At 47.7% G+C, this 70,677-nt stretch overlaps 1 protein-coding gene and 3 long non-coding RNA genes across 7 annotated transcripts in view; all 4 read left to right on the top strand.

Annotated features, from left to right (window-relative positions):
- Positions 1 to 19,264: 19,264 nt before the first annotated feature.
- Positions 19,265 to 25,217, top strand: LOC311426539. 4 transcript variants are annotated; one of them, XR_014686802.1, is made up of 7 exons: positions 19,265 to 19,361; positions 20,081 to 20,279; positions 21,450 to 21,686; positions 22,505 to 22,685; positions 22,772 to 22,970; positions 23,120 to 23,885; positions 25,007 to 25,217. It is a non-coding gene; the product is annotated as an uncharacterized lncRNA (long non-coding RNA). The 4 variants fall into 4 exon arrangements; XR_014686804.1 differs by lacking the exon at positions 25,007 to 25,217 and adding an exon at positions 24,475 to 24,959; XR_014686803.1 differs by lacking the exon at positions 25,007 to 25,217 and having other exon boundaries at positions 20,081 to 20,212; positions 23,120 to 24,959.
- An 8,741-nt stretch (positions 25,218 to 33,958) lies between these two features.
- On the top strand, positions 33,959 to 35,843 carry LOC311426534. The gene is made up of 3 exons (XR_014686800.1): positions 33,959 to 34,024; positions 34,993 to 35,070; positions 35,722 to 35,843. It is a non-coding gene; the product is annotated as an uncharacterized lncRNA (long non-coding RNA).
- A 5,564-nt stretch (positions 35,844 to 41,407) lies between these two features.
- Positions 41,408 to 47,121, top strand: LOC311426237. Its single transcript, XR_014686627.1, has 3 exons — positions 41,408 to 41,682; positions 43,110 to 43,238; positions 47,015 to 47,121. It is a non-coding gene; the product is annotated as an uncharacterized lncRNA (long non-coding RNA).
- Positions 47,122 to 67,687: 20,566 nt separating this feature from the next.
- LOC311426563 (netrin receptor DCC-like) overlaps positions 67,688 to 70,677 on the top strand; it is a 357,945-nt gene continuing 354,955 nt past the window's right edge. The window contains exon 1 of the mRNA XM_084502992.1: positions 67,688 to 67,773. Within this exon, the coding sequence (XP_084359118.1) occupies positions 67,689 to 67,773 (85 nt within the window). The 5' untranslated portion in view covers position 67,688. The remainder of the gene's footprint in view (positions 67,774 to 70,677) is intronic.

The raw sequence follows: 70,677 nt of genomic DNA, 5'->3' as shown, positions 1-70,677 counted from the left end.
AATGCGGATAATCACTCTTTCTTACCTCACTAGGATATGAAGATGGATACAGCCAAGACTGTGAGGTAATTAGCTGTTGTGGCATTGGGTCATCCAGTAATTCAAATGAATCTTTCAGGAGAGATTAAACGCTGCAACATCTGCTTCCTCTGCTCTGAACCAAGCAGGAAAGCGCTCGGGTTTTGCAGTGACAACTTTTGTCCAGGGTGACCTTGGAGCAATTCTTTCTTTCTGGCTAAAATTTGACTCTTAATGGCTCAGAAAAAGAACACCAAAATAAACCTTTATGTGTTTCTCCAGGCTGTTAATTGGGGACATCAATTTGAGGGGCTCGTGATGTTTTGCTCTGCGCTTCGGATCGCTTTGAATTGGGGTAACTAATGGGCCAGGAGCTTGTGCTACCCTCTCAGCAAGGGGACCAGCCAACACCAAACCGAGCTGGGAGGTTCAGAAATGCTCCTGAGATGCCACATTATTATTTTTGCTCTTTGCCCCTGTTAAACCTAAAGCATCACCGGCTCCTGCGTGCTCACCCGCAGCCTCACGGGGGTTATTTTGTGCTCAAAACCCAGCTGCTGATCAGGAGGACTGGTGAGGCGTGTGGCACGATGTCGTCGTCAGAAAACAAAATATTAAGTGTAATTTTTGATGGGTATCAACGCTGTGCCGACGGTGGTAATTCTTTTTTCCTTTAGAGACTGCAGGTCTGCTCGCCAGGTGCTATACAGAGCATTACTTTCAAAGTACCTCGTGATTTTTCCCTAGCAAGCCATTTAGGAATTAGAAAACCCTGAGTCATCCTTTTATTAAGTTTATATACTGGCCCAGCATGCGTTCAGATGGAACATTGAAAAGTTTGCCAGCTAACAAAATCAAATCAATTAAGCCCGCAAGGTTTCTGACGCAGGTCGTTGGGTGTTTCGGGGGGTTGGAGTCATGGGCCCTTGACCAAGGACACAGAAGAAAAACGCACTTTTTCCTCAGCTGGTTGAAAGGGCAGGTGAAAAGCCATGTCCAAGATGGATTCAGCTTACAAAGGAGATGATGGTGGCCTGGGTTTGCCCACACTTGCTGCCCCAGCATCTCAGTGACAATATATCAGCAAGAGGGGGCGACGATGCCTGGATAGGCAGGGGGTTATAAAAAGCGTCCCTCAAACAACAATTTCCAAACTTCCATCTCCTCCACCCACCTCAGACCTCCCTGCCCACCTCTGTCTGCGAAAGAGTTTGGGTTTTGTCCACAGCGACCCAGAAATTTATCAGAACATCACCCGGGATCCAAAGTGCATGAAGAGTAACCTGAAACCTATGATAGGGCTAGTTTTAAGGGAAAAAATCCCAAGGAAACATTATTCCAGAGCATCAGGCAGGGCAAGCCACGTGGGCATACCTACATCTGTGCCAGGCTGACTCCTGCTCAATTCTTAGGGACAGGAATTTCCTCTTTTTCCCCCCAGAATGGCCACTTTTGGGTAGGATCCCACAAGCCTGCCTTCCTTTTCCACCTCTCCTGTATTTCTATTGGCATCATTTTCTTTCCCTATCCACAAATCACCTCTGGTTGCAAACCAGCTTTCCTTCTTCTCATTGATCTGCTGCGTGAATCTAAAATTACACAAAGCTGTTCCTGTCACTTGTTTTTGTCCTGCTGTGGTTTGACTGCTCTCCCAAGCGGCACTGTTCAGCTCCGCGCTGGCCGTGGTTTCTTTCCTTTAAAAAAATGCATCTTAAAATAGTTCTCGTTTCCCTTGCACTTTATCGATTACAGCCTGGCAATTTCCATTCCAGATCCTGACAACAATTTGGGGATATATGGCTGATTATTAAGAAAAATTGCTTCCTCTCCGGCTGCTACACGTCTTCGTGTAGGGCCCAGTGGCACTCGCGGTTCTTGCCAGCGCTAAGGAATAATCAGAGTGACAAAGTCAGGATAAAGGGATACTTTTTGTGAGTAAATAAGGGCTTGTGGGAACAAAAAAAAGGCAGATGACAGAGGTGCTTTGTCTTGTGGCATGCAGCTGAAGCTCCCAGTAGGTTCAATACTCCCAGCGTGCTTCTTCACTCCTGCCTCGGTGTGCTCAGCATCAGCTCCTTGCCCCTTCCAGCGATGGTTTTGTCATAATGCTGGTGGCGGATGGGATTCAGGATTGTGTCATGCTGCAAAAGGATGGTGGGACAAACCCAACCTGTGCCGAGAAGGGAAAGATCCAGCTAAAAAATAATTATGCAATGGTCCTGGGGAAAGTGATGGGCAGGGAGGCACAAATCACGCCGGCAGCAACCTGTGTGTGAAAACAGCAAGGAGAACAAGCAGGAAAGCAGCAGAGGAGAGAGGGGATGAGGTGATACAACCTTGCTCTTAGTCACAGTGAGGCTGTTTTGCACTGTGAGCAAGCCAAAGAGCATCAAAGCACACACAAAAAGCCTCCCACTGTCGCAGTGGTGGAGCACAGCCTCCAGCCAGGGCTCAGGGTGGGTAAAGGAACACCTTGTGGGACAGCTCAGCCACTGCCCTAGGGTGCTGAGCCCCTCTGCACCCACAGACATGGCAGCTTACGCTGTCACCTGAAGCAATCCCAAACCCAGAATGGCCCCAGGGACACTGCAAAGGTTTCAGGGGAACACACGAGGTGAAGCATCCCTGTGACATTTAAGACACGGACGGTTGTGAGCAAGGAGATTGATGCTGCTGAAAGCCTGGGTGAATTGTTGCTTTGCTGTTTAAGCAAGAAGAGGAAGGTCACTTCCCCGGGCTTCAGGATTCAATTTGCTGGCAGAGAGGAAGATGCTAGGAAGGAAAGATGAAATGCCTGTCTGTAACAGGGCAAAAGAGCCAGTAAAGGCCTTAAAGTTGGCGTTGTTTCTTGAGCTGTGATAAATAATGTCCCTCAGACAGCAAAGAAGGGATTGAGAGAAACAGGAACACCTTCAGCATGGGTTTCAATGGCATGGTTCAGTGTCCTGTGGAGATGCAGCAGCACCAAGGGCTTGGTAAAGCAAGGCACCACATTTTTAGTTGTTTTTTTTTTTTTTTTTTTTTTTTTTTTTTTTTTTTTTAAGACACCACGTTTTAGGGCCAGGGGTTTGAAGCAGCACAAATCCATCCCAAACCAGCCCATGCTGCCTCTGCCAACACAACACTGTTGAGGATTTGAAGCCAAGCACCCCCAAATCAGTGCACAATACCATGATGGTGCCCTGGGGGAATGAATTATTATTTTTTCCCTCAGCTTTTAGCAGAAGATTGACCACAAGGTGCTGTGGGGAAGCAGGAGGTGCTTTGCCACCTTGGGTGGAGAGGGATTTTGGCAGAGGCTGCCCCAGGAGGACCTGCCTAACCCTACCTAGGGCTGGAAGGGTGGCAGAGGGCCAGAGAGCATCCTGTCGTTCAATCTTGCATTAGAAACTCACTGAAAAATTCAACATGCTGCGACTGCATAGTCCCTTTCTCCCAAATTTCCCAGTCTCTCAGCAAATCCAGGTTTTCAGGTACCCTGCCCCGTGCCACCAGGTCAGCCTCCAGATCTTCTGAGGCAGCAGAATTCACTTTCATGCACAAAGGACACAGGCTGTGCAGCTCTGGATTTTTTTTATTCCTTTCATTTTTTATTTTTTATTTATTTATTTATTTATTTATTTATTCATTTTTCGTTTCTCTTTTTGTTCCTCTGCCCTCCCCGCCCCTTGCCCTGTTAAATGATTCACCGGTGGAGAATCAGCTCAGGGGCTGGATGCTGCACAGGCACCTTCTGGTTACTCCTTAACCTTTTCTCCCCGACAAGGCCAAAGCAGCAGGTGCTGCCAGAAGTTAAAAAAAATGCTAGGGGGGAATTCAGCAGTGCCACCTGAACACCGATGGACCCATCGGAAGGGATTTAAAACCGGCGTGCAGAGCTCAGGTGGCAGCACAGGCCCCACCACAGCTCATTTACCACAGGCTGCATCAGCTGTGGAGAGGCAGCCAGAGGGAGCACCCTCCCTCTAGCTGAAACCTCCTGCCCACTCCCAGCTGTGTATATATGTGTCGTGTGCTCTCTGATTTCTGTTTTGAGGTGTTTGTACTCTAGGGAGGTTGTTTGGGGTGCCCTAGGTGAGGTGGGGCTGGTACTGCTGGGCCTGGTCTTGATGGGCCTGGTCCACCCCAGCCCAAGGTGATGGAGCTAAATGGAGGGTCCAGCCCAAGGGATCTCTGCTGCAGGCAGTAGATGAAGCTGGGCTTTCTGTTGAAGTGTCTATCACAGTGATGGACCCTAAGAAATATCTTTTACATCAGGCTTAAGCTTGCAAGCCATGGGGTAGTGTTGGTGTAAGAGGCTGCTTATCAGATTGCTGGGTTATTTGCCGGTCCAAGCTTCCCTGCAATAGTCAGTGCTGATTTCTGGGTTATAAGGTGGATTTAAGTAGGTTTGTCTTTCATTTGTGCTTAGGGTGGAGAGGAAGGAGAGAGTTTGGAGGAATCTGTACGTGTGGGAGAAACCAAACAAGGGGGAATGACTAATTCAAAGAGGCTTTCTCTTCTGACAGTCTCGGATGAATCTTTGTTTTGGGAACAATTGAGAGATTGCTCTATTTGGGAAACTAATAGTGCTTGCTCTGAAAGAGCCTTTGTCAAAGGGATGCCAAAAGGATTTATGGGCTCCAGCCAGGCCGTGCAGGTATTGAGTGAGCACTGTCAATAGATGCTCTTCTCTCTGTTCAGCTGGGCTATGATTTGTACCAGCTCCTGCCTGCAATTGATCTCGAAAGGGCCAATTTAATGCAGGATCTGTTTATTTTAGGCGAGTGCAACAGACCTTTAAAAGGCTCATCAGTGAAGCTGGGGGGATTTTCAATATCTGTGTTGTTGAAGAAAGGGCTCTTACTCACCAGTGCTCTCCAAACATGGAGGAATGCAAATACCAGGCATCTATACCTCAGTATCTTGCTTCCAGAAGCATGTTAGCACTACAGGGCTTTTACCCAGTTGTAATTAATCTCTCTCCAGCTGGTTTTCAAGCCTCTGGGAATTTAGGCTTATGCATACTTCAGTAAATAAATTCTTAGGTATTGCTGTAGTAGGACAATTGTAGTCTTTGGCTACTGGTAGTCAAATATGAGATTTATTTCTATCGAACAGCGGTAAATGGAATGTAGAAGTTGCTCAAGAGACCAATAAATAAGTATTCCTCCTTCGCTGGGAGTGAAGGAAGAATTAATGTCCAAGTGGAGAAAGCAATTTCTCAGTGGAGGAGCTGGGCGTCCTGCTAAATGCACCCAATTTGGAGAACTGAAGCTGGTGGTGGTGCAGCATTTCTGAGGCTGCAGGTCTTGTTATTGTCCCCGGTGTCCTTCCACAAAATCTGCCTCTTCTTCGTACCCCTGCCCAGCACCCAGCCTCCAACAAATAGCTGGAAAACCATTTGTGTGTGGCTTTTAGACATTTCTGAGATGCCTCCGTGACACTGAAGACACCCAGAGCTCTCTAGGACGTATCCATCTACCTTTTGTGTAAGGAGCTTGGGGTCAGTGGGGTGTGAGAGGTGCACATAAATCTCCTGGGAGAGAAACTTGCTTAAGCAGGCAAAAAAAAAATGTTTTAGGAAGATCCTTTTGCATGTGGTATACCATGAAACTTTGGTAAGAGGTGCTTCCTGAAGTGTTGAATGTGCTCTTTTTAAATGACTCAACTGTACTCGACTCAATATATTAATTGCTATGCGTTCAAAATGGTATTAATTGATATTAACACAAAACAGTAATTACCCAAGGACACTTGAGCAGCTAAAAGTGAACTTCCCTTTGAAAACATGGAAGGTGGAAGTGTCTTTGCACTTGAAGATGTTTCAGTGCTTTTATGTGGCTATGTTTGCGCTGGGAAAACTTCTTAGACTACTTGGTGCTGGTTTCTATAGCTATTTCTCTCTGCTGCTCTTTGCTAACAACATAATGGAGAGGAACAAAGCTACGAGGTTTTGTTACCTCTTTCTATAGTTTTTCTTTTCTTTTCATGGTCAGGTTTTGGAGTAGAAGTGCAGTTTCTGTGTATCTTGTTACTATTGATCTGGAGAAGAAAACACTTTCTGCTAAATACCTGGCTCCTTTCTTAATGGGGAGCTGAGTGGGTCTGAAGCCAGTCAGATGAATGTCTAAGGAAAGGAAGCTGGAGGGATTGTCTGAAGTCTCAAAACCCGCTATTTCAGGTGTTGTGTGTCCCCATCTCAATGGGATGAGCATGACCCAAGGGGAAAATCCCATCTTTTTGTGTCCTGCCCCTGCACTCTTCCTGCTACTGCAGGGGCTTATCAGGTGGAGTCACAACCAGATCTGCAAACCAACCCCAAGGTGGTTTAATTACAGCTTGACTGAATTGCTCGTTTCAGTTGAGTTTGTTTTCAAAGATGCTTCCAATCCTCGTATGTTTGGACTAAACACTTATAGGATAATCCCCATAGGAGGACCTAGACATCCTGTCTTTGTTTGAAGAAACACTTTGCTCAACCACAAAAAAAAAATAAAAAGAAATAAAAAGAGATGAGAAAGTTTCAGAGCATTTTCTGTGTTATTTTGGAGAGAGCAGAAGTACTTTCAATTCAGGTTAATCCTGAACTATATCTATTCGGAAATATCTTTTTGCCTCAGCAGAGTCATAATAACGATTACTCAGTCAGCTTTGCTCGGAGTATAAATTCTGAACATCTTTTAATTTCCCTTATATCTCAGTGGTTGCAGAGGGAAAACAGTATTTCACCCAGGGAACTCGGCAGAGAAGACAAACGTCTGCAAGCTAGAAACACTGGGGAAGTCTACAAAGAAGCCGAGGGGTACAAATGTGGGAGTTAAGATGCAGTGAGCTGTAATTCTGCTGCTTGTAATAACATAAGGAATAAGAAGGGAAGCGCCGGAATATAAAAGAATTGGTACTGGCTGAGAAAATGAGAGCCGAGGTAAAGCTGGAATGAGCTTTCAGTCCTAGAATGAGTACGGGGACTGCTTTCCTTCCCCGTGAGAAGGATGTGGGATGGTCCCAAGCCATTTATTGCTTGTCCTCTGCCTGGTCTCCGCTGCCAGGGGAGCAGAAGCGGTGAGCCACGAGCATCCTGATCTCTCTCAGCCGATTATCCCGTGACGGAGAGGGAGTCATCTACGGAGACGGCTCTAGAAACACATTTGCGCAGAAGTGATGTTATTACCGGGCTTTTGCCAAAAGCAATTATTTTATTGAATAAGCTCGTTGTGCTGCCAGCGCTCCGGCCATACTTTATGTGGCTTAAATGAGGTCCCTTGCTAAGGGAGCCTTCCCCGGTGCTTTAATTTCATCCAGCCTCTGACTCACCAGCAGCAGCGCCTGGCGCAGGGAAGGGAGAGGTGCAAAAAAAAAAAAAAAAAAGCACTTGTAGACGACACAAAAAATCCCTTATCTGATGATGTGATGCTGCAGAATATGAGGGAACAAACTTATCTTCAGCTAGCCTTGTTCAAAGCCTTGGGAAAACAGGGATGAAGCGTCCTGTCTTTCCTTTGCCCAGGTGAGCTGGGAGTATTAGGGGTATTTTGGGGTATTAGGACCACGTTCAGCCCCTAGGCTGGTGTCCCGTGGGTCTCTTTTACTCTTAAGGTAGCAGCTTAAATTAAAAGATGTCCAAAGGACTTGGAGGACTCTATTAATTAGAGGATTTGAGCGGGTTTGGATGACCCTGCAGAGGCCAACCAAAAATGCACTTTGTGCCCGATACACAACCAGCTACACAGTCCGAAAGTGGGTTCAGATTAAAACCCGCTAACTTCGCACGTGGTCCTTTAACTTTCCTCGAAGAAGACTTTGGGGCTTCATTCGTCTCAGCCTGAAGCAGACGTGGCTGTTGGAAATGCAAGCTGCCGAATGATCTGGTTTAAATCCAGATGTGGGTTCTGGCACATACCTGTCATCTCCCTTAATTAAGTGGCTACATGGAGAGAGCCGTTTGGAGAGCCACGGTGCTCGTGGGATGATGAATGGAGCTGAGTGCCTTGAATCATGTTACAGGACCTCACGGATAGGGCAGCGAGGTGCCTGTTTCATGCTCGTAAATTAGAGAGCTAAAATAGACGATGCGAATGCCCTCGTCGCAGCTTTAGGCGATAAGAGGATGGTTTTTGCCTCCTGAAATCCAACGCTGCAAATAAAATACACGTTTGAGCCTGTTGCAGCTGAGGATGCTGGAACATGGGAGCCAGGACTGGAGTTAATGGTGCTGTGAGCTCCATCCTGAGGTCCCTTGGCTATGTTGCTTTAGGAGCCTGTTCCCAAATGTTCCCAAACCTTGGAGGTGCACCCTGTTATCGCAGTCAGGACTTAAATCCCCAGCAGAAGTGAGCCCTCCTCCCTCTGCATGGGGAAAACCCAATGCTGGGTTCGCTGACAGGGGATAATCAATCCCTTCAACCCTCTTAAGGAGCTTAATTCCCCAAAGCAGGGCGACTTCACTTCATAATCGATTCTTCTAACCCCATCATCGGAGGTCAAATGATGAGAAAGTGACAGCGAGGGGACGGAGCTGGCAGCAAGGATTCTGCCTCTTGCCCCTGCCCTCTCCGCAGGGGAGGATGCTCAGCAGCTCACGCAGAAAATCACCAAAATTTAAAACGTGAAAAAAAATAAGCAGCCTCTCGAGCACGAAGGAAACCCTCTCCGCATCTTTCTCCCTCGGTTTTGATTTCAGACACCACCTGCTGTGTGACTGAGTTGGGGTCTAACATCAGGAAGAAATATTCCGTCTGAAACGGCTGCGCCCGCGCCGAGCAAGGTCTTCGGTGGAGCCAACATAAATCCCTTGTCCCCCGCTGCTGTTTGCTCAGACCTAGGGTCAGCCGGGCTCAAGATCTGGACGAACCCAAGCTCCTGGGTTTTTATTTTACAGCTGCAGCATCCCGGGTGTTAGGAGGTCAGGAATTCCTTGCCTGAGCATCCCCATGCTCATTTGTTAACCTGTTGCTCATGCAGCTCGCCAATACATCCCCAAACCTGTCGGATAAATCCATTTGGGGGTCAGTTTGCTCCCAATCCCACTTTCTAATTAGCGTTAATGAGGTTTGCAGACCCAGCCGGTCCACGAGGTGGGAGAGTTGGGTGCATCCTGCACCTCTTTAATAGAGCAAAGTGCTGGCGTGCCGCAGTTCGGGGCTACTTTTTGATGACAGGATGCTGCTGGTGGCTCCCAGGTGTCCTTAACCACATCTGCGAGTTTTTGCTGGCCCCAAAAAACTGCCTGGCATCACAACGGGGGTCTGCTTGTAGGGTTTTGCTTGCTGCCTGACCCAGGAGCAGGCAGCCCGCGGGCTCGGTGGCAAGCTCGTCATTACCGCGAGGAAACATCAATTAGTCCCAGCCACGCTGCATTCGGGATCGTTTCTAAAATTAGCAGAGATGATCAATCAGGGTTGTGCTCGTTACGAGCGGCAGCAATACCTGAATTATGAAGCGTGGGGAAATAATAAAGGTGACAAGCCGAAACAGCTCTCCTCGGGGAGAAAATATTCGGCTCGCTCAAATTCCCTGCCTGCCTTTGTTTGAACACAGATGCGAATTTTACACCGAAATACTATTAAGAGCTGTAGGGAAAGGAACTTTATATATTTTTTTTGTTTGTTTCAAAAATAAAGGCACGGCTCTCTCTACGTAAGGCCATCCATGTGGTCATCCAATGGGATTTGGCTCAGAAAAACCCTATAAATTAATTCAAATAAATAGATGATAGTGAAACGGGGGGAATTTGTTGCCCAAAATACCCACCGTTGGAAAATTCACAGGTTTAGTTTGAGCCTTTTTAAAATGTATTTCTCCTTTTTTATAAGTTGGCTTGAGGGTTATTTATTGTTTGGATAAAACACAGCCCTGGGGAGGTGGCCTCTGGTTTCTGGGGCTGCCCACGAGAGGCAGGAACAAGATGTGGGATGTCCAGAGGTCCCTTCCAGGTGTTTTTCCATGAGCTTTTGGATTTTAGTGAGGCCGTGATGTGCTGGGAGCCAGCACCTTCCAGCTCGGGGAAGCGTAGCTCCGAAGGAAGCGATCGCTCTTGTCTCGTGGCGGAGCCAGGCAATGAATTAGTCATGTCAGAGCATGGCCATAAAAAAAGAAAATGTTTAAAACAAGGTGCGAAATTCGAGCATAACTCAAGCAGGAAAAAAATTTCCATCTTTATTTTGTAAACTGTGGTCTCTCCATCAGGGTTTTGGAGCACGGTGTTCCCAGCTGGATCCCAGTCCCTCGGCATCGCGGGTGAAAATGCCCCTAAATCCCTGGAATGGAGTCGAGGCGGTTTCATTAAACTTGATGAGAACAATGGGTTTGTTTGCTCGTCATAAAATTTAGCATGGCCTTAACTACTATCATTATATCCTTACCTTGAAGTGCTGTGCAGGTTTTGTAAATGTCATTGTCACTTAGCAACCCCGAGTAGTTTTTTTTTTTTTGGTTTTATTTTTTTTTCTGAAATACTTTTTTGATTTGGGAAGCATAAAGAGAATATAAACATGAATGGTATGTTTTGCATAAATAAAGAGCAGCGCGGGTGTTTCTGCATTCAGATGGAGAACTTCGGGTAAAAGGGAAACGATTTCAACCAGAGACAAATTTCCCAGGAACGAGATCACAGAAATGAGGTTGGAAAGGGGGAGCTGATACAACAGCGGGTGAGGCAATTTTAAAGGGCTCTTCCTTGATTTATTTTTTTTTCATTTAGATATAAAAATACTTAGAGCTTTTCAGCAGAGAATCTTCAGCATGGAAATCTTGGGTCAACGTTGTCATTAACCAGATGGTTGGGGCAAATCTCTCAGATATAAGAGACCTCCTGATAAGATCCTGACTTGGATAAAGGTATAACAGTTTTCCAGCCGTGTCCCATCATTTCGTTGCTCTATAAAGCTAACTAATGAACAAAAATACAAAAAAAAAAACAACAAAGCCTTAGTTTTCTTCCTGAACAGATGCGTTTTCTGAACATGGATTTCCTACGAAAATCACCCGAATTTAGAAAATCCCATTGAAAATCCCACTGTGTGTCCCTGTCTGCCAACCCTAATGGCTTTTGCCCCTCTTTTGTGGGAGGATTTGGAGGAGAAGAGCCCAGCTGAAGGGTGGAAGAAGACAGCATCGGACTTCAACCCTTCTTCAAGGCTGGAGGAGCCACCAAAAGGAAAGTTGCACGGAATGAAAAGCCCCAGGAAAATGGGCTTCGCATCTCTCCCGGCTCAGTTCGAAGAATTACACGTCTTCAAACTTCTTTTTTTTTCTTTTTTCTTCTGCACAAACAGAATTCTTGTTGTTTTTTTTTTTTTTTTTTTTTTTTTTTCAGCCAACTTTAATGAACACTTGACGACAAGCTGAGAAGAGGAGTGACGTAAAAATAAGGCTCTTTGTCGAGTGGACGAGTACACTCTTATTGACTCCAGCACAGCCCTTGGTAGTGCTTTGTGCCCATCTTTTCTTTCCATTGGAAAAAGGCTCTATTTTTGGGGGGAAAAAAAAAAAAAAAGAGAAAAAAAAATTAATCCCACCTCCCCTCACCACAATCTCTACGGTGAAAAAAGTTTTGCCTACTGTGAAGTGTTCCTCGCCTTTCTCAAAATGCTTAAAAAGCTTTAACTTTGAAAAGGCTTCGGAAAACAAGTCTGAAAAGACCCTACTATTTCCTTTTCCGTCAGTTACTGAAATTTTACAAGCAGTGCTTTCAGTGTCATTTGTGGCACGGCGCCTTTTGGGGAAGGTGTAATTGGGGTGGTTGCAAAACTTTGAGAAATTGGTCCTCTTCGGGTGAAAAAAATGAAACTGTGGCTGCTCCTTTTTGCCCAGTTTTAATTGGATGGGAATCCTTTAATAATCATGAGCTTTGCTACAGGTTAAATGCATTCCTTCTATAGCTTTGTATCATATTTACGTATTATAAATTATAAAGGGTTATGTGGGAGGTTATATTTTGATGTCTAAAGAATAATCTTGACGTCTAAAGAATAACTTAGAGAAATCCGTGTCCAGCATCTAAATGGGAGATGCTCTTCATGGTGTTATTAAGAAAAAAATTTAGGGCTTTTCAGGCTAAAGCTGACCTGATTGCAGCTCTGTGCAGAGCAAAGCAAAGCGGATATGGCAGCTGCTTTGGTGTTGGGATCCCTGCTATCAGGAGAAGGTCAGTGCAAAGAGCAGCGCGTAGTTAGCAGCGTATTTATACCGTTGAACTTTGGCTCTCGGGGATGCCCCTGCCTGGAGCTACCCTGCTCTCTCCGCCGACTACACAAGGAGCTTGAATTACGAGCCTGGCTTCACACTGCTCGGATTTCTAAGGCAGCCTACATGAGTTGAGGGGAATATCTCCAGCGTTTGACCCAGCAGTTGATGTGCCAACTACACCGACGTTCCTGGGTCTAGGCTCCCGGCCACATCTTGTGCCACTTTGAGATTTGCTCCCTGTCCCCTTGCACTTGCTCTTAATTAAATCCTTCTTTCTGTTGCATATCGGCTCATTTGTGTCTCTGGCTCTTCTCTTTTCCCCTCCTCTCTCTCAAGAAGCCTCTCTTTTCTCTTTGGGACTGGCTCAGTCGAAAAACGTGAACAGCAGCTTCCCAGCTGATGGCAAGCCGTGGCTTTCTGGGTGGTGCTCGAGCACTTCCAGAGTTATTTCCTACCCCATTTATTTGTCAAAACACTCTACCTGCCTGTACATTACACTGACTTCCACTTAATTATCTAGGAGTTTTCTGGAATAATGGTTATAGCAAGCCTAGCAAGACGTGTGGTTAATATAGATCAGGTTTTCCAACACTGTATTTGCCAGAAAATTCCCCATCCTCACTTACATTCACCTCGTTCCCTCTTTAATTCTTTCGGTTTCTTTTATGGAACTTAAATATTTGGGGTTAAATGGAGCTGTTGCCATCGGATTGCTTATTTCTGGTCCCAAATAAAGAAGAATTTGGAGATCACTCATCACAAAGAAACCTTAGGAAAAATGCACTGGCAATCACAGTGGCAGTTTTACTTCGATTTTTATGGCGTTGCTGTTCCACGGGCTATTTCAATCACACCCCGCAATATCCAGTCTGCGTTGCATTATAATTTATTTATTAGATCAAAGAGATTAAAGTAGCTGCAATAGGGAAATTCTCATCTAGTGGAGTCGTGCAGAAATTCATTCCTGATGATGTGCTCCTCCACTGCTCATCCTCCAGCGTGTGGGTCCTGCAGACCTGGTCTCATCTGGGCACGTGGGGACGGGCCAGGGGGTTTCTTGATGCGTTGTGAGGGTTTCTAATTAACTTTCCAGGAGCCAACGAGCACCTCATTACGATGACTTCACATGCTTTGCTCTCGTTGGAAATTAATGACCGTTTGCTCTTGAGTTTCCTGGGGACTGTTTCCTGGCGATAATTTGTCCTGTTCTCATTCAGTTTTGTGTGTATGACCTACAGTAAAGCATCCTGCTGATTTTCAGGAGGCAAACACCAAAGTACACAACACAAAACCTACACACACACACATACAAACACATATGCAGACACACAAGAATACCCTCTTGCCAAATAACACGCAAAGTTTTATTTTATTTTGTCTTGAATCTGGCTTTTCCAATAGACTCTTTTATTTTTTTCCTCTTAGAGCATATCAGGAGAGTTCTGCTGGCAGCTTTTGGTTAGATTAAAAAATTGAACATGCATTCATACTCTGTGGTTTCTGTCTTTTAGCTAGTTTCTATGACAATACTTTACCTTTCGCCCCATGTCTACTTAGCTTCCTTAATAGCATCTCATGAGGGAGTTGTCAAAGGTTTTCTGAAAGTCCGTTTAAACCATCTGTCCTGTTTACAGAAAGATAGCTGAGAAAAAAAATAAATTAAAAATAAAAAAAAAGCAGACAGAAAGGATAAATTAGTTGTTCAAAGCCAAACAGCAGGCTGGTTGCAGAGAACCGGGGGACAAACCTTGGAGCCTGGCTGCTGCTCTGCTGCTTGGGGCATTGGGTACCACTTTCCCCACAGAAAAGTGAGTGCACAAAACCGAGCAAATACAGGTAAAAATGAGAACAGGATGGGTGATAAATAGGTAGGCTCATTAGTTCCCGGGTCAGTAATCAACAAGCTGCTTTGGAAACTCCTTCCAGCCACCAAATCTGCCATTAATAAGGGACCTGCGGCTAAGAATATTATTAGGGTTGGATTAGCAGGAGTTTTAACAGTCCGTGATCCATGTGTTGCATGTTGTTTTATACACAGGCAACGAGAGATGAGGTTTTTGGAGGATTTGCTGCCAAAACAGGCAGCGCCATGCGAAGGCAGAGGCGAAGGAAACAGGCTCAGGTGCATAGGGAAGAGCAAATAAAATGCCTGGTTCGAGGAATGAGCATTGATCTCTACAATCAGTCGCTTACGTGAGCTATATCTAAGCAGGAATGAACCGACGGGGTCGCCCTCCAATCTCCCCGTGGTGTGTGCTGAGGTTTTTTTGCTCCAGGCAGCCGTGGGAGGCAGCAGGATGAGCTGAGAGGAGGCGATGCCCCGACTGCTGGGCTATCAGAGTCGTGTAATTCACGGCTGAACGCAGACCTGCCTGCCTTTTGATGTCTCCAAGCCGTGGGGAATGCGAGAGCTTTCTGTAAAACACGTCAACAATCAGAAAAAGAAATAAAAAAATTAAAAAAAAATAGCTATCGAGTATGTTTCTGTAAAGTCTGAGCTCTCGGAGCCAAGCAATGGCACGAGACTGTTATTACTGGCTGGTAAAAAAAAATGTTTCTAGGCAAGGAGAAAGGTGGGAACGGCTTCAAAGCAGGAAGGTCACACGCTGGAGAGAGGTGCAGGTGATGCCTTCGGTCCTGGTGGTGGCGGAGGTCTGCGGAGGTGGCAGCGCTGCGACGCGAGCTGGCTGCGCGGTGCTGCAGGGGTGGTGTGAAAATCAATTAACACTCATTAAACGCTTAGGGGGAAAAAAATAAATAAATAAATTAGGAAGGAACGCGAGATAAAAATGTGTCTTTAGACGACCGTTAAGTATACAAGCGTCTGATCTGGAAGATGAATTTTAACCTCCTCTCATTTCCTAAGAGAGCGCCTCAAATGCCAGGCCATTTTTTATTAAGTTTCCCTCATTCTTGCTTGCTCATAGAGTTTCAGGAGAAATTTTAGGGGAAATCGAGCATTTCCATGCCTGGACATGAGGCTACATCTGCGTTATCTTAGCTGGACTGAGGACAAACCACTGGTGTGCCAGGAAATAGGATGGATTCCTAACCATCACAAGGGCAAGTAGATGAGATGATTTGAAGCCCCTCTTAACTTGTTTTGCTATAATTTGACATAGAGCAGACGATACACCTGCTGTCGGTGTATCTGTTGGGTAGCAGAGTGCTTAAATTGGGCATCATATAAACTTAGGGGCAGTTTCTCTGCCACAACTCATGTGAAACGTAAATACAGATAGCCCGGACCCATTCTCCAGCTGATTGGGTTTGAAGGGGAAGGGAGGGAGGGGCCTTTAGTGCTGTATTTTTTATTTTTTTTAATATTTTTTTCCTGTTCAAGTTTGTGTTGTTGTCTCTCCATCTGCCTCCCTTCCCCTGTGTGACAGGACTGCTCAGGCTGGGCGTGGGAGGGAGCCACAAACTCGGCTCATCGCCTCCTCCACCTTTCTTGACACGTGTAAATTTTTGTTCATTTTTGTTTGTTAGGTCTGGAGGCAAGCCTTGCGGAAAGTCAGCGCCGGGGCTTTAGCTCCACATCCTTCTTCTCCGCCTTTCCTGGGACGCAGATATCCTTGGGTTTCAAACCTGAAGAGGGGAAGATTCATCCTAGCCAGGCGTGAAGATCCCAGAGGATTTGTGCCAGTAGGTCTGGTTCACCCAGGGCAGAGCCCAAGCAAGCAGCTGGGCTCTACCCTAAGGGCAGGGATTCACTTTCAGATCATTTTCAGATTAAAGCAGTGCGTGAATATAAAACGAAACAGGATCTACAGAAATTCACTCTTTGAAGTATTGTGTTGTCCTGAATCTCAGCTCAACGATTGTGGTGCTCGGGTGGGGAAGATCACCGTCAAAAGACAAAACACCCTGTCAAGAGAGAAGGGGATGCCCAGACGTGGAGCGAAGACACCGCAAAGCCACCGCTGCCTGTGCACCGCTGCGAGCAGGTGAGGAGCTGTGAGCTCCTTGCTGGGAACTGCGACTTCAGTTCAACTCATATGAAGTTGGTTTATTTTCTATATGCATTTTATATTCAAAGCTGCAAAATGTCTTTACTGCACTGTCTTTCCCTCCCGGGTTGCAGCACAGCGTTGGCTTTATGATTCCCAGACTAGGGACGCTGCTTCGGCTCAAAGGTTGACTTGTGGAGGGTCTATTTTATTTTAGAGTGCTTTTGATATGAGTGTAGCAACAATATAGTATATTTTAAAGCCATTTGGTCTTCCCAGATGCTCAAGCCTGTTAATTGTATGTATTTTAGATATAGCTGCTAACAGCTAAATGGAGTTTGGGCATGGCACAATTTCTCTGAAGCATATTTTCCCGGCAGCCTGCAAGAATACGTGCGTGTTTCTGGTTTAGCTTTTTTAAGCTAAAAGCTCATCTAGAATTGGACTCTGGCTTTTACAGAAATGGCTCTTCACATTTTCTTGTAGCTGAGGGTCACTTAAAACCACTAGCAAAGCCCCAGACTTCACCAAGGCTGAGTGGTCCTTCTCCTATCCATCCTCTCCTCCTTTTTCATCTCAGCCATATCTGGACTGATGCTTTCCCTCCAACCTTCCTCCCTCCTCCTTTGGTTTCTCCAAATACCAAACCTTCCCCAAAGAGCTGAGGTGGAGGAAGAGGCACAGAAAGATGCTGCAGGATGCCCTGCTAAGAGGTCATTTAGCTCCCCCAAGGAGAAAGCTCATGCCCTCCTGAGCTGATCAGATAAGAAGGAAAATCAAATTAAATGTTCTACGGATGTTGATGTCTTATCAAGTTTTGTAAAAGCAGATAAAAACTATCAAATTCTGAAGGGAAATGCCAAGTGCTGCCTGTGATTCACCCTCCTAGCACCAAGAAATGGGGATGAGTAACAGTCCTGGAGCTCCAGATTGGAGCTGGCTTTAAGGTGTTTTCTAGAACTCCGCTTCCAAACAACTTGTGTTTGGAACATATTTCTTCAAATATTGATTGTTACATGTCTTGCAGTGGGAGAGAAGAAAATCCACTTCAAAACCCCTCTTTAAGCCAGTCAGTTCATAGTTTGCGGTCTAGTGAATAGACCTAGAGCTGCTTAGCAGTGTATCCTAGGTGTTGGCTTGCTAACAGTCGGTGGAGAGTTTCTTTTAGCTCTTCACGAGGATGACTCCTGTGGTCTTTATAGGATGTGGGCAGGCTTAATAATAACCCGAAGGGAGTAGGGCCAGACTGCAACTGCAGTGTGGGAGGATACTTGATCTGGCCGAGCCCAGTGAGGAGGAGGAAGGTCAGTGTCTGTAGGATGCCAGGCTGAGGAGATACACCAGCGGTCTTGCTCCAAAGAGTGACTTAGAGCACCCTACATATTGGCTCTGGGAGTCCAAAGGGTGCTGGGGGGGGCCATAAATGCCTCCCCATCGTGGTGCTGCTGCCTGGCTGCATGTGGGCAGCTCTCCGAGGGAATCCTCCCCACGCTGGCACGAGGACAGCTTTCCTAAAGAGCTGCTTTTTCCTGAGGTGAGACAGGTCCTAAAGCCTTTGACTGAAAACAGTTTTCACTGGGAGCATGAGCAATGTAAACACAAAGAAGAAAAAAAAAACAAGAAGCTCCGCCTGTCAGATGTTCACCAATTTCTCCCCAATGCACTACGGAAATTATGCGGGGACATTTCATCCCTGAGAAAACATCACCCTTGTAGTGCAGCCAAGGTCACTGGCTTGCACGAACCGACTGTCATGTCAGCTCCGGTCAGGGAGGGTGACGTGAATTTAAGCACCTGACTTCCCTGATAATCTCTCTATTTCTCCTTCGTGCCTGAGCATGTCTTGCCCTTTTGCACCGCCTCCCCTCCACCTCCCCATCACTGCTCAGATCTGCTCGGTGCCCTGTTGTCCTTTTTTTTTGGTGTGCAGATGATGTGGCTGCACAGGCCAAACCCTGGGCAGAGGCTGTGAACATGGGGGGGAGAACACTGGGACTCTTTGAGGATAAATATAAATGATCTGGCTACAAACGCACACGCAAGGGTTTAGAAAAGCTTGGCTCTGATTTTGCTTTGCCAGAGCTGGCTTTGATGCTCCAACTCTCACTGTGCCTTTGCTGTCATTTGGTACAAAGGTGCCGATAACACTTCTCTGCACATCTAGCTTTCCCCTGCCTTGACCCAGTGATGCTCGCAGCTGGAAGGGTGATGTTTTGTACTGCAGCCAAGTTTTACCTCTGGGCAAAACCTCTGGTGGGACCAGCATGGTCAAACATACACATAAACCCTCACCAAGGTGTAGAGAGATGCTCAGTGTCGTGGCTGAGCTGTGTTGGTTTACTCAGCAGCCTCTCTGCTGGGGAGGGAAGGGTTCTCACCCTTCCTGCTTATAGCATCGAACCAAGGGGTGAAAAATCGCATTTTCATGTAAATCTTAACCTTTCCCCACACCATGGTGAGATTTGGGCCACCTCCATCTTCTCTAATTCTGGTAGGCAGGAGGCACAGAGGGACAGGATCTTCTTTTTTTAAGGAGGATGCTTGTGATGTGTTACAGCTGAGGCTTTGCCACGCAGCACCCTTCATCAGCATGGCACCAAATGACACCCAAGACCCTGTTGGAGGGCTTTGTGCAGGGATTACATGGCTCAGGGAGCCCCGTGACTGTCCCTTGTCCCCGTACCACTGGGGGTGACAGCCCCCCAAAGCCACACGGCTGCTTTCCAGCCTTAAACACAGCGACTGGCGAAATACCACCAAAAACCAAGCTGCTGGGCAAGGTGAGGGTACGTCCCAGCTACTTGGCAGTTGTCACCCGTTATATTTTATGACGGACATAAGCGGAATAAAATAAGATAGACTTTCCTAGTTATCATTAGAGGTGATAATTTGCAGCCTAAGTGTGTTGCCATGGAGATGTGTGAAGCCCCCAAAGAGGGAGGCCGGGGAGTTACGGCCTAATCCTGAGGTGATTTTTCAATAGCACCAGCTGTCCCGGGGCTGAAAGGCATGGCAAATTACACCATTATTGGAGGGAAATAGGGAGGCTAAGCTAATTATTTGTGGGCTTTAGACACAGGTGTTCATAAAAGCGGGGCCGTGTGCTCCTCATCAAGGCCGGCTGGGGAGGGGGAGGCCCGGCGGGAGGCCCTGGCTCTCATTTCAATCACAAAGGGCGGCCATGGGCACACTGCCGCCATGCTGCGCGCGGGGCCTTCGCCCCAGGTAACTGCGCCTCGCAGGTGGCGCTCGCCCCTTGTCGTGGTCTCCTTTCCCAGTGTTTTCCACAAAAATGGTGTTGGAAAAGGGTGCTTTGGGGGTTTGCTGCAGTATGCTGGCTATGCTCGTTGTTTGGGCTCAGTGGTTCCGTGCTTCGGGTTTTAAAGGCTGCTTCTGAAGCCTGGAAGTGGATTTAAAATAACAATGTTGGGGTTTTGTAAAGCTCCCTTTAAATATTTGTGGTGTTGAAATACGTGTCTGGAAACCCACTAAATCAAAATTTTGTAAGCTTGGGTTTATTTTGTTAAAGAAGTGAAATGTTAATTGTGTCCAAACTAAGCATGTTACTTAACGCTTAAATAACCATAAAAGCGTTTTGAACTTTCCTTTGCCTTCAAAAAGAAATCTTTGAGATAAATAGCCTATGTTAATTTTTTAAAACATTTTAGCAAGTCAGAGCTAAATTATTTTTGGTTAATAGCCAGATGAGCTTTCTGCTTATTATGGCTCTAATGAGCGCTTCCCGAAAAAATGCAGCCATCTAAAGATGCTTCGAGAGAAATCTGTTGTCCCTTGGGTCATCTCGGTGGATAAAATCTGCACCTTCCTCAATGCCTGGCCACAAATCCCTGGTGGCACGGGGGTTGGAATCTGTATTTTGGAATCTGAAGTCCCTAAACCTGGTGGTTGAAGCCTTTGTTACCAGAGGATCCTTCTTTTTTCAGGTGTTGTTCCAGGGCACCTGTGCTACGTGGGGTGTGCATCAGGAATAAACACCAATTCTGGTTGGCATAAACCGAAGAACATCTACTGGAGAGCACAGCATGGGCAATTTTCTCTGTCTTGTAGCACGTCGGGTAAATGTACCATCTCTCTTGGTTGCAGCTTTCAGGAGCATAGAAAAAAATGACTAACCACTCCCTGGTACGTGCTCTAAAGCCTAAAAAAAGTTTTGGGCTGTGATACATCTTTTTTTTTTATGAGATAACTTTATCAGAATATTGAATTTTTTCTTTTGGAAGGAACACTATATGATCATGCAAAGGTACATTGGGTTTGTATTGTAAGTTAAATCCACAGGGTATTTTGTTTCATCTTGTTACTGTCTCTCAGAATAACACTGCAGAATTGATGTGAGGTCGTGTGCCTCTCCCCAAGGTTAAAAGCTGAATTTACTAGCACAACCTATGATCTTCTCTAATGCATCTTTGGAGGGATGAATTCAATATCGATTTGATGATAGTTTATTCAAATCATCGGTTGAGACCACAATTTTCGTACGTTTTGGATTTCTGTGGCCCTTTAAAAAAAACAAATGTCAAAGGACTATGAAAAAGTTCACCCTCAATAGTTTTGAATAGCAGAGTGCAGGCTTACGTGGCCAATTACTTGTCTTCCAAATAATAATACCCTAATGGATTCATTACCTTGCTGCTGGGATATAATGAAGAAGTACGAACTGTTTTCTTTTTTTATGCACGGTGTAACAAATATATTCATGATGCACTGAGATTATTACTGGTAACTCTAAGCATTTACTATCCACTCGTGTGCCTCTAGCATTTAGCGAGTAGCTTTTTGGCATTTCCAGCAGTCTGTTTTGTAACTTCCCAGCTTAGCACCATTGCTAGTGGTAGAGAGGGTGGCTCCTATTTATGAAGCGAGGAGATAACTTGGTCTCTGAACAGCATTCAGTGCCTGTGCAGCACTGAACGTAGTTGTAAGTGTGGGTTTCTGCCAGCTCCCGGTTGTAACTGGGATTTCCCTGATGCTTAGTACTGTAAATAACATGGAAATTCCCCCTCAGCCTCCAGATAAGCCTAGTTGGGCCAAGCTTGTGCAAATATTCCTGGGTTGGATTTTTGGGAAGGCTGTGGTGGAGAGAAGATGACATTTCTGGGTCACTGATGGGCAGGTGTGCCCTGAGCATCAGGGATTACAAGCAGAAGAAGCTTGGTATTTGTGTATGCCATGGTTTGGAGACTTGTCAAGAGAAATCTTAGCTTCTGCTTTTTCTCCCTCTCTTTTAGTTTTGCTTTGGGTACTATTGGCTTTGTGTGTTTTATTAAAACAGAACGATTTGAAACAGTTCAGCAGGAAAGCAGTGTGACGTGAGCAGAGGGAAGCCTCGGAAAAGCTGCCTCGTGTCTTCTCGTGGAGTTCATCAGGACGGAGGCTGCGGTTTGAAGCCGAGATCTTCACCACGGTGCTGCTGTGAGCATGCAAGCAAAGCAGAAGGGGCAGCAGGGAGCCCATATCCAGGGCTGGCTGCTCCCTGGGTGCCAGCCAGCAGCTGAAGTCACCGGTTGTGGATCAGCACAAGAGAAGAGGGTTTAAAAATAAATAAATAAATAAATAAAGCTCTGTGTGAATGAGAAGCTGTGCTTGGGGCTGGTGCATCCCCAGGGCCTCATCCCTGCCGGCCCCAGGCCAAGCTGCCTCATCTGTGCTAGGTCCTGCCTCCCAATTCTGCTCTGCGCCCAGCTGGCCTTCAGCTGCAGCCCCCGTGGACCAGAAAGGTCCCGATGACAAATTTCTTTGCAAAGTGCAAAGCCAGCAAGGGGAACTATTTGATGAGCTCATAAAATAGCGCGGTGCGAGCTGCAGGCTTGGCGCTGAAGTGCCTGGGGAGAAATGAGGGGTTTCCTTTGAAAGGAAAGGCCCTATTTAAACCCAATTCATTGTGCTGTTATTGTCGTTGCTCCCTATTATCGGGCCTTCTGCTGATTGCTTTCGGCCTGATAAGCAATTATTGTTAAAATGAGCCGTGAGACAGCCTGTGAGTGATGAACAGCGTTTGCAGGTAGATGGCAAAGCCACAGTAGAGGGGCAGCGGTTAGCATTTTATTTGTCTTTACTTAAATGTGAATAGTTAATACTAATCAGGGGAGCATTCTGTGTCTAGACACACTTTCAGTTCATTACTTCCCTGGGCACGGCACAGTTCTGGTACTGTTTAAAGAATTAAGTAGAGTTGCTGGTGGCTTTTTTTTTATCTTTTTCGTCCCTCTGAGGGTGTATCTGAAAGGCACCGCTTTCTGTTTTTTTTGTGTTTCATCCCGATCTGAAAGGAGAAATCCTGTACGATGCCACTCGCACCTCTGCAAGGAAAACTTCTCATTTATTTTTCATTTATTTCTCTTCATTAGGCAAAGGCAATGCGGAACAGCAGTAAGGATCGGGAGACTTGTGGGCTAAATGCCATTTTGGGCCTCGGGAAGAAGTGAGGAAACAGTTGCTGAGCACTAAGAAACAGAAGTATGGTGATAACAGAAGGCAAAGAAACCTAAAACTAAGGAAACACCGGGGATAGTGACAGCAAAAGAGCAGGTGTTTGGAGGCTCCTGGCTTTTGATTGTGACGCTGACACTTTTTTGTATGAATTTCTGTAAAGTGCTTGACCTCCTCCTGCCTAGTTAACCCAGCTGGAAAACGGGGGAAGGAAAGCAGAAACCTCGCGGAAAGTCGGATGCCACATCTGATCTGCGGCCTCCTGGGAGAAGGGCTTTGCAAAAACCGTGCTGAGGTCGTGAGGAAACGCAGAGCAGCGATTTCCAAACACGCAGCCCCGTCGGCCGTGGATGCTACATCCAAGTCCCTGCTTTGCTCTAACGGGTAAGGATTTCCTTCTTTCCCAAAGGCTGAGCCTCTCTGGGATTGGTTTTAACGTGGAGGAAGTGTATGCCAGTGATGGACCCTGCAGCACGTGTTTCTTGCTGACACGAGGTTGATTTCTTTTTCTTTTTTTTCTTCCAAATTTACAGGTTGAGGACAGCCGCTTTCTGTAATTCATCGTGAGCAAGCATCCACCCCCCGACCAGCTGCTGCCCCTGTGTCCGTGCGTGTGCATATCCCCAGGGACCAGGAAATAACGCCAGCTAACCCACAAAATCCCAGCCCTGCACCCTGTCTTAATCCACTCCCTAATAAGAATATTACTTCATCTCGCACCAGTTAATCCCATTTATGATTTTAAATGTTAAAACTCCAGACTTCTCGTCTGGTGGATGCAAAGTTGGCCAGGAATGCTAACAAAAAGCCATTGCTGCTCCTGCTGAAACCCCAGCGGCACGGCTCGGGGCCACGGGGTTTTTTGTAATAACACCATCCCTAATTTGTCCCCAGTTGGCTTTCACCTGCAGCCTCATTGACGAGGGCTCAGGATGAAGTTGTGGCCTCCATTAAAAATAAAGGGCTCTCATGATAAATGAGGTGGCGCCAACCTGAGCGGCGAAATGGTTTGAAATAAGCTCTCAGCCGGCCTCGAATAATTGTAGGAAGTGGGATGCTCGCCGCAAGGCACCTCCTTTGTAATTTGTGAGGGGACGATGACATTTGAATGCTAGGAAATAGGAGCATCCAAAAAAAAAACCAACAACAATTTAGGCTGAAACCTCTGGAATTAGGGAACAAATAGAGTCCTCGTGGGGAATCGTCCTGGGGCTGGCAAGGGGGCTGTTGGCCGAGCATCGGACAGCGGTGTCGGAGCTTGCTTCTGGACTTAAATGATGGAAAGGATTTTCCTGTGGTGTGAGTATCAACCCGGAACATTTGGGACAACCCAGAACATTTGGGAACAGAAGGACAGCCTCCTAGGGGGAAGGAAAAAAGGGAAATGACTTCCTCTGAGGGTTTAAAAAAGAAAACTCGGTAAGAACATTCCCAGAGAAGAGCCGAAGAGGTCTTTGTTTACAAACCCGAGCGAGCACTCGTGGAATTTCATTGCAGGGTTTCCCCAGCTCTGGTTGTGGCTGACCTGCGGGTTCGCCGTAGTCATCCCGCAGTCAAAACATGTTTATCTAGTGCTGAGCTCCCTGTGGCGAATGATTAATCATTTTGTGGCTTTGCTCGGAGAGCTTCCCCGTGACGGGAGGTGCGTTTTGTACGTTGCCACGCGCAGAAATGATTTTGGGTTTTCTGTTTGCTCGTGCCACCGAGTCACCCTGTTACCTCCCACGTTTTGCGAGCGCGCCCGAGCCCATCTGTGAAATTCCTTCCCGTCCTGATGAACAACAAAGGACAGGGAACGAATATGTGACAGTTTTCAGTCCTCGGGTTGTGTTAATGAGGGCAGACGTTAGGCAAGGCCTCCTTTTTTAATGATCTCTCTTATTTTTAGTCCAACTGAAGTGTGCAGCCAGCAGAAGGTCCTGGCCAGCGCAGGTTTGCATCGTGGTAGGGGGAAGCTTGGAGCAAGCAGGAATGAGCCAAAGGCAAGATTTCCTCCTGCCTGCAGGAGCTAAAAGGCAAGGGAATGGTTGACTGTCATCGATATATCAACGTTTGGCTGTTTTGTCTTTCTTCTTTTTAATGCGAGGGCAGCGAGTTCAGGAGGAAAGAATGACTTGAGCGGCATACGGCTGAGATTACTCATGAGATGAACTCACTGGTTCGTTTTACAAAAATCGTCTTGTAATTGCACGTAATTTCATCAATCTTCAGCTGATTGCCAGAACTCTTCAGCCTAATGTGCTGCAGACTGGAGTTTAATGACTATTTAAGCAGGAGTGACTTAGGCTTTGGAGAATCGCCCTTTTATTTGGGGGAAAAAATAACCAGTCCGCATACTGACCAGCTGCAGATTATTATTAGGGTTTTGTTTCTGTGCACCTTAAAGCAAATATGCTTTGTTGCTTGTCTTTTGGGTGTAGGTACAGAGCTTTCCCTGGAGATCAGCCCACATGCTAACGTGCTAATGCAGGAGGATTCAGCAGCTGGAGCCTCTGAAGGTTTCATGCTTGAGAGCCAGGAGCCTGATTCTGCCGTTGTCTCACCCAGGAGCTGGTGTTTTCCAGAGGACGAAGGTGGCTTCTTGCTCGAAAACAACGGAATGAAAGCTTTTGGCTCGTCTCCTCCGCTCCTCCTAGCCCCCTCAAATTTTGCTGTGCGGTCTCCCTCTGTAACAGAGCGAAGCAGGCATCCCTAGAACGTGATCTGTCGCTTTTTGGCGGCTTATAAATCGTCCAGGCTGCTAGTTAGGCTGGCTACCCCTGGTGTAGATCATGGCACTCGCGGCAGAAATCTATAGGGTTCCCCAGGGTCCCTTCAGAGCCGGCGGAGAGCTTGTTAATATAATAGCAGACCATCTAGCAAGGGTCAAATGAATCACTCCCTACAAGTGCCTGCTTCTCTCCGCTGACTGAGAAATAAATGTGGGGATGTCAGGAGCAGAAAGCTGCTCTGCAGCTGCCTGGATGTCTCCGCGGCATGCAGCGGGGTGAAATCCCTGGCTCTGCGGGGCCACCTCGCTCTTTCTCCCCTGGGTTCCTGTCTCCCTGGCTCGTGGGGCCCTACAAAAGCAATGGGGCAGGAGCAAATAAATGGATAGCTGTGTGCGTGAGGTGGGGCTGCCTCAGACAGGTTGAGCTGGGCCCTGCTGCTGCCGCATTCAATGGGAAAATTGTTTAAAACTTGTCTTTTATGGGAAATTTATCCATTTTAGGGTGTCCGTCGTGATTTAGGACTGCAGGATCTCATTGGAGTGCCCCGTTTCAGGACCTATAGCTTGCAGGAGCCTTGATTCGGGCACCCAAGGTGCTCTGTGATACTGGGATATTTCAAAAAACCGTCTCACAGCTCGGGCTACACCCCAAAACAACGGGGATTTTTTTCAGCTTCATCTCCCTCCTTGGTGAAGCTGAGCCCTTAACAGCCTCCAGCCTCCTCGGCTGCTGTAAAACTAAATAATATCCGTGAAGAACTCGGGTAGTGTAGCCACGAGCACGGCATAAAAGCTGCGAGGAAACGAATAATCCTGTCTTCGGGGTATTTAATAAAACCGGAGAAAACGCCATAAACGGGAGCACTGCCACTCCGCCACATAACAGACAGCGATAAACCGTGCTTCAGCCTGGAAACATCTCTCTCTTTTTATATTGCTTAATAACTGTGGGAGACATGGACAAACTTGTGCTTATCACTACATATTTTACTGGCTGTCTTTATTTTTTTTTTTTCAGGGGGAGCGAGCCCAACCCCAACCGCACGCGTGCATCCCTCAGCGTTAAGCGTCTCTTGTTTTTAACCTCGAGCAGCTTTGAGGATTGTAGCGTGCGAAAGGTCGATGATAAGGTGTTGCTGGGGCTTCGCTGGCGTGGTTTTGGGGTTTGGGGAGGTGCTGGAGGGCAGCAGAAGGTGGATTTGGGGGTGAAGATCTGGTGGGGACGGCCGCAGGCAGCTGCTCGGAGCAGTGTGAGGCTGTGAAAAGGGGACAGCATGAACTGGTTTGTTTGGGGATGGCTGTCTCAGGTGGTGTTAGTGCCCCTGGGGAAGCACATCTCACCCACAGATGTGTTTTACCAGGAGGGGAATCAGTCATTTAACCTGCCACGCCGGCTCCTTTGTTATCTGGAGGGGGCTTGGCCTCTCCGAGAAGCTCCGCAATGCGGCTATCACGCAAGAGGTGGCTTTCAGTCACTCCTGGAGGCTCAGGAAAATTCATTGGAAATCTATAGCTCCTAATTGAGCGCTTGGCTTGCAGAAAAGGGTGCTGGTCGCCAAGCTGGTGAGCTCTCCGAGGCTCTGGAAGTGGCGCTGAGCCGTGGCAGCTCTGATGGAGAGCTCTCCTGACTTTGTGGGTGCTGTCCTCCCCTCAGCAAGCAGTGGAGATGAAGCTGGATCTCACCAGCTCCTTGCCACCCCTGCCTAAGGAGCACTCTGCTCTCCTCTTCTTGAATTTCCGCACGCTGAGCTTTTTATTTTTCCGATTAAAAGGTGTTTGGTATCATTTTAGAGGGTTTGGGCCCTTATTTACCCATGCAGCCTGTCGAAATCATCTCATCCCAGGAGGGCAGCTGCGCTTCAGGGAATATTGCTTAAATATTCATCTACTTCAGGCACATGATTCACGTCAACCAGGAGCCTAGGAACCTCAGCTTTCAGGTTGGTTGTCAGAAAAGATAGTTTTCACCTTCCAGAGAACCTGCCTTTCTCCGTGGTCTTTGTATAAGCTGTGTACATGCATACATACATCTAAAATACCTAAAATATATCAATTATAGCACTATATGTGTATAATGGGCATGTATATATGGTGTTGTATCAGGCCTGGTTGGGTTGGAGTTAATTTTTCTTCAGAGCAGACTGTATGGTGCTGCATGAGGTTTTTTTTTTCCATGTATAATGTGTGTGTGTGTATAAATATATATACGTAATCCTTAAATAGATTTGTAAATCCTTCCGTTACTCTGAAAACTCATCGCGTAGCCAGATTGCTTCACGATAGTCAAAAAAAAAAAAGAAAAAGGAGAAAATAACCCAAATAAGATTCGTTTTGGAATACGGTTCCTCGAAGTGGTGACAGAGGTGAGGTGAGCAAGGAGGTGGGACGTGTGGTGCCCCAGCGCCGTGCAGCGAGACCATTTTTTGGGATGCCACAGCCAAGATGCTTTGTTTCTGTGCTTTCTCCTCAGCTGAAAGCTTCTTGGATTTGTCCACGCCAGCCCCTGCTTTCCTGCTGTCCCTGCCGCAGCTGGTTCGCCCTCCTGGCTCCATCACCCCAACGGTCCCAGCTGCTCCTCCTTCCTCTGGCACATTTCTGGGTCAACGAGGCAAGGTTTGGCATTCGTGACCACACACCAGCCCCCCGTTGTCAGATCCCATTTCTCAAAGCTTTTCCACGCTCCTCCTTTACCAAACGACCTCAGAAAGCTTCAAAAATAAAGCCAGGAGACAGAGGGCTTTGTGGCAGTCCCCCAGCCTGCTGTGGAGGCTGACCATTATTTTGTAACGCCTCCGAAATAAGCTGGAGAGAGGTTTCTTCCCTTGAAGGCGAGGTTTTTGAGCTCCCTTCCTTATGCATCGCAGCATTTTGTGCTCGTCACATCAGAGTCATTGCTTTAGTCTTTCAGAAGCAGGGAGGTGAAGGCAGAGAGAAGCCATAAAGCAAGAAAATGGAGAGGAGGGAAGAAGAAAGTCAGCGTTAGATGTGTTCAGAGCATGTTTTCCACAGGTGCCATAAAACTCGAATTAAACGCAGTATCTTAAAAGCACTCTTATGGGTCACAACAAAAGTTTGGCAGTTCAAGCAAACGCTCTCGCTATATCACGCTTCACGTTTCCCACCTTGGGCCAATTTTCGGCTTTATTTTCAGGCTGAACCCGAGTGTTTTTATAGGATAAGGCCCTGCTACACTGATCACGACCTGCTTCGAACAAGAACCACGCTGGAGCAACCGACGTGCACAGCGCTGATGTTATTTTCAGTGAAAAACGAGGGCGTGGTAATGTCAGGACTGTGCCTGGGACTCCCTTCACACCTGCAGGAATTCAGGGCTTTTGTCTGGGAGTATTTACTTCCAGCACTTCATGTCTGGATTCATTTTAGACTCGGGTTCACCTTGTGGTGGATGTCAAACCTGTAATGCTATTTTTAGACGCTCACGACCAGTGCCATGAACTAGACTTGTTGTAAATGCTTGCAAGGATGGATATACCTCCCCTTTTAAAGTGTTCTGGGCAAGAGATGTTTGCTTCAAGGTCATGCGCCTTAAATTTAACTCTTTTGTCCCTCTGAACGTGTAGAAATTTTGCTTAGGGGGTGAAGGCAGCGCGTGCTTTCTCATTGGTAATATAATCATATATTTTTTTTTGGGTGAATTACTTTGTATTGCAATTCTCTCTCATTCTGTTGTGCTGTAATAAAGCCAGCTGAGATGAAGAAGGAGATCAAGATAAAAAAAAAAATAGTCAAGCACTCCATTATGATACAAATGTTTAAAAAAAAATGCTTTAAATCGCTGAAGGAACAAGCGTTTTTAACATCTGAAATAGGAAAAAAAAAAAAAAAAAAGACCAATTTTCAGGAATAATGTAGCAGTTTCAACGCTCATCTTTGGATATGATGGTAGTTAGCATTAAAGTGGTGTTTTTGCATTTTTAAGGTGCTGTACAAATATTTACTGATTCCTCAGTGCTGTTAGGAGGAAGATAGGGGCTGAGAAATGTAACATTCGTGCTGGATCTCCCCGGGCTCCGGAGTTTCTCTTGTGAATGCAAACGAGAAGCACTTTGGGCAAGTACTGGGATGATGCCCAAAAAGGATTTCGGCACAAAAGGGGGGTGCCACGATGCTGGTGGCTCAGATATCTGACCCCACAGGGAGTGTGGGGTCCGAAAAACCTCTGTGGGAGCAGGGGCTCAGCTCTCAGGACCTCTCAAATCCACAGGGGGGTGCCTGGCCTGAAGCACCGTGCTCCTCCCCGCACCTGTGGGATGTTCTCATCCCTAACCCGATGCCATAAGGCCATGAAAAACCTTCAGCAGCGTCGTGAAGATCCTTCCAAGTGTGACATATTGCAGAGTGCCACACCCCGTTATCACAACAGAAGCACGAGCAACCGTGAGCCGTCTCTAATTGTAGCTTAATCAGTAAGTTTGTGGTTTCCCAGAGGCTGCTGCAGGAGCTGGGGGGGCTTGGGAAGCTCTTGCAGCTCGTGACCAGGTAAAGAGGACAGCAACGTGCAGCAGGAGGTTTATTCGATGGAGGTAAAAAAAATCTCCCTGAAGGATCTTAGCTCCCCGTATATTTTTATGGATGCGTGTGACAACTTGACTTCGCTGGAGTCTCTACGTAATAATAAAACCAGAAATGATGTTGCTTACCCCGAGCCGAATTGTCCCAGCCGTTGTCAGCTGGGGTAAATGTTTTCAGGCTGCTGCAGTTTTCCGGATATTCTATTTATTGCTGCAATTACTGCTTCACCGTTAGCCATAATTTGGCTTGGGGTTTTGTTGCTTTGTTTAAACACCAGAAAATGTGTTCCATAAAAAAAAAAGCCTGCGTATTTCAAAGCATTTTCTTGCAAATTTGACAACGCTTAGGATGCTGAAATGCCTTTCTTTTTTCTCCTCCTAAACAGGTCAAGACGAGAGAGGAGAGGAAACTCTCGACCTTCCCAAGCTCTCCGAATTCATCTGATGACCTTGCCCTGCAGCATGGGGGCTGCTGGAAGGCTCGCATCTCCCTCCGGGATGTCTGCAGCTGCTCTGAAAGCTAAATTTGGGCTCACAGCTGGATTTTTTGCAGGGTGGCTGCTCTCAGAGGTATGTCCCATGGTGCCACAGGTGGCTGTGGCCATCTCAGGAGCATTTCATGGCACCGTGCACCAGCAGTCCAGGCTGAGCGATCACAAACCCCACAGATATTTAGGATGTGGCAGTGACCAGCCTTGCTGCAGGGCAGAGGGGATTTTGGGGGGATTTTGTCTCCCTCTTGGCCTCTTGCCACGGTGGGGACGATGCTCTGCACCCGGTGCCGTGCCCTCCACGAAGGGTTGTGCGTCCCCAGGGTCCAGCACGATGCTGAACAGCAAAATCAGCAGGTTGCGGTCGGGTCTGTGGGCAGGGCTTGCGTCTTGTTCAAGCCTTTTCTCCTCCGTGATCTGTGAACGTAACTGGTGTTACTTTTTCATCCGCAGGTGTTTTATTTCCGCAGCATTCCTTTACAGCAGGCCAGAGACAGCTTCGGGCTGTAATGAAGTGCTTCAGACAAGGCAGCTACTGTTAGCACGAAAATACTGCATGCTGTTGGCATCGAGCTTGCTACTCCCACCGCTTTCTGAATCTCAGACGTCAGCCTGCAGATCCCTAGAAAGTCTGTGCACACGTGCAAATATTGAAATACAGAAAAAACACACGTTTTCCATAGGCATTGAGCAGCACCCACCAGGTAATCTGGGCTGAAATTTCGCGGGTTTAATACTCCTCGTTGAATAAATAAAGCAGATCACCCATGAAGGATGGCTGTTTGCTCCACTGGTGAGAAGAGCTCGCTCAAATATTAACGAGGAGGATAATTAATAACCTTCAAGGGTGAGCTACTCTCTCTATATGCAAAATCCCATACTGCCACACCTTGAGCTTCGTATAGCAGCCAGGCACCTTCGAGGCGCTCCCAACTATGTCCTGCATCTCTTCGCCTCTTGCTTTATAACACAATAAATAACGATGCCGGGGAGGTTAAAGAGTCTTCGTAAGCACTGCTCCGAATCGATGAATCGGTAGCTATCGATTCCCAGCGTCTCCTATTAATTTCATTACCGTGTCGAGAGGGGCAATCCATAGCAATTAAATAAAAAAAAATTAAAAAAAAAGTCATCCGACGGCTCGTGGTAATTGAATTTGTAAATTTACGAGCTTCTGTTCGTTTACTCCGACCGCCAGTAATTAATATTTGATGCAGCCGTTCTGGAAATGAGCGTTCTTGGGGGATTTCTAATTGGGGCAGACAAACCTCTTTCTGCGGGAACCCCCGGCGCTGAGGAGCGCTGATAATTTGCAAATAAAGAGAGCGACTCGTGATTAAGCTTCCCCTGGCTGGTATCGGCCGGGCGCATGCAGAAAAACAAATAAAGCAATTACTGATTTCCAAAGGTTTCCCTGTTACTGTAAACACTTTCATAGCTTTCTTTGCGCTTCTCAGAGGCTGGAGTCGATCCCGGTATCACGCTTTGGCTGTTAATAATCTAAAAAGCCACTTATTTGGGAGAAGACGCCGTCAGATTTCCAATGCAAACCCAGCTCCACCTTGGAAATGAGGTAAGAAGGTGGGAAACACAGTTTTGTGGGTTTTTTTTAGTGCTCAATGGACTGTCCCGTGATAAATACCAGGACGTATATTTTTCAGCATCGATTGTAGCTCCCTGCAGTCACGCTGATTGCGGGGAGAGATGTTCCACCATTTGGAGTAATTATTCCTTTGGATTACGCCATAAATACGCCCGCTAGGTGAGGAAGGCAGAGCGGCATCTCCGAGCTTTCAAAACCCTTTCCCATTTTGGCTTTCCTTGAGGGAGGCAAGAACCGGTGTCGAGACGAATGCGGGCATTAGCGGGCAAAATGAAGGTATCCATCACCAGGCAGCGGATCTCCACGTCTCGGCAGAGGGCTGGGGAAATGGGATTTTGGTGCTCTGCGTGCTGTGTCGTGGCTGTAACGCTCTCACGGCCCGTTTGCTTGCCATCCCTGCCGCATCATCCTTATTCCTCAGAGCCTGTGGCTCTGACTTGACTCAGACTCAAATCCCTGACTGTCCAGTGCCTGATATCTGCCCGGTGACTTTGCTTTGCTATCTGCAAACCTCAGCCCAGGTTTTCCTGCGCCTTCTCACCGTGTCCTGGCTGCTTTGGCCATGCTGCGATGCGAAACACGTGTCGCCCGGCAAGGCACAGCTTACCAAATGATCTCGATTAGATGCTGTTTTTCTCTTTACCCATCCTATTTACTGCTCTCTTATTTCTAATGCTACTGGAAACTAGAGTTCCTGACTCTTCAATTTTATTTATTTTATTTTTTTTTCCAGAGCCCTAAACCACTGCACGCGATGTTCCTGGCTCATGTGGAGCTGCAGGGGGAAGGCGCCTGCTTTGCTGGAACATTTCCTATCTCAGGTATGACTTTAATCCATTTAGCCTGACCTAAACTGCTTTTTTTTTCGCGTGTACGTTCTACTCCTTACCTAATCAGCCCTCGCAGGCTACAAAATGAAACGTTTTAGAAGGCTGCTGTCACCTCCCAACAGACCTGCTGGCGAGGTACTCTGCAAAACAAACCCTAGTTTCTCCCAAATCCTGCTGACGGGCGTTAATAAAAGATGAAATTAGGGTAATACGGTGTCATCTCTCATAGTTGATGTTTCTCCACTCCAAAAATACTCGTGATGATGCTGTGTATTGCACCCTCTGATAGCCATATGTCTGCTGGCTCGTTCCCAGGTGCGGGATGTGAGCATTTGTTGAACACCGCTGCCTTCTTCTATTATCAATTCTACCACTCGTGTTCAGTAATGGGCTATACTAATATGGATAAATCCACTAAATGGATTCATTTGCTAGGAAGATGTAGGTGGTGTCTTTGAAAAGAATAACACCCCAGATTGTTTCAATTACATCGATCACAGACTTCTTTTTATTGTCCTTCCGCTTCCCTTATCTGTGCTCCACAGTTCCTAGATGCTGTCACATATTAATTACCATTAGCTTCCCCTCGAGTTTTTAAATGATAATTAAAAAAATGCTTGCTTTAGTTGCTTTCCCATTCAGGAAGACTGGCGTCTCTGTTTCTGTTTCGTGATGGCGTTGTTTTCCCCTTCTGTTATGAACTGATTTGTTGGGCATCCAGTTTTTATGAAATAAATGGATAAGATAACAGAAAATGCTTACTACGTACGTACTCTTTCTCTTCGCTGATTTGGCTTATAATTGTTTTGAGCTCTGAAATTGGCCCTTTCAGAGCTCTGTGGACGTGTAATTATGGCTTAGCCTACCCGTCCCTTTCCCATAATAAATGTAATCAAGGCCTGATCGCTTGCACTCCAGAACCAGCTGATTTTCAGCTCCGTGGTCAGCTCAGTCTGAATTAGCAAGAGAAAAACCAACCCGTGACCATCCTTCTGCTCCCATACCTCCACCATTCCTGCAATATCGGGCTAAGAAGTGCTAATGTAACACCTTTATGTCTTTGAGAGCTTTTTTTCCAGTACTGTACTAGAAGCTTTTTTGCTCTGAACATCTCCAATGACTGTGCTTTTTTTTTTTCCCCAACAGGAGCTGTTGTTCCCCAACCCACAGGGCTCGCGGATGGTTTGCTCAACACTCACGGATAGCATCAGATTTGGCAATTTTTTCCTTGAAGCTGGTATTCAGTGAACGTTTTTCTCTTCACCACGAAAGGTTTCTGCTCATCTTTTTGTTTTCTGTCTACTGCCTACCTCCCACATCCAACGCTGCAATCTGGTTCTCTTCCACCGAGTCTGGGAAGGCATAAAAAGAAAAAGGTTTTATTTTGGGGATATGAGAAAGAAATGTGAGACTGCTCACCAGCTAAGTTGCCAGGTCCAGTTAACTTCCACTGCACGTGGAACTGAAATTGGTGTGTAGATAGGAGAAGTTTTTCTGACGGGAGTCATTTGGGAAAATTATTCTTTGATACGAGCAGCGTTAGAGAGTCCAGCACCAAACTTAACATGTGTTATCAGCTCTGCAGCCAGAAAAAGGTTGAAAGATTTGGCTGTGAACGTAGCTTTCCCTAGCAGAAGGGCGCCTGCAGAAGCTGCCACCTGTGATCCGCCGTCCAGGTCAAAAGACTTCAAAGCAGCTTTGGGGGAGAATATTTTCTTTCTGCATGTTATGCATACAGAGGCCGAGATTAGCCTATTCGCAAAACCCTTTCATACTCCCTTCCCTCGGCTTCTCCCTCCCCTTTTCTTTTGAAGACATCTGTTTAAAACTCAGCGTTTAGGCCAGCCAGGGGTCTCTTGATTGCACAAGCATGCTCCTGGCTCTCTGATTCAGCCAATTAAGGGCCCGGCTAGCGAGCATTACCATTTTAATGCTACTTATTGGGTGGCGCAATTTGCTGCCTGCGAAGAATAGAGTTCATGCCCTGCTATGTGCAAAGTGGCTTATTTGGCACGTTTGTTGTTAAAGACATCTTTAATTAACAGCAGTTGCAGTATTTGTTTTCTCCGGCGGAGGTGGGGAAGGGAAAAATGGAAACAAGCAGCAAACACCGGATTTAATTGTCGAGTTAAACTCTTTTTGCTGTTTCGCTTCATATTTATTTATTTATTATTATTTTTTTTTATGGTGCTCTTCGCTGGAACATTTTAACCGTGTTGCTGTTTTCTTGTCGCTTGCAGAGATTCCAGGAAAATACGGGCTCTGAGGCTGCCCTCCTTAATGGGAGCGTTAATTAGGATTAGCCCCGACTACTGGCTGTGAGTTGCGTTGGGTTGGGAGAGGCATAATCTTTGGAAATAAAAAGGAGAGGAAAAAAAAAATCCCTTTTTCATTCATTGAATTCAAGCTAAAATAACGAGTTGCCCTCAAAATGTTCTGCCAGGCACAAAGGAACCCCCCTAAACGCAGCATTTTTGAATGTTAATCTATTAATAAGTCCTAATCTTACCCAAGTGTGACAAAAGGTTATTATCTGTCCGGTTACAAAGATACGCACACAGAGCTGAAATTATCTAGTTAATGTGGTAAAAACTTGCTAATAATACAGCCGAAGGGGAGCTGCCCCTCTGAAGGCAGGGCAGGGCCAGGCAGGTTTTGGTGCCGGGTGTGGTTTATTCAGGATATCTGCACCCTGCACAAACAAGCATGCCAAGTGCGGGGCTTGGAAGAAAACCCCAAAACTTCTGGGAGCAGAAATGGCTCCTTCGCTTGGGTGATGCTGGCTAAACGTGAGCCCGAACAAAAAAATTGGGGGAGTTGGAGCATAATAAGCCAGCAAACAAACTCAGCCCATGTGTGGCTTGGGTCAGAGGTCCCAAAAGCACGACAGCCATAAGTCGAAAGAAATGTTGTGTTGTGTTGTTTTTATTTATTTATTTTTTATTTTTTTTTTCCCTGTAAAATATTAGGCTGGCTGTTGGGCCCGTTAATGAATTGAAAGCATCTCGCCGAGGTCAGGCTGCCAGCAGGTGCGCATCAGCAGCTCTCCGTAGGTGCAAGGATAATGATTTGTAAGTACAGAAAAAGCCAGCCCTGCCTGGATGCTGTGCCCTGGAGCAGGGAACCGCGAGAGCAGGGGACAGAGCTCAGGTACCTTGGTAACAGCTGCGCTGCAGAGGCACAAAATAAGCTGATTTTTTTTAAAAAAAAGCCAAAAACATTGCCTGCTTTTATGCTTGCAGTGATGCCACACGCCTGCGTCCCGTGCTGATGGTGGCACGTTCATTTTTCCTGCTCCTTGCACCAATGTCAGAGCAAGATAAATGCTGCTGGAGCTGCTTTTGGTGCATACGAAGAACATTTGAGCGCTTCCCATGCCTACAAGCCACAGAACAGCCCCATAACCTCCTGTTGGGCTGCTCTTTTTAATGTGAATCCTGCGGTTTTAAGCTGTGCTGTAAAAGAAAATTCTTCAGGGAGTCACTCGGAGCTGGCAGTGAGCTAAAAGAAATGTTTTAGCTTGCATGGCTCTCGTTTCCCGAAGTTTTTGGTTGTTGGCCTCGTAATGCATTCCTCCAAAAAAAAATCAAGAGTGGGGGCAAATTCCTGTGAAGGAGGTGCAGTGTTTTAAGTGGTCTGCCAGAAATCCTTCCCCAAATCCCCTCCCTGAGGGTTGTACCCGGTGATGGTGAATTTTGGCTGTTTCTGTGAGCGATGCAAGGGGGCAATGCTACTTCAAAGGCCTCCGTGGCTGCGTACAGGGGCTGTGGAAAGAGCATCTGTCGAGCAAAGCTGTGAATCGAGGAACTTCCATGTAGTTAAGACTGGAAGAAGAAGTAGGAAAGGGAAAGAAAAGCCCCGTGAAGCACCCAGGGGATGCCCAACCCCTCAGAAACACGGGCACGGAGGTGAGACTTAAAGAGATGTGGGGAAAACCGCAGCTCACTCTATTCCAGCAATCAATTTACTTTCACAAAACTATTTAAAAAACGGCAGAAAACTATTTTAAAAAATGATAGCGGTGAACTACCAAAGCAGAGCTTCGTGGAAACCAGCTAATGAGTCCAGAACCGGATTAATTTCAGAACAAAATGAAAGCACAACTGCTATTCCTTTGGGTTTGTTGTATCTCTTGGTTGGAACATTTCTCGGTAAATTATGAGGAATTTGCATCCCTTCCTCTACTTTCTTCACGCGTTAGCAAGCGGCTGAATGAGAGAGAGGCTTCTGGAGGCTGGTCAAAAAGGAAGGTTTGGATGTTAAAGACGTCAAGGCACAGACCTGACCCGGTCTGCGAGCAAAGCGACCTCCGCGAGAGCTCCTGCACTGTGCCCCAGGGCTTTTATTTCAGCATCAAGCGTTTTGCAGCGAGATTTATCAGAGCACGGGACGCTGCCTAAGTGGGTGCGTTTGGAGCTTAGCTTGTTTGCCAGCACAAAAACCTCTCCAAAAATACCCGAGTGCTGCAAAATGGGGCAGGATCTGCCTTCTGCCGTGCCTCCCCGGGTATCGGGCAATGGCAGCCCCTTAAAAACGGGAGTAGGGACTCAGTGTTTTCCCTTTCTTCTACGCCCCAGTGAAGCTTTCAGATATTTTATTTTATTTTTTGTTGCAGAATGCTGTCTACTCAGTTGTTTCTTGCTCTGTAATTACAGTGTTAGTTATTCATCCTTCCACTTACACACACACACGTAATAAATGGATCTGTTTCCCTATACCACTCTCAGTGTTCCTCTTAATTATATCCTCTCTTTCCCAAGCCGTTTGTCTGAAAACGCTGCTGCTGGGGGATTTCGATCCTACAGGACCCTGGAGCATCCAAGGATCCCTCCCTGCAGCCTGGGTGCTTCCTTCAAGAGTCCCAAAGCAAAAGAAGAGGCTGGGATACGTCTATCACACTCTGATGTACCTCATCTTCACACCAACACTGCTGTAAAGGTACCAAATTGACTGCAAAACCCGTGTTCAGCACGCTACATCCTTCTCAGTTTGTTTTTACTTTCTGCTGCGAACCTTATTTTCCTCTCAGAAGTGCAAACCAAGTGCTCAAAGAGTATTTTCCTCGTAGGATTTTTAAATATTTAAAGAGCGGCCGCAAGAATCAGGAGGTTTGCTCAATAAAAATGGTGTTTGCTTCACCAGGCCGTGGGATCTGCTGGCGGAGGCTTTTAAGGCTGGGTTTAGGCACAGGCTGAATGGGATTTTGCACGAGCTGAGGAAATGGAAATGCATTTAATGGCTGGCTCTGTTTGCGAGGATTCCTGATAAGCAGCTATCTTCAGAAATTGTAAGTGGAGAGGGGTGTCCCAGAGGACGAGGGGAAAGCAGTGTACGCTTATTCTTAACCGCCCTCACCGTTAAAAAAAGTTTTTTCCTGATGTGTAATCTAAATCTTGCATCTCTAGGTCTGTCATTTAAGCCTGTTACTTCATAAACTATCTGCAGAGAGCCAGGGAAAAGAGGCTGAGCCCCTCTTCCTGTGCATCAGCATTTGCCACATTTGGAGAGTTACGATGTTTTTCGGCAGATTTCCCTCTTCTGGAATAAACTCCCTCGGTTCTCCTGTGCTTTGGTTATGGGCTGTGTCTTCTAGATCTCCATTCGTTGCTGCCTTTTTCAGTTGTCTTAATCAGCATGCCCCAATTTAAGTTATTTCACTGTTATTTACTCTTTTCCTAGCAGCAGAAACCAACTCCTGTTTGGCCAGCGACCTGCTTGGATCCTTTTCTGGAGAGCCCTTTCTGGAGATCCTTTCTGGAGACCCCGTGGATCCTTTTCTGGAGAGCAAGTATCTAGTTTCTAATTCCTTATCCCGTTATCACAACTCCGTTTTTATCCACGTGTTGTGCTCCCACTGCCCTTTTGAGTTGCAGCCCGTTCCTTTTTCAGCCCTCTTAACGCAACCCGACAAAGTCATTTCGATTTCCAACCCCACTCTGCAAAAAAAAAAGACTCGCAGCTCCTTGTAGCTCGGTTTATTATTCGCGTTTTAATAAGAAGGCTCCTGATTTAATTACTGCAGGCATTAATGAAAGCAGGAGCCAGCTCTGCAGAAGGGGCCCCCCACCTGATCCACGGTTGAGTTGGAGCTGGCCTTGTCACCATCAATCCGCTGGGATTTTGTCAACGTTTGTTGGCAAGACCTTGTAATAAATTTATCATTTCTCTTATTTTTCAGTTCCTATCTCTTATCAAAACATTCATCTCTTGTTTCAGCTCTTCGTGTATCCTGGCGAAGTTTGGCTCCCCGATTCCTCTCCTTGCAGGACTTTTCCTGCCCCCCATTACTCCTGACTTCGTTTCAGCTGCGAGGTTGCCGGGTTGCCAGTGTCCAAAGCAACGCTTAGAAAGCAATCAAAGTGCAAAAAAAAACTCCTCAAAAAGGGAAAAGCACCGACAGCTGTCCCCCCTTGGAAGCAAAGCTCCTCGGTTTGCTCAGCACAAACTCTCCCGGAGCAGCAGGGATGCGCGGGGCGATGCAGCTGGTTGGTAGCAACAAAACTCTCCCTTCTGCTCCCAATTTAGCAGCCATATAATAGCGAGATTAGCTTCAACAGGCAGGGAAAAAAAATAAAAAAAAAAGAAAAAAATAATGAGCGTTTTGATTAAGACGAGCTGGAGAAGGGCCAAACGCTAATAAAATTAGAAAGAACCTGGCCTCTTCGAATTAAATGAATTGTCTGCGTAATGAGAAAAAAAAAAGTTTAAATTAGCCAACCAGTGCCCCAAAATGAAGCATTAGCAATCTTTATTACTGGAAACCTGGAGAATCCGAAAACAAATTGTTCTATTTTTCATTAATGCTTAATTTAGCCGATAAGCGCCGAGTTACAAACTCGTTTAGGGGAAGGAGTTATTACGGGAGCTGTGCCGAGGCCTCCCTGGCGCGGGCTGGAGTTTCGCAGCCCTCCCCAGAGCCTTTGGGCTCCTTCCCTGGCTGCAGACGGGCATCTCCCTTTGTCTGCAGGGCTGGAAACACGCCGTGAACAAAGCCTGTAATTTTTCCTTCTAGGTTCCCTTCAGCAGAAACTCTTCCTTCTTTTTCCTCATTTCTTGGAGCACGAGCGTTTGCAGATGGGTGAAGTTTTTAGTCCGGAACACAGTATGGTTTTTCCCCTAAAAAGTCATTACTGGAGCCTTGGAATTTGATTTATTTTGTAAAAAATAAATTATAAATTATTTAAAAAAAAAAATTCAAATGTCACTTGTTTTCGTTTTTTAACTGGAAAGGGAGGTAAGATAAAAACAACTCAGAGAGGAATTTAAGGTCTCTGTTTGGAGATATGAGCAGATTTGTTTTTATTTTTGCCTGCAGAGGGAAACACGGTTGTTGCAAGCAGCTTGAAGATATCCACCTGTAGGAGCTGTCAGTCCGATATGCCACCAAAAATCTGCCTAATCCTAGCAAGCTGCCTGGGGCAGGAGCAGGTTTCTGGATCACTGCTGTCCTTTTAGGGGACGGTGGCACTGGTAGAGGCGGTGAGGACAATCTGCTGCCTTGGTGCAGGGGCTTCACGCCTGGGAAGTGGCCGCGTGGCGATGGGCTTTTAACCCAGCAGGTCGCCTGCCTTGCTGCACTCAGCTCAGCATCTTGACTGCAGCCATTTTCTGCTTTTTTCCCCCCGTTTTGGCTGCGTTTGCACCGTGGGGTGGAGGGCACCGAGCTTCTTGCAGGATGCTCTTTCCTTGGGGCCACCCCGGTGCGCGTCCAGCCCCGAGCATCCCTCTTGCCAGCAGGAGCAGCTCCCTCAGAGGTTTCACCTCCAGAGCCGTGAGTGTCTCAAGGTAGAGTTTAAATTTTAAATACATTTTCTGTGTCACGAGCACCAGCTCCAGCACCCGCCACGATGGCTCTGGAGCGGGAACAATTTCTGCGCGGCTTGAAAGAGGCGAAGAATGGCTGAGAACCACCAAAACATGCTCGCCACCAGCTGTTGTCAGGGCCCTCGTCCTCTTCCTGAGATGCTTTGGGAGGGTTTTGCTTCCAGCTGATGGAGCTGTGCGGTGGCTGCTTGCAGAAAATGCCCTCGTCGTGGTGCAGCTGTTCCAAGCCCGCTTCCGATTAGAGCTTGAAAGACCATCGCGGTGCTGTCAACTCGTGTTTAATTCAGCCGTGACTCGGCTTCCAGGTGAGGCTATTAGTTGCCTGGTATTTGTTTTGCCCAGATTACTTTCGTTGCGCTTGAGCTGCGCTTGAAACGCAGGCACATTTTTAATTACGTTGTCTGCTTTATTCCTTTCAGATGAGACAGGTGCTGCGTGGTGCAAGCAGCGTGTGTGGATCCGGTACCCGGCGTGCAGATGTAGCAGATGTTGAGCCGCGCAGCTGCGGCTACGAGGGAGATGCTGCGACGCTGCTGCACGGTGACAGAAACGTTAATCTTCCCTCTATCCCGTTCATTTTGCTCAGAAAGCTGAGCTTTTTCTTCCTTTTCATGAGCCTTGCCTCCCCAGACAGTGCTCCTGATGGCTCTGCAGTTGAGCGGCCTCTGAGGTGTCCTGGGTTAACAGCAGCGTCTTCAGCTGTGACCTGCAGGTAAGGACGGGGCAATTAGACACTGGCCTAATTAGCCACCGCGATGCTAACGATGGGGAGGTGAGGGCGAAGCCCCCAGCTGCGTGTGAACCGGCAGAAAAAGCTGAGCTTCCAGAAGACTTCCCAGGTAGACCCCAAATGATCGCTGCCTTTGACACAAGGAAGAGGAGCCCTGCTGCCCACTTGGAGCATCCTTAAGCACTGCTTAAATCCCATCCCTCGTGGCTAAACGCGGCCGAAATCGATGACCGGCGTGGCTTAAGCAGATTCGGAAAGGTTCTTGCTGGTGGGGATAGCAGCGGGAATCAAAGCCCAGGTGCAGAACGCCTAGGGAAATTTCTCATCCCATTTCAGCTCTCGATCATGTCCCGGCATCTCTGACAGAGCCAGCGAGGTAGGTTTCCATTGCTCCTTGTCCCGTAATTGCTCCCAGAGTGACTGATTAAGGGTGGCAATAACGAGTCCCCCCACATTAATAGGATTGTATGCGGCGTGGCCGCTGGTTATAGGTAGGAAAACCAGAGCGCATCGTGCACGAGGGCATCGTGTAGGATTGGCACGTGCCCCTGCCGGGCAGAAGGGTGGTCAACTTTGGGGAAAAGTCCCTGCCTGGTGAATAGCTCGCCCCAGAGCTGCCCCAACGTAGGAGGAGGGCTGAAAGTGCTTCCTAATGAAGTCGAGGAGCAAAATAGCCCGAGGGGGAAGGATGGTGAATTTAAATGGAGCCCCAAGGAAAGCAGAAAGGAGGGATTTAGGTACAAGAGCAGCCTGCTCTGGGGTGTGCTGCTGCAGTGTGCAGCCTTGTGGCAGGTGTAAAGCTGGCAGAAAAACGTGATTTTAAGCACACAGCTAGGGACGCGTCCCAGGCTTGTGATCGCGGTGCAGATGGGGGAAGCTGCTCGTGCTGGGATCAGCGATAAGAAACAGCACATAAAACCACGTTACGTGGATTTTGTAAATAATTCCGGGTCTGACCTGACTTCAATCAGGCTATTTTCCTTCTGCCTTTGTATTTTAGCAGTGTTTCTCATGTGATGATTTCACTACGCACACCATTCCCTTCCTCTTTGGTTTCAGAAGAGGGAACTTGGAGATTTTCCCAAACCTTCCCTCACCTAGACCATCAAAATGATTTTCTGGAGGAACATCTGGAGTACTGGGTGCTATTTGCTGCGAGAAGGAAAAACAGGAATGCATTTCCTTCTCGTGTCTTATTTTCCAGCCCTTTTTCCCAAAGGTTCATTTCCCTCTGGAGGTTTTCTTTCCCTTTTAACGTGAGTGCAAGTTTCTTTATCTCCTTGCTGTGGGATTTCAGTGTAGATGCAACGTGCCCAGACCTGCCTGCGTTTCTGACGGGCTCTGTAATGAAGTGAATTAACATATTTGTAAAATGACTTTTGGAAAATGAAGTTAATGAAGGGAGGAAGCAAAGCTGGCAGGGCGCTTCGGAGAGCAAGTCGCGTGCCGAAGGCGTTAAATATTGTCTTCCCTTCGTGCTTCTGTCAGGGAATGAAGCCCTTTCCTCTGAGCCACTTCTGGTATTTATGAAGAAATGTTAATTAACAAGTGGAGCTGCTCTTTCTTTACACGGGTGGGAATTTATAATGGTTGCTGGCGTGTGTAGGAGGGACTCTTGTGCTTATTTCACTCCGGAGGCACGGCACAAACCTGAGGATGGTGGCGGTGGGTGCGACGTAACGTGGCAAGGCTGGTGGGCGACTGACTAAACCAGCCTCTTTTTTTTCTAGTCGTGTCTGACTCCTTGAATTTGTATAAAATTGTACTCATTAATGCTGTGGCTTCTCTCTTTTTTTTTTGCAGTTTACTGCAAAAATGTTCACGACTGCAACTGAAAAAAACGAAAAGCATTGGAGCAGGCCAGGGAGGAACATGTTGGGGTCTTCCTCCTGGAAATGGATGCTGTGAGAAACATTGCAGAGAAGTAGTCAGGTGAAGAAAACATTTAATTTTCACCTCGAACTTCCCGAAGTTATTTTTTTTTTTCTGGTAGTTCTGACTATTTTGGGTAATAGAGTCCTTAACAACCATGTTAAACTTAACACCTCTGACAAGCAGTCAGTCTTCCTCCCCTTGCAAAGCTGAATCTTGCCAGTTCATTGGCAAAGCACGGGAGAAACAACAGGTGGGGACGCTGGCGAGGAAAGGAAATAAGAGGATTAAAGCAAAATGGATTTTGCTAGAGGGTTTCCTACCTGTTCTAAAAGTTATTTTCAACTTAACAGCACTTCGCGCAGCTGATAGTGCAGACACGCCAGCAAAAAGAGCTCAGTGCACTTGGAACAGCTTGAAAGGAATGTCAAAAGGGCTTAAAATAGGGCGAGAATATTAACCACCTGGATTTCAAACTACAGGGCTGCGCTGGGTTAATTGCTCCAAGCCAGCCTCACCGCGGCGTCGAGGCCGGCTGGCATTTAACGTGTCGCAGAGGGAACCTCGGAATATCTGCCTTTTATTTAGGTTCCTAAAATGCTGGAAATCTTCATCTGGCCTCAGCCCTAATATTGGTTTTATAAGGGTTCTGCTCTTCCCTGACGCTTTCGGGGTGTGTAACAAGCATTTGCTGTGTTTCACCAAGCCCCACGTGCAGTCGTGTTCTTTTTTTCTACCCTTTACGCAACTCAAAGTCCAGAGACTCGGCCGAAAGCAGCAAGCTTAGCAGGGTTTGTGCTCGAGGTACAAGTTTGGACCCCGCTTGACTCGTCAGCAGGATCAAAATGTATTCAGTAACCACGATGAAACGGGTCACCGCCAGGGCTCATTGTTTGCTGCTAATCACTGCAGAGATTAAGGGGTTGAACGACAGCCAAAGGGAGCATATGGCAAGCTAGTCCTAACCTACTGCAGCCCGGAGGTGCCACTGCTGGGGGGAAAAGGTGCTCAAACAGAGCCTGGCTGCCAAACATTTGGCATTAACTCCATCATCCCTAAAATATAACGTCCGTTTTAACTTATCACAGCGCTCTCCTGCTCCTTCGTGCCCTTTTTCCTAGGAGCAAGGCCTTGGGAAGGTACTTCAGGGCCGAGTCCCACCACGTGCCAGCCTTTGGGGCGAGCGAGGGGCACAGCTGCTGCCTTTGGTGTTTTCCCTTGCACAAAGGGCACCACGCTGAGCACCCTGGGGCCGAGCCGGGACCTTAGGTCTGCCAGGTGGTGCAGTCGGATCCCCCCTTCCACCTCGTTTGCTAGTAATAACCACTGCTTCAAGTGAAGACGGATCATGTAAGCCTACTAAAAATGTAAGTTTATTAAAAATAAAACCAAAACTCTCCGCCAATAAACTCATTTTCTGAAAGGACTCATCGGGCTGTTTTCTGAACCCCCAAATTATAATTTAGTTTCATCTGCTGTGCTCAGCAGTGGCAGAGCTTGAACCATCCTTTGTTACTTGTAAATACTGAGCCTGGTGTACGGCAGCTGAGCCACCTGAGGTGAAATATTTTGATGTTCTTCAACCATTATCCTCCCCTTCCCAAAATTTAGCAGTGATGGAAGACCAGCTGGCTGTAGACCCAGCAACTGCTAGCTCAGGTTGGTCTCCAGAGATCTATCAGGTGTTACTCCCCTTCCTCATCAAAATTCAGTGTCAGAAAGATGGACTTGTAACAGTGCATGGAAATACTAAAATACTTTGACTTAGAACTCTGTTTGTGGTTCAATGTCTTCCTTCATCGTGTTTTCCCCTTTGCTTCCTCCTGAAAGAGGACAGATTGATTTTCAACCTCTGATGATTAGGCATCGTATTCTTCTGTAATACTTGCAGATAATACAGATAAAGAAACCGTGGAAGTCCTTTTCTGACGCATTAACGCTATCATTTTTTCCCACGTGATGTTGCTTAGTGCTTTGTCTGGTGTTTCTTGGTTTTTCCTCTGTCGTGTGCACACAGAGTTGGTTTTATTATCGAACCGAAAGGTCTCTGAGTGTTGATCCTTTAGGAAAACCTTCTGGTGTTTGAAAAGTTTAAGAGAAATGTGATGGATAGTGTGCGTGAAACCCAAGGAAATTTATCTGGAAGGTGCGTGACCGGGGGAGGAATAAGAGCAACGTGAGACGCTTGCACCACGTTGGAAAAAAAGAAGATTTTGGTCTGAAGAGAGGCTGGCCGTGGCTAGATGCGAACCCTAGCGAGGGGAAGGCAACTCCTTGATGCTTAAAAACCAAGAGGAGTATGAAACAAGATGCAAAAAAATAAATAAGAAAGGTCTCTGGTTGGTTCAGGGGCTGGGCAGCTCCACGAGCAGAGCAAACAATGACTCTACTGAGTGTGCAAAATCCATTTGCATGTATGATGTTCCCTTTTGTCAGCTAAACTGCATGTGGTAGAGGAGCCGTAACAAAGAGCAAAGATGATTAGGGGAGGCCCAACACATGGGATGTTTTCGGGCTGCGGATCTCGGTCCAGATTTGGGATGAGAGCTTGACAGGGGACGAGTGTCCCTTGCCCGGTAGGAAGCTGTCGGGTGGCGGGGAAGGGAAAAGATGTGCAGGAGCAGGGGGGCAAAGGCAAGCAGGATTAGGAGCTGGAGTGAAACGTGCAAGGACAAGAAAGAAAAAGAAAGAAAAAAGAGGAAGGAAAAGTTTGAGGGTGAATAGAAAAGTTATCACTTGAAATATGGGTATGTACAGCTGAACTGGGTACGTACGGATTCTTCTGAGCTGCAAACTTTGCTCTGATAATTCTGAATTTCTTCTTCAGCAGTGGGATTTCTTTCCTCTTCCTGAGGGTTTTAGGCAGCAAGGTGAGTGCGTGGTAGCTGCTGAAGTTCAAAGCCACTCCTTGGTCGTCCCAGGCCACAACACGTCCCTTAACATGATGGAAAGGAAATTTTCACATTGGTGCTATTCTGGGCTCTTCAAATTGACTTTATCAGGGCAAAAAGTCTTTTCACTGATGTCAGCGGAGCCCAATTAGCTACGGTAATTAAGATCAGAATCTATTTACCTTTCTTTAACATTCAGAGCTCCAAATGCAGTCGTGCCAGTGTCGAAATGAAGCACCTGCCCGGCAGTCTACGTCCAGGTTAAATAACTTGTATTTGCACAGCAAATTTTACCTGCCTGAGAGGAATACGCTGCAGAAATGGCGCTACATCCAAGGTTAAATGGGATTATTTTCTTTTTAAAACTCATTTTTCTTTTTACAACTCATTCCTCCCTTTTCTGCACCTCCCCGTCGCTGCCGCTCTCGTAGGCCATCTATAAAAACAGGGCCCATTAGTGCCTGCTGACTAGTAAATCTTTCGGAGCATTAAATAATCATTCAGAGGTGACTCGGGCTCCTAGGAGTTTGCTTGGAAGAAGGAAACCACAACACAATAGATTTTTTTCATGTGTCAAGAGATGACCTCCAGCCTCTTTGACCTTTCTGCTCGCTGGGCTAAAGACTGTGTAGGAGAAACATCAGTGAATTCAATTAATGTTGATGAATAACTGACAGATTATTATTTTTTTTTCTGGCTTGTCCTTCTCGGTGCTGTCTAAATATTACCTTGTTCCCTAGAAGCGTTACTTCATGGGTTATTTTGCTTTTTGTATTCGTGACTGCAATTATTGAGCTATTTTTTGTGCTTTTTTTTGAATAGTCGCTGGCTATGTTGGTATGGGTGTGCTCCTCAAGAATAGCCTTTCCCTTTGTCTCTCCAACTTAACTTTGAATAAAATAACTACAGAATTGTTTATAAACTTCCACATTTTGAAGTTTTCAGCCTGCAGAAGACCGGACTTTGCTTTGTTAATCCTACTGAAGACCGAAAGAAGAAGACTGTCAGTCTTCTGGAGCAGCAAGTCGCTGTGCGAGCCGGAGCTTTGCAAGGTGAGGAGCTGCTCTGACACGAGCAGAGGCAGCAACATCGGGCTGTAGGGAAGAGCTGAGGATACAAACCTTTGCAGTAGATCACATTCTTCCCATTTTTTTTACACATTATTGGAGTAAAGGGGGTTGGAAGTTATTCAGGGCATATTGGGGAGCTCACTGACCTCGCCAGGACTTCCCTCTTCTAAAACCAACAGCTCCTCTGACATCTGGGCAGGAGAGAAGAAACAGAAACAGGGCACAGGATCCAAGCTCCTAAGCTGTGGTGAGCCCTTCAGGTTCCTCGTGTGGGGCTGAACCCAAGCCACCTGCTCAAAACAGACTCCAAGGTATAACATGGAAGAGTCTTTTAAAAAACCCTGTGCCTGGCTTCACCCAGGAGAAGTCATTTGCTGCAGTTTCTCTGAGATACACATTGCAGAGATTCCGTGTCAAAATCCCGTATTGTCAGGAGGAGAGAAGTTAAAAGGAAAAACACATGCTCTAACGATACTCCCACGTGTGCTTCTCCAGAAACCAGCTGAACGCAGGCCTTGAATAAACGTGTATTTGCAACACCTACCCATCGGAAAAGCTGCACGGTGGAAACAAGGCATCAAAAGGCCGTGGTCATTTTTCAGGTCAGCTGCACAAACGAAGGGGATGGATGTAACGAAGCCTACAAAAAGCCCACGTTTATGGTCTGACACCCTAGGTTAACTGCTGCGCCAAGGTTGGCTTTGTGTCCTGCGATGCCAACTTCTTTCCCTGCCTCCTCCTTTCGCTGTCAAAAGGCAGCGCATTAGGGTAAAGCAAAACCTTGGCATCGTTTGGTGGCTTCTTTTTTTTTGGGCCCTGCTATTCTTAACCGGGTATGTATTACATCTCGTAAATATTGAAGAGCTCGTAATATGAAAGTGTCTCTCACTTGGAGTCGCGGAGCATACAAAAACGTTATTGAAAACTCCTTTATCTCATTGTACCCATCAAGGGAAAAAAAAAAAAACACGACAAAACCTTCAGAATGCTACTGGCTCACTCAGGCTGCGGTGTTTTGGTCTGTGAGGTCGCGATGCTTTCTTGAACATCTGGTTCAAAGGGGAATTACGGCGCTTATTATGGCAGCAGCCTGGAATCCTACGGCACGTGTAATATAGAGGTCATGCAAGACCATTTAACAGCCCTTTGAGGAAAATCTGGGAGTCTCACCAAAGTGTAGAGATCCTCTTTGAAGGCTGCTGGGGTAAAGCGCTAATCCCTTTTCAGCTGATGGAAGAATTGGGGTTATTTTGTGCCGAGGACACACGGCGGAACAAAGACAGCCCGCTTTTAAAGAAACATCTTACTCTGCAAATGTCTTTGTTTCTATCTGCTCACTCTGGGACAAAATAGATTGTCAATAATCGGGGTATAGCATGATCAAGAAGGGAAATTCCTAAGTGAATGTTTTTGCCTGCATAGAAATCCATTTGAACTTTCTCCTCCGTGCTGAAAATTAATTGAGCTAAAAGGTATTTCTTTTTTTTTAATCGAGTGAGACAAGCCTTACTGTATTTTTGGTGAGCTCCAAAAGGACAATTAATTCTTCACCAGTTCCCTTCTGTTCTAGGAAAACACTTCAGTGTTTCTGCAGGATACAAGATTTTATTTTTTTTTCTCTCCTCCCTGGCTCGCTGTAAAACCTGTCTGGGGCATGCCAGTTCTGATTTGTGACAGATTTGAAGCTTCAAGTGTGTTTGTCCTGGCTCATAAGACCATAAAAAAAACTTGGGAACACGTTGTGACCTGGACATCAGGGCAGCGGGGGTAAGTGCCTGCCTGTTGTCTGCTCCATCCACCTCCTCCACCTTGACCTTGAGGGCTGCAGGGCTGGGTCTCTCCCATCTCGCTCCTCTCTCTCAGCTGCTGTTGTGCCCCGTTTTTCTTCTTTTTTCCCCCTTTCTTACCTCTGCTTTCCCAGCATCACTTGTGGCTCAGCGGTGGGTCCCTTTTGGAGCCGGGGCTCTGCTAGCAGAGGCCCCCCACCACCAAATCCTTGCCCCGTAAACCCAAGACATCCTAAAAACCCCCAGCACCGTACAATGCCTTGAGAACACGACCTTCAAAGTGTACGGAAACTGAACCCTGTGGGTGAGCTTTGCACCTTTAGATCATTTCTGAGCTGTTTTATCATTCGGGAGATTACCAGGGCTTACGACAGCCATTTCAGGTCACCATTGCCCTAAACGTCCTCCTCCTTTCTTCAGAGAGAACCCTCCTTCTTCAGGGGTGTTAGGCAACTGTTTCCTCCACAGGTGGTGAATGATAATCCTGGAGAAGTCACCCCCTAACACAAAACAGCTGCTCGACAGAATCCACAATTGCCATCTCCCCGCGCAGCTCCACTTTATCGCTTTATTTTCCATGACAAAATGTTCTTCGCCGATCTAATTTAGATTGACAGCACATGGGCCGCAAGTCTTCACAGACGGCAAAATAAACGAGCACACACTTATTTATGTATAAAAAGAAACGCGAGCACCTTGTCAGCACTGCGACAGATCAGAATCCTGAAAATACCGTGACAGCTCGGTGGAGATGAGCCAACGAGCCTGAAGCATCCCAAAAATGCCGCGTGCTGGAAGCAGAAGGACGGCCTGGAAGGGTTGGAGGTGCTGCACCCTGGATCTGCCAGGTTTTGAGGGGTGAGACTTTGGTAAGGGTTGAGGCTCCTCCGGAGAAATACGTTGCTCGAGTTGTTGGAAAATGGAGGGGGAAGAAGTAGCCTGAGTGGGTGCTGGAAATAAGTGATGTGCCATCAGCTTGGCGAGCTGGCCAAAGCCACCCCACAACCTGGGTAATTACCTTTGTGAGTGCCAGCATCTGGAAGCCTTCTCGAGGCTTTTTCTAAAACACAAAACCCACTCAAAGAGGAGCAGCAGACAGGCAGGGCTGGAGGAAAGAGCTGCTTTTGGTGCACGAGGAACACAAAACCCGGGCTGAGCTCGGATGAGTCACCGGACCGGCTGAAACGAATGCAAAGGATTATTTTTTTTCCCCTTGAATGAGAGCAGCAAAATGAAGATAGAACGGCTCTTCAGGCTGCAAAAAGAGACACAGAAGCAGACTGGGGTGAGTTGAGTCAGAAAAATGAAGTAGGCAGATTGCTGAGCTTGTAAAGGTGACAAACCATAATTTAATGGCTAAGGACGTGGACTCGCACCATAAAGCTGGTAGTGGAGTCCAGACTTTGTCTCCGAGTGAACTACAAAGCCATGGCTGCTGGAAAGGGGCTTCACCCTGAATCTATCTCAGCTCCATGGGATGAATAATTTCCAAGTGATAATTCTGCTGGTGATCAGTAATATTTACCATAGCCCATTGTACTCCCGTCTCGTATAAATTAGGATAACTCCTTTTGAAAAATTCAGATTTTTTTTTTTTTCCTGACTTTGTTCTCACCCGACTCGGTTTTACCCCTCCAGATGGGTTGAAAAACTGTTCTGCTGTCATCCAGATTACGCTGGTCCGGAATCATATCGTCCTCTTCATTTCTTCCCCGTTGGCCCATTTGCATGAGAAGAGGATCTTTGTGATCTTTGTTCCTTAAGGGCCCATCTGCCGCTGCCGCCGCTGATTTCCCCCACCTGAAGTCGTAATCCTGCTTTTGAGACGAGGGCGGCAGGGAAGAAATGACGGGGATGTCACAGAAAGGGGATGACGGCACTTTCAGGTACGGGAGCAGATGGACCGTGCACGAACAAGGTTGCAACTCTCACTTGCAGGAAGCAAAAGGCTGGGGGGAAAACGTAAGAAATAGGTATGAGACTTCTAGCAAATTAGCTCTGTAAGTTGCTAAATGGATATTTTCTTCCAAAACGATTACAATACATTCCTAGCTCTTCAGATCCGAGGCTGCTTAAAGCAGAATAATGTTCCCAAGGCAGCTGTTTCAGCAGCTTCTCTCTGGAGAAGCAATCTCCGAAGGAAGTCGGAGCCTCAGCACGCCGCATCTGTCGTTAAAATTCCTGAAAAAAAATAGCAGGCTGGTGAAAAAGTTCTCTGTTTCTTTCTGTTTTTTCCTCCCAGCTTGCTTCTGGTTCTCCTCCCGGCGTGATTGCTGAGCGCAAAGGAGCTCCAGGATTCCACGAGCCACTCGGGGTGCATCTAAGACACGACGCTTTGCTCATCCAGGTTGGTTCCCTGCCTGTCTCAAGCGCAGAGATCCGGGGCAAAAACCCAATTTCCCATGCCAATATCTTGCTCTCACGAGTATTTTTCTCTGCAGCCTCCTCCTCCTGTCTCATCGCCGGCTCGTGGAAGCAAACTCTCTCCCGACACCATCCAGAAGTTAAGAAGAGCGATCAAATTCCTCCCAAACCTCAAGCTCTTGCTGTCCTTTAGCTGTCATTGCAGCCACCCTCTGTTGAGGCTCTGTATTCTTTTCATTCCCATCGTCTTGATCTTCTGCAAATGTTCCTTTTTTTATATATTTATACACATTTCATTTGTTATTGCGGCGCGTTGCTTACGAACTAGCCCCAGAGCAATACTTTTGACTCTATTTTAGGCTTTGATGGTATTATCTGTTGCCTGTAACGAGAAAAAAGCCCGTGACTTTGATTTTGAAGGATAGCAACTTTCTTATCCTGGCACTACACGAAGGTCCCTGTTCCCGTCTCCGTTTAGAGCACAGAATGCGCTAGTTTGGAGCCTCCCAGTTTTCCCCATCAGTAAATCCTGCCCTCAACATGTTTCATTCACTCTCTTTTTAAGGTAATCAGATCAGAAACGAGACTTCAATCGAAAACAGACTTGATGGAGGAGTTTTTCACGTGAGTAACGCTGCCAGCTGTGGGAGGATAAAATTTGCGAGGCTCAATCCTTGTGCTTCGAGGCCGAGGACTCGCTGCCAGGCTCAGAGATGTAAAAGTTCCCCCTTAGGGGCACTCAGTGCCGTGCTTTTGGCAAACTTTCGGGGATTTGCTTCTATTTGTGAAGAATCCAGGACTTGACAGCGGCAAGGGCGAGATATGCAAAGGATTATTATGGCAAGCCTTGGGATCCAACTCGTATGACTCTGTAGGCTTTTAATAGAATTAGTGAAAAGCGATCTATTCCCTCCCAAAAACAATCCCTGGTGGTAGATGAAGCATATTTTGCATGTTTAATGCACGCTGAGACAACCCAGAGATCTGACAGAGGCCTTCGGTCCAGCTTTGGGGACCCTCTTACAAGAAGGGACTTGCTTTATTCTGATATGAGGTGGAAGAGGGATTTCTTTTTGGGTTTCTTTTGTAGGCAGGCCCAGCCTCGAATGAATCCTTACAGCTCCTGGTACTCGAGGCTGCTTGTGGTTCCTATAAGGAATTTGGGGAATAAATCAAACGATTTAACTCAGTGTGGGGCGATGAGGACACTAAAAATAGCAACTTTCCTCGGGAAAAATAGAATTTGTCCTTAAATCACACCTTGTTAGGGGAGCGCTACAACCTCGCGGTCTTCCATCAGTACTGGGTTTGCAAGTGATCATTGCAGCACATAAATAAAACTGTCCGCTAAAATGAACCTGATCTTTTGGGATTTATTCCTTCCCTCTCCTGCTGCGATACTTAACTCTATTTTGACCTCAAGTTATTGCCGTGTTTTTTTTTTTTTTTTTTTTTTTTTTTTTTTTCTCTTTTATGAGTATATCTGAACAGAAACAGGTGCCATGCAGCCGCCAGTGGCTTTAAAATAATGTTTTTAATTATTATTTTATTTTTTTTCAGAATTCTTGCATTAAATTAGAGCAGGGACACAGGACTTTGGTAGGGAGAGGGGGCCAAATCTCCTGCAGCAAAACTCATGAACAGTCTGAGCCTAGCTGTGATCTCTTTTCCCTCATAATATACTACTACAAGATTGTTTTTTTTTTTAAGAAATGTGATTTTTTTTCTTTCTACGGTTGCCTGAGGAAAATAAAAAGCCTCTCTTGGCTATCTGATGGCTGTCAGGATTCAGGAAATTGATGCAAACAAGGGATAGAAAGGAAGAAACCAAAGAAATCTTGCTGTATCCGGAATATTTTCTGAACTTTCAACATTTTTTTAAGAGCTGGGATTATTATCTAGCACGCTACAAAGCCAGCGGGACTTTTTGTAAGCCAAGATCCCCCTTGCATTTGCTGTCGCCCTTAAAAACTTGCACCCTACTACAGGTTGAAACGCTTTTTATGGCTAAAACTTCCAGCTGCTGGTTCTTGTCACCACATACTGCGTGCTAAACTGAGAAGTCCCCTATTAATGTGGAGGCCTCTGTAGCCGTCCTCGTTTACCCCTTCATCTTCTTGCTGATGAGCGAGATTGTTGCAGCTTTTCCTCCTATTCTCTAATTAGGTTTGAGGCTTTTGTTTGCATCCTCAGCACTTTTCCAGCACCCTTCCTGGCTGGCGGCACAGGGGAGGACGCAGAGTTGCTATCCCCAAAGCCATTCCCAAAGCTAATTTCATTTATTCTAGTCCAAAATTGTTTCGTTTTGGCACTCTCCATCATCATTGTCTTTCATCATAAGGGTTGTGAATGTGTATAGACATATTTACGTGCATATTTAACCCAAAAAAAGACTTCTCTTTGGTACAGGGCATATAAAAGTAAGGAGAACCGACCCTACAGGCTATGGGGACAGAAACCTGAGAGCCGTGGCGATGCGAGCCCGAACGCCGCCGCTCACTGGAAATTGCAGGGTAGTTTTATTTAGATATAAACACGATATTTCCATCCGGACTAAACAGACAACTGGATAACATAATCAGTGCTGTAGAGCCCTCAATCATATCCGTTTTTACCGTGCCCAACACTTCAGCATACTCCGTGTGCCAAAAATGTTTGTATTGACAATTTATCACGGTGGAATCACAGCTGGAGGTTTTGGAAGGGGAGAGACAGATGGGGTTTTTGACCTCTGGGGAGGCAATTTGAGCTGGAAAAGAAGGACGTTAACAGAATAAATTCTGCTAAAATTATGGTTAAGTGACTAGCTACGAGTGGTGACCTTTAAATCACCATATTTAAGCTTTGAAGTCAACAAATGATTGGGATAAGTGAGGTGGCGCTGAAGGGAATGAATTATTGGTGTAGGCTGTCTGCAGGCTCAGGAAGACAAAACGGCGTTGATGAGTTCACATTGGAAACACTCTTACTCTGTCATGTTTTTAGGAAGGCTTTCAGATCTGGGACACAGTCCTAGGAAATGCAGCGCCCGTGCAGGTGAGGTGAGGTGGCTCCAAGGGAAGGCAAACTTGCTTTGTGTGGCAGATGTGCAGAGCCAGCAAAGGAAGGAGACTTTGGGAGAAAAGCGTGTGATAATTAGGAGGTAAAGATCCAAGTGTGTGGCAGATGCAAGAGGAGCTAATCAGGTCTTACGGCGAATAAGCAAGGGGATTAGTTAAAATCAGGGGAGAGAATGGGTTCATTCCACAAAGCCTTTGTAAAACCTCATTTGAAATATCATGTCCAGCGCTGGGCAATGGGTTTAAAGAAGGATATTCGCAACATCACTAGAGTGTAAAGGCAGCATAACAAGGCTTAGTGAGGCATTAGGAGGGCGAGCCCAGGACAAGGTTCCAGGAGTTGCCTTGGCAAGAGAGGGGAGAGAGGACGCCTTTTGCCAGCGTTCAGAGCAGCTCGGAGCCCGAGGAAGGATTTTCCATGTGCACTGAAATCTGGTTTGCAAAGTAATGCATTGCTTTCTCCATGGAAATGATTAAAATAAAAAGAAGTTCTCAAAAAGTTGTATATGGACCACGGTAAGCTGGCCACAGCAACACATAGGAGATATTCTTCTCTAATTCCCTGTTGGCCTGGGCATCAAGCCACTGGTAAGAAGAAACCACAAATAAATGAATGTTTTTACTCCTCTTCTTCATTTTTTTTCTAAATCTTTTTATATATATATTTTTTATTTTTTTTTGAAAAGAAAGATACATCTTTCTCTTTACCCCAGTGCAGAAGAGACAGAGATTAGACGGTGCAGGTATGTCACTGCTCATTCCAGTCTTAATGCAAACATATTGGCATTTTGATTACGTTTGCTCATTGTTCTTCGTGCAACCTGATGGAATCGAGCTTGTTTATGAGGACGGAAAAAGGAGGGGGGAAGAATCATTATCATCTTTATGAGGTATTACGGTCCCACTGATCAGCAGCCTGTTTGCTTCTGAGCAGTAATCAACGGGCACCTTTCATCTTCTTTGCTTTATGCTTTTACTGTGGCCTCTAGTCTGCCAGACGTGGGCATGCAAAACAGGGAATGGGCAATTAATAATTTGCATTAGCTCGCAGGCCCGCAGCATTACAGGAGCGTGCATGTGCATGCATAGGGAAACCAGTGTTGCAGGGGGCTGGGGGGCACCCACCCATGCAATCTCTGCTTAAAAAAGAATTAAAGCTGAGCTTCAGTTTCAAATCCCACATGGGATAAAAGCAAAGGAAGGCCTGGCTCGTTAGGAAATTCAGGAGGTGCCAGCGAACAGTTTCCAATGTGTTTTTTAAGTTACCATTTGTTCCATTAGATGCCCCAAAATATGCACATGCAAATACTCAGATTAATGAAAGCATTGTGGAAGGGGTTGGAAAATGGTGCCTGCTGTCAAGCTGGGGCAGGGCTGGTTCAAACCACACCAGGGCTCCAGTCCAGGGGTGTGAAAGCACTTCCCAAGCCCAGGGATTCATCTTCTCCACTAAAAAAGAGCAAAAAGTTTTCATCTTTGGTAGGAATCCTTGCTTCTCTACTGCCAGGTAAAATAAAAATGCATATTAGTGCACACAAAAATCAATAAAAGAAGGGAACGAAATGAAACAAAGATCCTAGAAAAAAATCCCCTTTTCTGAAATAATGGGATTTTCATGAATTTCTTTGCTGTGTGTGGGCTGCATCCCAAGGCCTCCTTGTTAGGTTTGGCACTGGGTGCATGGTCCTGTGCCTCCCCATGAGCTGCTGGTGTTGATGTGAGCAGCAGAGTGCTTCTCCACCAAGACTTCAGGGTCTGAGGCTGCAAATTGTTGTTCCTGTCTCCCTGTCGGAGCATCAGGTGCTGTGTAAAGCCAAACAAACCCCTTCTTTTTCCTGTGAAGCTGCTAACGCAGTCCCTGCTCTCTCAGGTCTGAGCAATTCAATGTCTGTAGGGACATTATTGGTGTAAGCGCTGTGTGAAGCAGAAAGAGCTGGCTCTCCCTATGGCCGAGGCCCTGCCTGGTGTGAATATTTGTTTTTCTTTTCCTCATCCATGTCCATGCTCATCTGTCTTCTCCTAGAGCCCCAGCATCTCAGCCCCTGTGAGGGGCTGTGGTAGCGGAGCGCTCCAGTCAGTGGGAGCAAGACAGGATTTTATATGCCCTGCTGGTAAAAAGGAAGGCAAATTTATGTCTTTCCACATCACTTTGACAAGCTTGGTAGGCCAAAGAGAGCAAAAACCCTGTCCCAGGGCAGTGACTGCTTGGTTTGCAGTGTCAGAGACTGGCATAAGGCACAGAGAAATCATCATCAACTTGGTGTCTGGGGGTGTTACTCCCAGAGTAGTTAAAGCGTCCAAGTTACTGCACTGTCTTTTATTGCATTCAATATATTAAAGTGTTACTCAATCTATTTTCTATTTAGTTTGCAGTAACCTCTGGTATTAACCTTTCCGTCTTTAGCATGTGCTGGAAGAACAGAACAGACAGCTCAAGAGAGAGCGGCCTGAAATTATGTGGTGCTTGATGAGGACGTAAAGCTATTTTCAAACGTCTCAGAACAAACTTTGAGTGGGTAGGGTTTGCTAATGAACGGGACTAGTCAGCTCCCAAATCGCTGAATTGAACTTCTTGCTAAGAGCAGCTGTGTTTGTGAGGCGTTCGCCTTGGAGTCCCGTGGTGCCAGGAAGGGACTGAGGCTCGTTTACAGGATTAAAAGACAAATGTGCTAGGGTAGGCGAGGCCCAGACAATGTTTTACATGAAAGTGGGGAGCCCCTGGTGTCACAGGGCACTGCTCAAAAGCTGCTGGAGCCAGGGAAGGGTGCAGGAATCAGCCGGGTGGTGCTGGGGCCTCGGGGCAGGAGAAGCCCCTAGGATGGCAGCGGCTCCTCACTGCCCACTATGAAGGGGGGGGGGGGACACCAACGTTTGGTTTGAGTCCGTCCTGTGTGCTGGTAGTGTCTGTGACCACTGTTTTTGCCATGATCTTCAGCAAAAAGGCTGTGGTGACCCCAAGGGAGGGTCTGTTCATAGCCATGGGTGTTCAGAGCCATGGGTGGCAGCAGCCTGCTGCTGCCAGTGGAGGAGCATTAAAACGGGTGAGGGGCCTGGGGCAGGAGTCCTGGGAGGACTGAGGGAGCTGGGGGTGTTTGGTGTGGGGAATGTTATAAATGAAGTCTCAACTCAATCTGAATTTTGTAATATTTATAAAAGAAATATTTATAAAAGGTATAAAAGGCAAGTAAACAGCGCTGGGTGTGTGGGGAGTCTACGCTCCACCAACACGCAAGCACGAACATCAAACATTGTAAATATACAGAAAATTGCTTTTACGTAGTAAACCCGAGTATGCCTATACATACGTATGTTACATATGGAGTGGTAATTTGTGTCGAGAAAATGGTGGATATTAATAAAGAAGGGGGAGATTTGGGAATGTGGCCATGGGGGTTGGCAAGCCCCGTGGTTGAGATAACATCAGACTCTTAACGAGGAGGCCATCAGGAATATAAAAGAGTTTAGAGGGAACAAAGAAGGGTGATTCAGGAGACTCCATGCAGTCTGGGGTTTCTTGTTCTCCAGCTGTTAAGGCATGGATATTTCTGGGTGTTTGCTGTTGTTGTTACATACAAAGTTGTTTGACTAATGAAAAGTTATTTTGAAAAGAATTGCTGTGGAGAGAAGGGTATAAGAGGGGAGCCTGCCCTCAAGAAAGGCCTTGTCGTTAAGAGGCCTTTTCCAACCCCCATGGCCACACTCCCAAATCTCCCCCTTCTTTATTAATATCAACCATTTTCTCGACACGAATGACCACGCCATATATAACAGACCCAATTCTGCTTTATTTGCTGGTTTCCTTAGGTAGATAAATAAGACGCGAACTCTTCTCACCAGCTGAAGTGCAAGCAAGCAGCTGGCTGAGAGCACATTATTATGTGAAGACTTCTTTTACAGGAGCACAGAAATATTGGTGAGCCGGCGACAGCCTCCAACAAGGCGATCCAAGCTCTCTTCCCACCTCTCTTGGTGGTTTCCAGTTGTTCGAGCATGATCCCGAACCCTTCAGGTCCCATCGAGGTAACAGCCTGCAAACGCTACCAGACACTATATTCGTCAAACATACTTTTGCTCCTGGCAACTCTCCTTTCCCTTCTTTCTTCTTAGTTTTAAAGAGCAAATTACACAACAATACTTTCCACCTGGAGTGCCGAAAGTTGGAATTGCAGAGAAGTGAAACCGAACTTTTTCTTTTGCACTCATTGAGCCTGGATAATTATAGCTCTAAAATAGATATTTTCCGGCGTTGTTGGAAAAGAAACCGTCACACAAACTTTTGCAAGGGGGAAATTTTCATTATCCCGGAACAATGCAGTTGGAGAAAAGGAGGAAAAAAAAGCAGTAATTAGTAGAGAAACCTCACCAGGAAACATTGTGCAGCCATTTACTCTCTCCTACACACCATACGCTGTCACAGGGCTCCCCGTATTTGTCTTACAGACAGCACAATGGAGTGTCCTAAAAAGCAACAAAACACTCGAAGGGCCAAACAGTAAAGTTGGAGGGGCTCCAAAACCGAACCCACGCCGGTTTTCTTCCTGGCAGCTGATAAAAGTCCTCGCGGCTCTGCTACCTATAATTTTGCAAAGCAAATCCCTTCCTTTCTCCGTATTTCTAAAATATCTCATTACCGGGATCCATACAGCACCAAGGTGGCGTTGCCAATATTTTTAACCAGGGGCTTCAAACAAAACTGTTCGCCAGCCACCCACGACAAACCTCCCCGTGCCGACAGAAGGGAGTTGGTTTCTTTTTCCCGTTTTAGACAAAAGCTTTTTCTCATTTCCAGGATCCAAGTGGGCAGGGTAATACCACCGGGCAAACAAGCATATGTTTTGCAGACTCGTTGGAAACGTTCCCACTTTGTTCCGAAAAAAAAAAAAAAAAAATTACTGCACGTTGAGGATAGGAGAGAAAGTTAAATGTACCTCTAAGGGAGTTGGTAAATTCCTGTTCTGGGAAATGGTTGGGAAACGGTGCCCTTTGGTGCAATCTGTTCTGCACCCAAGGCAAAAGAAAAAAAATCTGTGCTTAGGAGGAGATCTGTGACCCTCCGGGCAGAGCCATCTCTGGCTCTGATGAATTAGCAATAAATCCAGACACGGATTAGCATGACCAGAGGCAGGGAAATCGGCCCAAGCTTCGTTCCAATTTGGTGATAGGATTTTAAAAAGTGGGTTTTAGTGAAAAAAAAAATAAATAAAATGGAGGAGCTCCCAGCTCCGGTGAAGACACTGAATCATGCAGAAAGAGAGACCGATTCCTAAACGTCATATAAAAAGGAATAAACCGCACCAAAACACTACCAGCCAGTTTGATGCTGTTTATTTGAACATTTTTTGGCAAAAAAACAGCTTTTGCCTTATTCTGCCAGTTTTATCTTCCTGCTTGGCTTTGGCGTGCATCCGTGCTGGGAGGCAGCCGCCAGTCTTCGTCGTCTCAGACACGTAGGTAAGGCCGAAGGGTCAAAAGTCACAGGCTGGAAGGCAAAGCGAGATGAATCGAGGACAAATAACACGTGCGGATTTAACAATTTGCAGATTTTGGACCCGCGCTGCTCCTTCCTCAGTAGGAATTTAAAAAGTTGTACCTTCCAAAGCAGCTTTTTCTTCTCCTTCCCCTTTCTCCGGCTCTGTGCTGCTCATTACGGAGGTGACGGATGAACTGGAGGTGACCGAGGCAGGGCCCTTCCATTGTTCCCTGACCCGCCGAGTCCTTCCCCGGCGCGGCTCCTAAAATTACAAATTACGGCTCTGCTGCGATGCCATTTCGTTTAATTGCTGGCTTCCTTTTACGGAAAGAAGGTCGCTCAACCCTCGCTGCTCTCGGGTCAAAAAATCGACTCCGTGTGGCCCAAAGCCTCATCCACCATTCCCCCGCCGTTGGCTTTCGTCGTCGCTGCTCCCGAAACGCTGGAGATAAACGTGATGGAGAGGTGATGCTTGAAGTTTTAACGCTGCTTTCTTGGCAGATTGCAGCTTGGTGAGGGGGAGAACTTCTTAAAACCCAGCTCTCTGTTACCTCAAGCGACCAGGTCGTGTAATCACGCTCGTATTTCATATAAAAATAATCCCTGATGTGCTCGCCTTCCCTTGGCTTCTTCAGCCTCCTCTCCCTAACTTTTTTTCCCCATTTTGACTTTCTCTTGCCTAATTATGGACCGAAGAGGTGAAATATGGAAAGCGTTTATGGGAAGGTGTTTATTTAAAAGTGGCGTGAATTAAAACGAAGCATGACTGACTGCAAAGATATCTTTAAAAATTGTGTCGGCCTTGGCTAAATTCCATCCTGTAAAGGAATAAGCAACGGGCAAGGGTTTTACAGGAGGTAGGACGGATCCCAGAAGCAGAGGATGAAGCAAAATGGAGAGGAACTGGACGTGTTTCAGCAACAACTCTTCTGGGAGGTGGTGAGTTGAGGTCTACATGAGCCCTAGCCTCATCTAGCCTCCTAGTCCTGCTCTATTTTGTCAGAATTTGGTCCCGAAGACAGAATATAATTAGCATCTGAAAGCCTCTTGCTAGTTTTAGTGGTAAGAGCGGAATCCGCTCTGATGTCTAAAGGGCGATTTGCTGCCTCAAGACATCTCAGACCTGAAGGAAAATCTCGGACGGTGTCATTCTGCTCGTTAGGACAGGTATTATAATCGTTTCCCACGGAGAAAAAGGCCCGGGTGCTGGCATTCAAAGGCAGCTGATTGGAAAATCTACGTGATTTCGAAAATACCCCCTTGCTCGAGCACAGGAGAAGTGTAGTGAAAGCATAACAGTAATTAGATGAAATCCATGCGAGGGATTCATGCTGGCACGGCGTTTTGCAAGAAAAAATGGATTAATGGGATGAAAGGAGAGCTGAGACAAAGGTTTTCGGCAGGTTTTAGGCTCTCATTTCTGCCGATGGTGTTGTTCAGTTTGCAGATTTTTTTTTTTTGGCCGTTTCAAGCCTCTTCAAAACTTCTTTTCGGAGGCTTTTTCCGAAAGTCAAGCAGAAGGAGTTTCAGAAACCCCATGTCCCGGTTCCCAGGGCTGTCTTAATAACGAAAGGTTGATCTAAAATGTGGAAAAAAAGGTCAGTTTGGGGAAAAGATGTGTTATTTGTATAAAAAGGTCTTTCCAGGAGGCTTCAAAACTGCTTTAAGGGAAGAAACACCTTGGGTAAGCCATCAGAGGATGCGCTGCACCGGAGGAACATCTGATGGGAAGTCCCTCAAAAAGAGGGACCGGATCGGGAAGCCAGAATCCCGAGAGGAAGACGGCGGAGCTGTAGGATTTGGCCTGGGATTTGGGGCCTCTTTTTTTTTCCCTTAGGGGCTGAGATGCTTTATGGGATGCGGGAGCTGCTCCGTCTCATGCAAAATTCATTCTCAGGAGGAGTCACAGCCACCTCCACGGCCCCTCGGGCAGCCCTGTCCCCTTGGCCTTTCCTTCAGGAGCCTGGGAGACCTTATTTCAACCCACGGGTGATTCCAGCCCTAACCCCAAACCCAAATCCTAAACCCACACCCCAAACCAACCCCCCTGACCCAGACCCCTAACACAGATCCTAAAGCCTGACCCCTAACCAACCCAGACCCCAAACCAACCCCCCCTACTCCAGACCCCCAGACCCTTTAACCAACCCAGAATCCCAAACCAAGCCCACTAAACCCAGACCCCTAACTGAGATCCCAAAGCCAGACCCCTAACCCAGATCCTAAACATTGATCTTAAACCCAGACCCCTACCCCAAATCCTAAACCCTGACCCCTAACCCAAATCCTAAACCCAGATCCTAAACCCAGACCCCTAACCCAAATCCTAAACCTTGACCCCTAACCCAAATCCTAAACCCAAATCCTAAACCCAGACCCCTAACTGAGATCCTAATCCCAGATCATAAACCCAGACTCTAAACCTAGACCCTGGACCCCTAACCTGGATCCTAAACCCGGACCCCTAACAAAACCAGACCCCTAACCCAGGCCCCTAACCGAGATCTTAAACCCGGACCCCTAACCCAGATCCTAAACCTGGACCCCTAACCCAGGTCCTAAACCCGGGTCCTAAACATTGACCCCCTAACCAACCCAGACCCCTAAGACAGACCGTAAACATTGACCCCTAACTGAGACCCCTAACCCAGATCCTAAACCCGGACCCCTAACCCAGATCCTAAAGCCAGACCCTTAACCCAGATCCTAAACCCGGACTCTTAATCCATATCCTAAACCCAGTCCCCTAACTGAGATCCTAAACCCGGACTCTTAATCCATATCCTAAACCCAGATCCTAAGCCCCGACCCCTAACTGAGATCCTAAACCCAGACTCTTAATCCATATCCTAAACCCAGACCCCTAACTGAGATCCCAAAGCCAGACCCCTAACCCAGATCCTAAACATTGATCTTAAACCCAGACCCCTACCCCAAATCCTAAACCCTGACCCCTAACCCAAATCCTAAACCCAGATCCTAAACCCAGACCCCTAACTGAGATCCTAATCCCAGATCATAAACCCAGACCCTAAACCTAGACCCCGGACCCCTAACCTGGATCCTAAACCTGGACCCCTAACCAAACCAGACCCCTAACCCAGACCCCTAACCGAGATCCTAAACCGGGACCCCTAACCCAGGTCCTAAACCCAGACCCCTAACCCAGATCCTAAACCCAGATCCTAAACATTGACCCCTAACCAACCCAGACCCCTAAGACAGACCGTAAACATTGACCCCTAACTGAGACCTCTAACCTAGATCCTAAATCCGGACCCCTAACCCAGATCCTAAAGCCAGACCCTTAATCCATATCCTAAACCCAGACTCTACTCTTAATCCATATCCTAAACCCAGACCCCTAACCCAGATCCTAAACCCGGATTCTTAATCCATATCCTAAACCCAGATCCTAAACCCTGACCCCTAACTGAGATCCTAAACCCAGACACTTAATCCAAATCCTAAACCCAGACCCCTAACTGAGATGCTAAAGCCAGACCCCTAACTGAGATCCTAAAGCCAGACCCCTAACCAAGATCCTAAATATTGATCCTAAACCCAGACCTCTACCCCAAATCCTAAACTGAGATCCTAAAGCCTGACCCCTAACCCAAATCCTACACCCAGATCATAAACCCAGACCCTAAACCTAGATCCTGGACCCCTAACCTGGATCCTAAACCCGGACCCCTAACAAAACCAGACCCCTAACCCAGACCCCTAACCAAGATCCTAAACCTGGACCCCTAACCCAGATCCTAAACCCGGGTCCTAAACATTGACCCCTAACCAACCCAGACCCCTAAGACAGACCCTAAACATTGACCCCTAACTGAGACCCTTAACCTAGATCCTAAACCCGGACCCCTAACCCAGATCCTAAAGCCAGACCCTTAATCCATATCCTAAACCCGGACTCTTAATCCATATCCTAAACCCAGATCCTAAGCCCCAACCCCTAACTGAGATCCTAAACCCTGACCCCTAACCCAAATCCTAAACCCAGATCCTAAACCCAGATCCCTAACCCAAATCCTAAACCCTGACCCCTAACCCAAATCCTAAACCCAGACCCCTAACTGAGATCCTAAAGCCAGTCCCCTAACCCAGATCCTAAACATTGACCCTAAACCCAGACCCCTAACCCAAATCCTAAACCCTGACCCCTAACCCAAATCCTAAACCCAGATCCTAAACCCTGACCCCTAACTGAGATCCTAATCCCAGATCGTAAACCTAGACCCTGGACCCCTAACCTGGATCCTAAACCTGGACCCCTAACCAAACCAGACCCCTAACCCGGACCCCTAACCGAGATCCTAAACCTGGACCCCTAACCCAGGTCCTAAACCCAGACCCCTAACCCAGATCCTAAACCCAGATCCTAAACATTGACCCCCTAACCAACCCAGACCCCTAAGACAGACCCTAAACATTGACCCCTAACTGAGACCCCTAACGCAGATCTTAAACCCGGACCCCTAACCCATATCCTAAACCCAGACCCTTAACCCAGATCCTAAACTCAGACCCCTAACCCAGATCCTAAACTCAGACCCCTAACCCAGATCCTAAACCCAGATCCTAAGCCCCGACCCCTAACTGAGATCCTAAACCCAGACTCTTAATCCATATCCTAAAGCCAGACCCCTAACTGAGATCCTAAAGCCAGACCCCTAACTGAGATTCTAAAGCCAGACCCCTACCCCAAATCCTAAACCCAGATCCTAAACCCAGACCCCTAACTGAGATCCTAATCCCAGATCATAAACCCAGACTCTAAACCTAGACCCCGACCCCTAACCTGGATCCTAAACCCAGACCCCTAACCAAACCAGACCCTTAACCCAGACCCCTAACCGAGATCCTAAACCTGGACCCCTAACCCAGGTCCTAAACCCAGACCCCTAACCCAGATCCTAAACCCAGATCCTAAACATTGACCCCTAACCAACCCAGACCCCTAAGACAGACCGTAAACATTGACCCCTAACTGAGACCCCTAACCCAGATCCTAAAGCCAGACCCTTAATCCATATCCTAAACCCAGACCCCTAACTGAGATCCTAAAGCCAGACCCCTAACTCAGATCCTAAACATTGATCCTAAACCCAGACCCCTAACCCAAATCCTAAACTGAGATCCTAAACCGGGACCCCTAACCCAAATCCTAAAGCCAGACCCTTAATCCATATCCTAAACCCAGACTCTTAATCCATATCCTAAAGCCAGACCCCTAACTGAGATCCTAAAGCCAGACCCCTAACCCAGATCCTAAACATTGATCCTAAACCCAGACCCCTAACCCAAATCCTAAACTGAGATCCTAAACCGGGACCCCTAACCCAAATCCTAAAGCCAGACCCTTAATCCATATCCTAAACCCAGACCCCTAACTGAGATCCTAAACCCAGACTCTTAATCCATATCCTAAAGCCAGACCCCTAACTGAGATCCTAAAGCCAGACCCCTAACCCAGATCCTAAACATTGATCCTAAACCCAGACCCCTAACCCAAATCCTAAACTGAGATCCTAAACCGGGACCCCTAACCCAAATCCTAAACCCAGATCATAAACCCAGACCCTAAACCTAGATCCCGGCCCCCTAACCTGGATCCTAAACCTGGACCCCTAACCCAGATCCTAAACCCGGGTCCTAAACATTGACCCCTAACCAACCCAGACCCCTAAGACAGACCCTAAACATTGACCCCTAACTGAGACCCCTAACCTAGATCCTAAACCCGGACCCCTAACCCAGATCCTAAAGCCAGACCCTTAATCCATATCCTAAACCCGGACTCTTAATCCATATCCTAAACCCAGATCCTAAGCCCCGACCCCTAACTGAGATCCTAAACCCAGACTCTTAATCCATATCCTAAAGCCAGACCCCTAACTGAGATCCTAAAGCCAGACCCCTAACTGAGATCCTAAAGCCAGACCCCTACCCCAAATCCTAAACCCAGATCCTAAACCCTGACCTCTAACCCAAATCCTAAACCCAGATCCTAAACCCAGACCCCTAACTGAGATCCTAATCCCAGATCATAAACCCAGACTCTAAACCTAGACCCCGACCCCTAACCTGGATCCTAAACCCAGACCCCTAACCAAACCAGACCCTTAACCCAGACCCCTAACCGAGATCCTAAACCTGGACCCCTAACCCAGGTCCTAAACCCAGACCCCTAACCCAGATCCTAAACCCAGATCCTAAACATTGACCCCTAACCAACCCAGACCCCTAAGACAGACCGTAAACATTGACCCCTAACTGAGACCCCTAACCCAGATCCTAAAGCCAGACCCTTAATCCATATCCTAAACCCGGACCCCTAACCCAGATCCTAAACCCGGACCCCTAACCCAAATCCTAAACCCAGACCCCTAACCCGGATCCTAAACCCAGACCCCTAACCCGGATCCTAAACCCAGACCCCTAACCAAGATCCTAAACCCAGATCCTAAAACCATACCCCTAATCCAGATCCTAAACCCAGACCCCTAACCCAGACCCTAAACCCAGACCCCTAACTGAGATCCTAAACCCAGACCCCTAACTGAGATCCTAAACCCAGACCCTAAACCCTGACCTCTAACCCAAATCCTAAACCCAGATCCTAAACCCAGACCCCTAACTGAGATCCTAATCCCAGATCATAAACCCAGACCCTAAACCTAGACCCCGGACCCCTAACCCAGCCCCTAAACCCAGACCCCTAACCCAGCCCCTAAACCCACCCCCCTAACTGACTTCCTCAACCCAGCCCTCAACCCCAGCCCCCAACCCCAGCCCCTCCCCAAACCTTTAACGCAGCCCCTTTCCCAAACCCCTAACCCACCCCCTAACCCCCCCAGATCCCCCATAACCCCCCAAACCCTAAAACCACCCCATAACCCCCCCTATAACTCCCTCCGCCCTTCCCCGGGCGGCCCCCAGAGGGCGCCCCCGCTCCCCTCCGGGGCGCTGCGGCGGCCGCTGCCGAGCGCGGCGGGGCCGGGCCCGTCCCCAGCCCCAGCCCCAGCCCCAACCCCAGCCCCAGCCCCAACCCACCCCATAGCGGCCCCACCCGGGCCCTCGGGCAGCGCCCGGAGCCGGCGAGGCGCCTCCGGCTCCTTCCCGTTCCCCTCGGCTCTTCCCGGCGACCCCATAAGGAGCATCCCCTAAGGAGCATCCCAATAAAATCCCCCCCCGCCCCCCGGCGTCATCCCTCGGGAGCATCTCCGAGCAAATCCGCCAGGATCGTCCTCCAGGATCAACCCCCGGGATCAGCCTCGAGGATCACCTCCAGGATCAGCCTCTGGGATCATCTCCAGGATCACCCCCCAGGATCACCCCCCAGGATCACCCCACAGGATCACCCCCAAGGACCATCCCCAAGGAGCATCCCCAAGGAGCATCCCCAAGGACCATCCCCAAGCATCACCCTCTAGGCTCACCCTCTAGGCTCACCCCCCGGGGAGAGACCCCTCCAAAAGCTTCCACCCCAAAGGCTCAACCCCTCCGGAGGGGGGGGGATCGCCCACCCCATATCCCAAACCCTTTCCCCCTTTTTTTCCCCCCGGCGGACACGGAGCAGCCGCCGCCGCCCCGCCGATGCGCTCCGGCCGCCTCTCCAAGCAGGACCCGGCTCCTTCTGGCTCGCCGGCGGTGGGAGGACCCTTGCGAAGGTTTTTTCCTCGAGGTAGTGCCCCTGCCAGGCTCCCGGACTGGATGCAACTTTTTCCCCTGCCCCTCGTTTTCCCTTTTCCCTTCCTCTGAGCCCCAAAAAAAGGCCGGGGGGGGGGGGGGTGGGGTGGGGGGGCTCGGGCGAGCTCGCCTCGCTTGCTCGGGACCCCGAGCTCCTGCTGCTGAAATATGGAGAGGAGCCTCGGCTGCGCCTGGGTACCCAAGCTGGCTTTTCTCCTCTGCGCCCTGGCGAGCCTCAATCCTGGCGTTTTGGGTAAGTCCGAGCCTCCTCCTCGGCTCCCTTCTCCCCATTTTTCCCTTCTGTTTCAGCCCTCCGAGCCCCCCACCCGGCCGCCACCCGGAGAGGAGCCGGGGCACCGGGGAAGAAAAGGACAACGCCGGGAGCGAAGGGGAACGGTGGAGAAGCGTGGCAGGAGGTGGCAACGCCGCGCGTGTGCCTCCTGCCTTCTCCTATCCCCTCCACCGGCGGCTTTTTGGGGATCCTGGAAGGGTTTTTTTTTTTTGGAGAGCCGGGAGGCCAGAAAAATAAAAAAAGAAAAGCGAAAGGAGCGAGGAGGGGATGATGAAGGCGGCGGTGAGTTGGCGAGGAGGCGAGCGCAGAGATGCGCAAAGCGGCTCCGGGTCCCTGCGGTTGTTTCGGGGCTGCACCTCTCCCTTTTTTTTTCTTTTTGGGGGAAAAATGGCAAATTGGGGCAGGGGCAGGGGGAAAGGTGGCGGAGAGGCTGCAGGAAGGGCTCGGCTCCCTCCCGGAGGAAGGAGGAGAAGGGAACCGGGAGCCCCAAAAGCGCTCGGGACTGAGAAAGTGCGGCCGGGGGAGAGCCCGGTGGTGGCGGTGGTGGTGTGATGTGTGTGGGGGCGCCTTAAAACGCTTCGATTTCCCCCAAATCCGACCCAGGAAGGGGGGAAAAAGCTCGTGGCGAGCACAAAACCCCCCTTGAGCTCCCGCAGTGGGAACAATGGGCACCGACTCCCCGCGCGCCCAGCGGGGTTTTTGTGGGGTGCGGGGGGGTGCTGAGCAGGTTGGCAGCCTTATGGGGTCGGCGATCCCCCCCGGAGGCGCTGCCTGCCTCACCCTGATGGATAAATCCTTTGCCTGTCGTGATTTTGGGGGACTTCGGGAGGGTTTTCTTTGGGGTGCGTGCGCCCCAGCGCCTTCCCCAGCCGGGGAGAGGCGGGTTTGTAGGGTCGGAGCGGGGTGCCGCCCGCTTTCCCAGCCGGGAACCGTGGCGCTGCTCTTCCTCCTCGCCACCCCACACGGGCTTGCAGGTTCCTCTGCTGCCGGAGGAGGGGATGGAGCCACGGAGATAGGGGATGGAGCAACGGAGATAGGGGATGGAGCAACGCCACCGCCGTGCCCCGGCATTGTTTGGGGCCGCGGGGAAGGAAAAGGGGTTGCGCAGCTCCCAGCCCACCTCCGGCAAGCAGGTGCGCTCCTTCTGCATCCTGGCGTCTTGGCCCTGCGCCCCAAATCCCTCTTTTGGGGCTGAGCGAGCTGCAAAAGGGGGAAAGTTGGCCCCCGAGCCGGCCCCAAACCCGCAGGGAGCCCGTCCTGCTAACAAAGGGCTCCCGGGAGGCTGCACAACGGGGCCACCGCCTCTCCCGCTCCGTGCCCCGATCCTGGAGCTGCCCCAAGCTCTGAATTTCCCTCCCCCAGGATGCAGAGGTCGGGAAATATCGCAGCCGTGCTGCTCGAACAGGGAGAGCAAAACCCATGGGATGCCTCCTGCCATACAACCTGAAATCCGGGCATCCTCCAGCCCGCCTCGAGCTCGGTTTTAGGATTTCGCATCCCCCTGCGTGCCACCTGGGCTGGCCCCTTCCCACCAGCAGGCTGCTGGCAGCTCAAGTAACTCTCGGAGCCCTTCCTCAGTTGCTCCGCACGTGGGTTTTTCTCCAGGCGTCCTTTAGAGGGCCTGGCCCGATTTTTAAAAGGGTTTTTTTCTGAGCTAAAGCAGCTCCGCAACATTGGGGTCCCCGCGTGCTGCTGCGGGAAGCCGGCTCAGGGATAGAGCAGCGCTGGAAGAGGCCTAGGGACTTCACTAAATGTGAGTAAACCTCAAAAAGTTTGCCCTCGCTCGATGTTTTAGCATCTCACCAAACCAAAACTCGCCGTAATGCAAGGATTTGCCGCGCCACGGGCAGGTGTAGGGGCAAGCAGATCTCAAAAGGAGCCAACAAGTTGGTTCTTTTGGCCCCGTTCCCTTAAAATTACCCATTTCTGTTGCCACTTCTGTGGATGAAAAGCAAGTTTGGGCTCTGCTGCAAGGTGCAAGATGCTCGGGAACCCTTTATTTTATCGGGGTGGGGAGCCTCGGGCTTTTGGGATCTGCTCCTTGGGGGTTTTCTCCTGTAAGGGAAGCCCGGAAAGCAAGTGAGGTGCAACTTCTGACTTCTTATAAATGCTCCGAGGTGGTCAAAAGAGGTCGAAAACTCTTTGAAATCGTGGCCTGGAGTTGCAGGAAAACGTTGGTTGGCAAACAGAGGAGCTGAAGGGAGGGCGTCTTTGTGGGAATTACTTTGCCCCTTCCTCAAGGGAGTTACAAGCCCCTAAAACTTCCATCCCAGCCCTTACAAGCCCCTAAAACCTTCCCAGTGCTAAAGACCCCCAGTGGTGGTGGGACCCTCTTCCTCATTGGGGTTCTCATTGGCGTCGTCCTGGTGGCAGATTTTGGGGTCTGAAGGGCTGGTAGAGCTTTTTTATAGGACTTATAATAATATAGGACTGCTGGACTTGCTGCTGCGACAGCAGGTGGGTTTTAGGAGAACCAAATTGGCTTGGGGTGGGGGCTGTCGGGCACGGCGGTGTCCCCGGGATCTCTCCTGCAAACGTTATTCGTTCGTCGGTCTCATTAATCCGAAATAAAGGTCATCGGGCGGAGAGATTCGGGAGGCAAACAGGTAACCAGCTGCCCACGTGACCCTCTAAACCAGAATAAATCATAATTTTTTCTGCAGAATGACTCCCGTTTTGTCTCAATCCATCAAAGTTTCACGATGTAAACAGTTAGAAAAAGGGAGAAAAGGATTCCTGACTTGAGTAAATCCTTGCTGGCTTCCGCGGGGATGTGTTTGCATCACCCAAATCCCCCTCAACTTGATTTTTTGGGGGTCGTTTGCATTCCTCGTGTGCTTGCAGAGTTCCCTGCAAGCTCGTAGC

Source organism: Aythya ferina, assembly GCF_964211825.1.
Source record: "Aythya ferina genome assembly, chromosome: W".
Lineage (NCBI taxonomy): Eukaryota > Metazoa > Chordata > Aves > Anseriformes > Anatidae > Aythya > Aythya ferina.
The sequence above is the reverse complement of the archived record's forward strand: the minus strand, read 5'-3'. Positions and strand labels throughout refer to the sequence as shown.